The 70,646-nt window shown below is 50.1% G+C and overlaps 7 protein-coding genes across 7 annotated transcripts; 5 read left to right on the top strand and 2 right to left on the bottom strand.

Annotated features, from left to right (window-relative positions):
• Positions 1-47,002: 47,002 nt before the first annotated feature.
• On the bottom strand, positions 47,003-47,406 carry MIND_01138200 (uncharacterized protein; the record flags this gene model as incomplete). The annotated part of the gene is made up of 2 exons (XM_037367923.1): positions 47,352-47,406; positions 47,003-47,301 (listed from the first exon to the last, which is right to left on the bottom strand). Exons 1-2 carry the CDS (start codon positions 47,380-47,382, stop codon positions 47,003-47,005), a joined length of 330 nt encoding a protein of 109 aa, XP_037215755.1. The 5' UTR covers positions 47,383-47,406.
• An 861-nt stretch (positions 47,407-48,267) lies between these two features.
• Positions 48,268-49,032, top strand: MIND_01138100 (uncharacterized protein; the record flags this gene model as incomplete). The annotated part of the gene is made up of 3 exons (XM_037367922.1): positions 48,268-48,441; positions 48,494-48,735; positions 48,783-49,032. 3 exons carry the CDS (start codon positions 48,268-48,270, stop codon positions 49,030-49,032), a joined length of 666 nt encoding a protein of 221 aa, XP_037215754.1.
• Positions 49,033-49,147: 115 nt separating this feature from the next.
• On the top strand, positions 49,148-50,257 carry MIND_01138000 (uncharacterized protein; the record flags this gene model as incomplete). The annotated part of the gene is made up of 1 exon (XM_037367921.1): positions 49,148-50,257. The coding sequence occupies one exon, from the start codon at positions 49,148-49,150 to the stop codon at positions 50,255-50,257; it is 1,110 nt and encodes a 369-aa protein (XP_037215753.1).
• Positions 50,258-56,612: 6,355 nt separating this feature from the next.
• MIND_01137900 (Cytochrome P450) lies at positions 56,613-58,945 on the top strand (the record flags this gene model as incomplete). The annotated part of the gene is made up of 13 exons (XM_037367920.1): positions 56,613-56,678; positions 56,736-56,915; positions 56,985-57,105; positions 57,161-57,314; positions 57,362-57,448; positions 57,501-57,603; positions 57,651-57,820; positions 57,865-58,048; positions 58,105-58,141; positions 58,186-58,298; positions 58,348-58,414; positions 58,465-58,587; positions 58,641-58,945. The coding sequence occupies 13 exons, from the start codon at positions 56,613-56,615 to the stop codon at positions 58,943-58,945; spliced, it is 1,710 nt and encodes a 569-aa protein (XP_037215752.1).
• A 2,072-nt stretch (positions 58,946-61,017) lies between these two features.
• MIND_01137800 (S-adenosyl-L-methionine-dependent methyltransferase) lies at positions 61,018-62,077 on the bottom strand (the record flags this gene model as incomplete). Its single annotated transcript, XM_037367919.1, has 6 exons — positions 61,018-61,059; positions 61,110-61,454; positions 61,503-61,565; positions 61,627-61,700; positions 61,750-61,813; positions 61,865-62,077. 6 exons carry the CDS (start codon positions 62,075-62,077, stop codon positions 61,018-61,020), a joined length of 801 nt encoding a protein of 266 aa, XP_037215751.1.
• Positions 62,078-62,688: 611 nt separating this feature from the next.
• MIND_01137700 (ABC transporter) lies at positions 62,689-64,792 on the top strand (the record flags this gene model as incomplete). The annotated part of the gene is made up of 15 exons (XM_037367918.1): positions 62,689-62,922; positions 62,975-63,074; positions 63,127-63,142; positions 63,191-63,201; positions 63,254-63,267; positions 63,317-63,529; positions 63,575-63,688; positions 63,736-63,768; positions 63,823-63,831; positions 63,877-63,944; positions 63,999-64,012; positions 64,057-64,085; positions 64,141-64,299; positions 64,352-64,455; positions 64,504-64,792. 15 exons carry the CDS (start codon positions 62,689-62,691, stop codon positions 64,790-64,792), a joined length of 1,407 nt encoding a protein of 468 aa, XP_037215750.1.
• Positions 64,793-67,170: 2,378 nt separating this feature from the next.
• Positions 67,171-68,539, top strand: MIND_01137600 (Ras-related GTP-binding protein D; the record flags this gene model as incomplete). The annotated part of the gene is made up of 7 exons (XM_037367917.1): positions 67,171-67,197; positions 67,248-67,480; positions 67,532-67,642; positions 67,683-67,827; positions 67,869-68,003; positions 68,050-68,192; positions 68,242-68,539. 7 exons carry the CDS (start codon positions 67,171-67,173, stop codon positions 68,537-68,539), a joined length of 1,092 nt encoding a protein of 363 aa, XP_037215749.1.
• Positions 68,540-70,646: the final 2,107 nt, after the last annotated feature.

Here is a 70,646-nt window from a genome sequence, read left to right as displayed (position 1 = left end):
TAATTACTACAGTAACCTGCTTGCCCCAGCCTCGCCGGCCATATCTTGCCTGAGTTGGGCCATTTGCGCGGCCGCCGCCCAGCAAGCCTCAAAATCTATTTCATGTGGATGGATACGCTAACTACAGTCTTCTGTCCTCAAAAGGCTCATTCTACATTGTCCAGAATTGCCTCCAAAGTTGTTGCTGGCCGTGAAAGCTGCTAACCAACCTTCTATGACATGTCTAGCAAACTCATCAGCAGTCTCGTCATACCCTGACAAGCCAGCGAGAAGACCTACTTTGTCTCCCAGTTCGCTTTCTTGAGCAACACATTGAATGCGTTGACTCCCATATTATAATGCACACTGACTTGGACTTGACTTGGAAGTCAACGTCGTCAAAGCTGGCAAAGCGGCGCAAAATACTATAGTACGGACATGGGCAACAATGAGTCCATCCACTGAATTGGAAGATGGTGAGCAAGCATGGACTGGGCAACAACGAAAACAAACCTTTCCCCAGCATAGGCCGACAAAAATTTAAACGAGGCTGCATGGAATGTCAACAGTGGTGAGGAAGACAAGAGATAGAGATGGCAGCACTTACCCTTGTACATGAGCCAGGAGTATCCGAGTATCAAATCCTGTTTCCCAAGATGGGTTACAGCCAGCTGAACACGTTCCGAATGCTCGTTGTACTGTAGGACGAGGTCCGCAATTTGACGAATAGACCCAGCGTCATTGGGGGTACCATCAACATTGTAGACCGGGATGGGTACTGAGAGATTTCGGACTGGCACATTGTTTCGGTTGACGTATTCTGTGTCAATGAAGTCCGAAGTCGCTCCGCAGTCGACCAGGCCTGAGAGGGAGAGCTTGAGCGCATTCGCAGTGGACTCAAGTTCGAGGGGGAGGTGGAGCGAGTTACCCCAGGGGCGGCAGAGATGGTATAACTGCCAAGTAGCTTTTTCTCCCAGGCAAGTCGGCAAACCCGAACAGGGGCTTCGGAGGGGGCAGGGGGTGCGTCTTTCGTTTCGGGCTTGTTGTAGGGCAAGGGAGTTAATTCATCATACAAACAAGTGAAACGATTTACAGACGCGAACGAGGGCACACCAGTCACTCGTCGCGGGGGACAAAATCCTCTGCCGGAACCTCCGAATGCGCCTCCGCTAGGGCCGCAGTGTCAGACAACCGAGCAAGTAGCTCCCCCAGCATCTCGTCGCCAAGTTGCTGGATTACCTCGTCGAGGATGTCCATATGGCGGACGTCGGCGGGGAGCGGGCAGTCACAAGCCAAGTGGTTGGGGTCGCCACATCTGAAGCAGGCTCGACGAGGGGCGCCCCGAGCCCTAGTACAATCCAGCTCCATAGGGACAGGAGCCGGAGGTACCGAGACGGGGGCGCGGGCTGCGGGTGGCGCAGGTGCAGCCACCGGGCGGATGGGGAACAGAGTTGCCAAACGGGCGATAGGGAATGCACCGCGCGGAGCCCCCGAAGGCGTCCGCAGGGTGGTCCCTTTGATGAGCTTTGCTCGCACCAAGGCTTCGTACTGGCGGAAAGCCCGAGTGCGCCAGCCCAGATAGTCACGGAGGTCTGGGGGGTTGTTCGAGGACGTGATGCCATTGTTGATCAGTGGGTCAAGTCCATGGCGGTACTTGGTCACCTTAACCAACGCATCTTCGAATCCGGCGAGGTCCATTAGGTCCTCGAAGTTGTCGGTGTATCCGTAGACGTCCCGCGTTCCCATATGATAACCCGCACTCTCCAACTTGGCGAGCACGAGGTCTTGCTCGTTCTCCTCAACGAACCAAAGGCAAAACTCGGAGAGGAATAGGTTCCACCGAGGGAAGGGGAAAGGGGTTTTGCTCCTATGACGCTCTGCCCACTGCTGAGCAGGTCCCTCCGCCATATAGGACATGGCATAGCGGACGGCCTTTTCTTCGCTCGGCTCTCCGTTGACCACGAAGGCCTCCGGGGCAAGCCGGGCGTAAGTCTTGACCGCGTATAGGAAGGCACGGCCACGTTTGCGATCTCCGTTAAACGCAAACGGGGGGTTTGGCCGTAAGACCAGTTTTGAGGTGACAGTAATGTCACCAAATAACGCATCCGCGTCGGGGGCATTCGGAGATGCCGAAGGCGGTTCAGGAGCTGCCGAAGGTGGTGCGGCAGCGGAAGCCTGGGAAGCAAGGTGGGTGAGGATATTGGTGAGGTTGTGTAGTTTCGCCTCAAGTGCGTCTATGCGCGCGTCAGCGTCCGGAGCAGCTCCGGTAGACATAGCGGGCGTAAAGACGACAAGAGCAGAGGAGGAGGGGTCAAGTGGCAGGGGCGGTGACGAGGGGGGTACGGACTTGTACTCCGAGCCTGAATCAGCGCCAAACCTGGCAATCTTGACCGGTTAATCCTGTAGAGAGTTTCTTCTGCTATAAGGGCAACCCTGGAGACTCCGACGAAAGCCTAGCAGGGGAGGATCCAAAGCGTGAATAAAAGCTATGGAAATACACGGAGGGACCGACCTAGCAGGGGAGGATCCAAAGAGAAAAAACTCTAAGGGTCTGCCTGCTAGGGCGCCAACTATATACTGGTCGTCCGTAACTGCCGATGTAGAGCGCAGAAGGCCTGAGCGGCGTCGCAGGCTCTGTCCCAAGGTGATCATTGGGAGGGTCTTGACGGATCGGTGATTGTGTGGGCGAAGGAGGCCATGGACGATAGTCGGGGTGGGTCGGAGCGTCCGAGGGGGTGCCGGTCGGATGCGCTGATGAGTGCGGAGTGGGGACTGCAAATGAGCTCTCTAACTAACCAAACCAACAAAAACAACCAAAACTCCACTTGTCGTAGAGAGAAAGATGTATAATGTCGAGTAGGAAAAGTCACAAAACCCAAAAAATCGTCAACTCCTTGTGCGAGTACAGGCCCCTGTGAACAGAGCCTTGGCACAGATGTGTAAGGTTGTAGGGTAGATACGAGTTTCTTGCGAAAAACGTTGATTTGTCGTGCCCCAAAGCGTACTATCGACGAAACTCAGCAATAGAGAAGCGCCAATACGATGCCCGGAGAGTTTATACTCGTTGGATCAGGACTAACTGCCTTAAACCCTCTGAGTTGTCTCGAGTCAGGAACTAACTGCCTTAAACTCTCGACCAGCAACCGAAACCCAATAAACAGCAACCGGAACTCTTGTATTCAGCAACCGAAACCCTCAACCAATAATCCTTCCGACGCGATGATACTATTTCGAAAGAGCTAGCAAGATAGATTGACGAGCTAGATCCCCAGATGCACCTAGTAGAGCGGGGCAATCCGTGAACCTGCCAAATACAAAACAGAGATATAAATACTAAACAGAAATTGATAGAATCAGGGAAAATCTCGAGTAAGAAAAGTAGTCCATGTGCATAATTGTATAGGTATCGTTTCGCCATATCGGCCCAGAGTCGAAAATCCAGGTCCAGATGACTGGTATCGCGTGTATTGGAGTCAATGACCTGTGTAAATCTTCCGTGTTCGCGACCATCTAGTTTTGCTTATGAAGAATCCCTCGATCTTGAGTAGGATAAGTGGATAGCTCTGCTTCCCAGCTTTCGATTGACACCCATAACTCGTATCTTGTGCATATGGCCTCATCGGTGGTTGTCCCAACTCTCCTGGCGCATTTCCAATGTTCAGATGATCTGTTCCTCGACAGTGTTTTAGAGTCGCCGTTGATCACAGGTCCAGGCCCCAGTCAATTGAGTAGGTTTTCGCCGTTTAACCGTCCCTTGGCACTCTCGACCCTCCAGCATGATCCGAAACCACGTTCCAATGATGTCAGTCGTCGATACCAACAGAGATAGGGGTGTCCCTTATCTAGGAGAAGTCGATCTCGAGTCTCCACCGAGCGCCAAACCGAATATGCCTTTTAGAATACACTCCCTTTGGGTATTTTGCGTAGAATTGGATAGATTCTAGCGTAGAACGGGCTCTGCGAACTTTTCCTAGTCAAGATTTTGGAATCACTGAGAGCGATTTGATAGATTTTGACTGGAGTTTGACTGGTTCTTGTGCAGGTAATTCCCTAGTTGACCATTCGGGACTCATGTCAACTCTGAGACGTGTGCTGAGCAACAAAATCGACAAAAATAGTCGTTTCCTGGTCTGTCCCAGACTGCGGCTTATCATCTCCCCCATTTTTAAATCTCGACTGTCCCCAGTCGTCTTTGGCAATACTCGAATTCAACAACATCAATGAATTCTCTCCATCTTTCACTTCTCGCCGTCAGCGAAGATCATGGATCGACACTTCGGACTCAAATTTTTGACATTCTCTGTCGGATCTTCGGTTCTGCCAAGCAAAGGCGTTGCCGTGATCACCGATTTGCCCTCGGACAAAGAAATGCTTCCGTTCAGGCGCCCGGTCGGCCCTTTCCGTCTCGCAAGCTTCCTTAATTCCACCAGGGTTTCCAAATCACCCAGACCCTTGGGCCGCTAACCATTTCAAGCGGTTCCGCGACTGCGCACAAAAGACGTTTAATTTCCCTGAGCCGGTGTATACAGTTTAAGCTTCAGAAGCGTCTTCACTGTCACGTTTTGTTCTTCACGCTTCTTCACGGCTTCTTCCTCTCGATATTTAAGCCTGGCGCCCCTCCTTTTCGCTCATTCTTTCTTTCCTTTCGCCCACCATGTCCAGCAAAAAGGCCTCCTCGTCGAAACGCGCTTCTGCCCGCGACTCCTCTCCTGCCCCTATCAATCCTCTCGTCCCCAACAATTGTTTTTCGGTCTTCAACACCCCTGAACGGCATCAAATTCATCCAGGCCCTTTCGGAAAACCGTGAAGAAGAACCCTGCCGTCGTCGAAGCTCCGAGTAACATCCCCAAGGCGGTCTCCACCATTAACCTGATCATCCCCTACTTGGTTCGTCATCCCCTTTTTGCCCAATTTCTCTAACTCCTCCTCTATAGCGCTATATTTTCCACAAAACCAAGTGCCTGTCGGAAGACAACGGTGGAGCGAAGGTGTCCCTCGACCTCGTCTTGTTCCTCGAGCTCGTTATCCAATTCCGCGACCATCTCCCTTCCAACCAAGTCAACCGCGAGCTCTCTCTCCTGACTCTCGCCCATGTCAAGGCGGAATTGTGACGTATCCCTTTCACTTTCCTTTTTCTTTCATCGGCTAACTTTGTTTGTAGAACTTCGACCGTTCCGCTACGTCTTGGACCTTTCCAACCCTGATTTCGTCCTGGGTTTCCGCCCCCTCGTTCCTTCCAACACGCCCACTTTGGAGGAGTCCCTGCCTGCCGCAGCTCCTAGACCGAAGCCTAAGAAGACCACCGCTACTCCCAAGTCGAAACAGCAACCTCCACCCAAGTCTCCCAGTCCCATCCACATTGCTTCCAGCGACGACTCCGGCTCTGGTGACGATGACGACGACAATCAAGAGGAAGAGGAGGAAGAAGAAGATGACCAGAACGAGTCTGGTTCGTCTTTTTCTTTCTCCCAATCTCCTGCATCACTAACCCAAATCCAGTTTCCGTCAAGAAAGAAGGGAAGCGCAAGGCTTCGACTCGTAAACGGGGACGAGCAGAGTCTTCTGAGGACGAGACCGTCACTCAGGAGCCTGTCTCCAAATCGCCGAGTACGTATCTTCACTTTACACTCTTAAGTTTCTTTCCACTAACCGCTGTTTCCCAGAAAAACCCGCCGCCAAAAAAGACCAAACTCGCTGCGGAGAAGAACACGGTGCTCGAGTTCGTCAGCAAAATCGAGGAAGAGAAGAACGAGGCGTTGACTCCAGACGCGGGAGGGGTTTTCGCTACCGCCCGGCTGATGAAAACGCTCCTTTCGACGCTTCCGACCCGCCACACCCACAAGCTCAACCAAACGCTTGTTCGGATCTTCCACCCTCGTCTCGCCTTCATGCGCGACATTATTTCCTTCACTCCCAACAATCGCGTTCGCATTGTGGTGTCCCGCGTGACGGAAAAGCTTGTCCATTCGTGGTCGGCCATGGTGGCACACTACTCTTCCCCCGTCACGACCAACCCTGGCAAGTCGACAATTCAGTCGAAGGCCTTCGAGCCGTACTATGTGTCGTCTCCTCCGGTCCCTGTTGCTTTCCTCAAGCAGGTCCTTCCCCAGGACTCGCCTCTCCCAGCGTGGCCATGCTTCATCTGCATGATGTTCCGCCGCGACTGCACTCCTCTGGGTTACGGTGTTCCTTGCGATCACTGCACGCAGGACAACAAGAAAGGCCACCTCTGCGACCACGTCCGCTCCTCGGGCGAGATGCTCAAGATCATCGAGCATTTGACTCCGCTCATCGAAGCTTCGACTCGCGAAACTCACACGACGATGGTCCAGTTGAAGCAGGCTTTCGATCTTGCTGCGCAGACTCGCGAGGCCCATCGTCTGGCGATGAACTCCGTCAAGTACTCGATGGAGACTTTCCAGCGTCATCTCGATGCGGTTGTTCAGCACTTCGCAACCGAGGGACTCGAGCAACGCTTCCTCCTCGAGCCTGGTGATGAATCTGCGACCGCGCTTCTCAACCAGCTTCTCTTGGCCAACTCCACCAAGCGTCGTCCACCTTTTCTCCTCTAAATCTCACTTTCTAACCTTTTCTTCCTCTAGGCGCTGACTATTCGTCAAGTCCATCGATCGTAGAGACAGATTGGACCCAGATACCAACGACAAGAAGGACAAAGTCGACGAGAGCGAAGGCGACGAGACGATGGTCGACGCTCCACCCGATGCCAACGCTGCGGGTCCATCCAGTTCTGGGTGAGACCCCTTCGGTCTGGTCTCCGGTGTCGTTTTCTCGACGGTTGGGAGCTCGTTGGCGGGTCGAAAGTCTACGGACTATAAAAATTTTGTATTTTCACAGTGCGGGCCGGCGTAGAGTAATTTGCTTGTACTCTACGACCGGCAAAATAATCAATACATCACATTGCTTTCCCTTTTCGTCCGAATCTTAAGTAAAATTCATCTGAGAAGAGTCCGCAGTGAGAGATTTTGAGTATTTCGACTCGATCCTGACCTTGAGCTTCCTTCCAACTCATCAAATCAACAATCTTTGTCCAAGATCTGCAGATTTTCCATCGCATCCAACTCCCCACATGTCTTCTTTTCAGCAATCCAGCAGTTACAGTGCCGATCGGTCGCCTAGATAACGTTCTTGATGTTGTGTGGTCGAATTTGTAATGGTTTTGTCGAATAAAAGCTTTTCCTTCTCTAAGAAAAGTCTGCCTTGACCCTCTACCATGTCCGACAACGGTATTCCGGCACGTCAACGAGCCCATGATCCCTATCCTCTATAGCGGCATCTTCGTGGACGAAGTCTATCGTTCCATCTTCAAAATGTGTGCGAGTCTTGAAGTATGTCACTTCCCCTACTCGAAATCTTGCAGTTTTCTGACTAGGAAAAGCTCATCGGCCCATGCAACAGTTGTAAGGTCCTCAATCGCGACTGTGTCCATCTCATGGCTGGTCTCCCTTGCATCCCCTGTGGTCTAAATCACGACGACACCTGCGATTTCTCCACCCTCGAAGGTTTCCATGTCATTTATAGTCTCAATCGTGACTCTCATTTGGCATTTCTTGGTGTGTTTGACTTTTCCTTGACAGAGACAAGTCATTTCTGACTTTCCCTTGTCAACAAAGATCATAAGAAGATGACCAACGAGCAGGAAGAGATGGCCAAGACCCTCGTCCTACTTCGCAAGTGGGAGGAACTCCGCACCAACGGTCATCTCAAAACGTTCCTCGACGCTATGCGCGTGAAAACCCAAAAACTCCTCGAATGTGGCATCCAAAGCTTGTTTTCCACACTCAACCATGACGAACTCCATCAGGCTGAAGCCATTTTCGACGAGAACCCCAGTACCATGCGTCTCTCGAAGCTTGCTCATTACTCCCGCATCCAACTCGAAGACAAGGCCGAGATTCGTCGTGAGCAGGTTCGTAAAAAGGTCGAATCCCTCAAGAACGAGTACAATTCCGCGTCTGAGCTGCTCGCTCGACTCGAATCTGCTCACTCCCAGGTCATTTTCCTCTGCGAATCGTCCATTCTCATCCATCTGACCGATTCCCTCAGGCATCGCTCTTTGGTTTTACCCAAGATAACGATTTCATGAACGAATATGGCCATACTACGATCATGAACGTCCCGATCGACTCTCCCGTGTCCTCTGCATCCTCTCTCACTGATATGCCCGCACTGGAAACGATCCCTGAGCATGGAGATCATTCCCCGGTGATCCATTCCATCCCAATGGGTATTCCTGACGCTCCTGCTTGCTCCACCTGCCCTTCCACGCAGGCTCACACTTTCCGCCCTTGCCCTACTGATCATGTCGCCTGACAATCTCAGCATAGCAAACCCCTAATCCAACTTCTCGTCTGTCGTTACCGTCGTTTACAATCATTCCTGTCGTTACAGTAGCGTTTTGAATCACAAAGGGCGTGTTGTTCCTTGATTTCCTCTGTTTCGGCACTTTTCCTACTCGAAGATTTGGTTGATACCGAAAATCTCGTTTCCAGAAACTGCGATCAGGCTGCCTTGGCAGTCCTGCCTAAGATCCAGGTCCGGGTATATCCTTCTCCATGCTTGCATTTCATAAGAAAGTGGCAATCTCGACGGTAATAGCATATCTTTGAGGGTGGAAACATGATCCAGATCGCCAAAGTGTTTCGCTCTTTCGAGAGAACCATGCTTTTGCGGTCCACAACCATGCTGCGCTCCATGTTCTCCATGTTGTGCCAAAACGTGCACCACGTTGAGCCCATCTCCCCCATTTTTAAGATCTTGCTGTCCCAGCAATAAGCCATCGCCTATAAAAGATGTCCTGGTTCGATAACCCATTCCAGTTTCTCTCGCATCTCTATCCAAAGACATTCGCTCCTTTCCAATCTCGACCAGTACGAGCATTTCCTCCACAGTCTCCTTCAAGTACTGACGATATGAACCCTCAGACGTCTCCAGTTGATCCCCAAATGGCAGACTCGATGTATGCCCCTCGCGAACCCGAGGAAGGAGTTCCAGAAGAACTCGAAGCCGACGTTCACGAGTTCATAACCACCGTTTCCGACTTGCGCATTCGTACCAACGACGAGAATGTCCGTAAAATTCACTTGTTGTATCGGTATTTGGTGCGTCGTCACTTTTCCTAGTCGGAATAATGGTACTCATCATCGTTCGTAGCTTCCTCAGCTCAAGGAGGAAGAGGTCCGCGACCGTTTGGCTGCAAGCCAGTTGATCTATCAAGACCTTCCCCATGCGCTTCAAAAAACTCCATGCGATTCAGAACAATATTCGCAACGATGGCAAGTGGACCGCCAAAATCGATCAACATCTCCGCGACACCAACACTTGTATCGCCCATATGCAGCATATCTACGTGTCTGCACGCACATTCGCGGCTCATCGCAACAAAGCGGACGAATCCAAGAAAAAGACCCCTGAGACCAAAAAGGTAATATCATTTCCCAAAGCGGAAGCGACACTATCTTATCAGTGACAGACATCTTCGTCCAAGAACACTCCGGTTTCACTTTTCTCCGTCGAGGATTTCCTCCGCAACTCATCATCACTCCAGAACACTCGTTCTTCGACCGGTAACCAGTCTCACAAGGTATTATCCTTGCCGAATATTCCTTCGAACGTTGATTTACTCCAGCGACAGCGTTCCCCTGAACCCGAAGATGAAGAAGAAGAGGTTCGTTCTCTCTTCTTCGACTCTGAGTCGAACGTTATCATCGTCAATCTCCCTGACTCGGTGCGTTCTTATCTAGGAAGGCTCTGGCGATACCGACAAGAGTCCCTCTAAGAAGAAGCGCAACAAGGCCAGTTCTCCCGAGCTCATAGACGAGTCCACCAAAACCCCTGCGCCGATCTCTTCTTTATCTTTCAAGAAGAAAGACCCCAAGGACCTCCCAACCGTCTGTAAACTCTGTCCGATGTCCCTTCTATCGCTGATTCGCATCTTCGCAGATCCCCGGGCTGCCGTAGCCGGAATTGTAACTTTTCCTTGACAAGATTTCGAAGTTTCTGACTTGAATTTCCCAGATTTTGACCAATCCTTATCCGGTTGACGATTCCGCTCCTGCTGATCTCGAGTACAAGACCATTCAAGAACTTCTCGATCAATTCGCACAAGGAACCGAAGTCCGGATCACCAATAAGCAGCTGACCGCCTGCCTCGAACTCGCTCAGCAGCAAGTGCTCATCGCTGTCCAGCGTATGGCATATGCCCGTGACTCGTACAAAGTAGTCGCTCGTCGCTACCAAACACTCTTCGACCTCGCGAAGGACCGCAACATGAAGGTTGATAGCAAACTTCCGTCCGTCCCTCTCAGTCTCGTCATAGTGCTCGATTTCTGACTTCTCCTCGTCAGCGATCCGTCTCAGTATTTGGCCATCATCCGCGGAAATGCTCGTCTCGCAACTCCCAACGGTCCTTCCCACGGCCGCAAGTAAATTCATTACTGCCCATCGAAATCCCTTCTCCCATAGTACTATATACCCCCACACTCGTTTCCAAGGCTTTCCAGATCAGCCGTTCCGGTCGTTACTTGAACTGTACTATGTCTTCACACCTCGAACGAATGTATTCTTGCGTTGTGACACTTTTCCTTCTCCGATTCGGCAGCATCCTCATCCTTAAGCGTCGTCATCTGACTTTTCGCTCTCAGATTCGGACTCTTCGTCGTCAAGATCCATGTCTCCAAACTGCAAATCCGTTCCTTCCACATCCTCTCGGCCTTCTGCGAGCTCATCCAGTTCCTCCTTTGACATGTCGATCATCTTTTCGATGTCTTTTGAGAAAGAAATCTTCTCCCTGGCTTCATAGGGTATTACTCGAATGCGCCAATCTTTCCTGGTACCATAGCTCCATTTAGCTCGCATACTAGATAAGATCCACCCATTGTCCGTCTAACAACCACCATTGGTCCAAGATAACGAAGTTTTGCCTTCTTGTCCAGACTTTTCTCGATGCGAGTGTTGCGAATCAAGACAATATCCCCAGGTTTGAAGTCATAATCTTTGATAGTAGCAGCATGGATGCGCTCATATCGTCGAACAGCTCCTAACTTCTCCTTTGAGACTCGATCTCTCATCTCCTGAACATGACTTCGATGTTTCACCAACGCTCTCGCTCGATATCCAACCAACTCAGCGGTACTGATGATTTTCCCTGGGTATTCGACCAGCCATGTCGATTCCACGATGTCGAATGGCAAAATCGGATGACAACCAGTCGCAGCGTAATAGGGTGAGCAGCCTAATCCTCTCCGAATGGTGATTCTGTCCGCCCAAGTAACTTGAGGCAAGAAATAAAACCATTTGTTAGGGTTACCAGCGCACGCTTTCACAATCGACTGTCGAACATCTCGATGTCCACTCTCCACAGGTCCATTTGCCTTCGAATTATAGGGTGAAATCTTGATTCCAGTAATGCCATACTTGTTTCCGAGCCACTCAAGAGCCGCGAGAAACTGGGGCGCATTATCCGTCACCAATTCAGCAGGACAACCCCAACGACAGATGATATTCTCGAGTAAGAACATCCCAATCGCCGACGCCGTGTCTGATCTCAAGCCCTTAGCTTCCAGCCATCTACTCAATGAATCCCTCGCCGCAATGACCAACTTGTGTCCGTTTGAAGTCGCTCCCATGACCATCACATCGGTATGGATTTTCTGGAACAAGCTCGAGTCTTCGTAGGTATAGGCGGTATTCGAATCATCGTACTCTGACGAACTTGACACATATGGCACGTTTTCACATACCAAGATACGTCTCGATCCATCTGAGGCCACCATAATCTGACTTCAATCAAGGATTTCGTTGCATACGCTCCTCGATGACCCAAACTATCGTGTGCAGAACGCATCGCGTACATCCTATGCTCCTTCTTAACAACGATTTTGTGCATCCCATCCTTATCTCGACGGAAAAGCCTTCCTTTCTCACTCAGAAAGAACTTCCGAGCGTATTTTATCAACGCCTGAACGCCCGATCCGTGAATCCAGTCGGTCTCTTCTTGGTATTTCAAGCCACTTCTCAACCAACTCGAGTTTTTCATCCGCCATTCTCCTTCTGTCGTCCGATGCTCTTCAGGATATGGTTCCCTCTTCTTAGCATCCCATTTGAACACTGAATTCGGTAGGAGTTTCTCAGGCTCTCGCACGAACGATGAAATGTACTGTGGCATCTCAATTCCTTCTCTGCGATAAGTGTCCCTGATAATTTCTGCCTCATCCATTGATTCCACATAGGTATCCAAGCAAAGTTGACCATGCTCCCTCCAGGCTTCGTTCTCCATTGTGTCGTGTGCTCATCGAGATCCAACGCTCCGAAGTAGAATCCACCTCTCGTGTCAATTTCCGACTTGAAATCATCATACTCCTTCGGTTGAGGAATCGAATAATCCCAATCTTTATGCACACCTGGCTTCACCAACTCGGGTCCATCATCGGTATTCTCATACTCTTCATCTCCCGGTACTTTGTCTCGTCTAGAGAGTCCATCTGGCGTAAAGGTCTTGCCGATTACATGTTTCAACTCGAAATGGAACATGAGAATCTGTTCAATCCACCGATTTATCGTTGCATTCGGGCCCATGCCAGGATTATCCAGCATTCCCTTAATATACGACGCATCCGTTTCAAGCACCAGATTTCTACAGCCCAAAATCCAATATTGCATGTGCTCCAAGCCTCGCTTTATACCAAACAGCTCTCGTTTCACCTGAGAAAAGTTCGCCTGTCTCTCGTCGAGCGGTATTGATGAAAATCTTGAGTAATATCGTTTCTTGGGACTGTTCTCATGATACTGGTAGATCACGATTCCGATTCCCTTGTACGAACTATCGATCTGAATCACTGTCGTCCATCCTTCTGAGTAATTCAACGGTCGAATCGCTGGACACTCCGCCACTGCCTTCTTGATCAATGCCATAGAAGCCTCTTGAAGCTCTCCCCACTCGAATTCCACCCCTTTCTTCAGCATATCCGTCATCGGTTTGCTCATAATATGGAAATCTTGAATGAAGTGCTTGATATACGTCAAGACTCCTAAGAATTGTCTTATCTCAGAGACATTCTTCAAAGGAGGCCATCGTGTAATGACTCCTACTCGATCCGTCGACGGCCTTCTTCCTTCAGACGACAGCACGTATGGCCTACGACCACAAATTCATCCGCACACAACACCGCCTTCATGCCAGAAACCGTCAAACCTGAGTATTTCAGTCTCTGAACTACTCGATTCACGTTCTGCATATGCTCCCAGAGGAATCTACGAATCCCCTTATTCTCAGGTATCGTTTCGTCTTCTCCGTTCTCATCCTCGTACGCGTTGTTGCTGGTCCTCGAATAGGTACATCATCGATATATGGCATCGAGACATGGGGAACATCTTCTCTCAAGACGAAATTGACATCGTCATGGAAAATCGGTACGGAATTCGTCCATCCTTGAGGAAGTTTCACTAATCTCAACGCTCCGAAGGGCGACTGAAACGTTGTGTAGTCCCGCGATGTCTCCGCAAGGTCTCTATGATCATATCCCGAGTACAGATCCAAAACTCCTCCACACGCTCGACCCGAAAAGTGGTCTGCCAACTCTTCCGTCGCAGGTGGAATTCCTGAATGCGCAATCGTAACCGCGTTTAACGGCTCCAAGGCATGAACGAGTCGAATACTCTTTCCATCCTTCTTGAGAACGCCAAAGAACTTTGAGCGATATGAAGCGTTCGACGGTTCGTACACGCCCGCGTCGATTTTCTTCTTAATCACTTTACAAAACTCCTCTAGTTGTCCTCTCGGGATCGGAATACTCTTCTCTATCCATACTTTGTGCTCGACTGTCGGTATTTCAACAGGTGGAAAGAAATCATGTCGCAAAGTTCCTCGCTCCTCGTCATTCCAAGCGAACGCAGGCCAATGAAGCATCATGAAATTATGAATAACCTTCATTTCCTCGCTCCTCAAGAACCCAGTGTTGTGAACTTTATCGATAATTTCCATCCTCTCTTGTGTATACCTCTCGGTAGGTACGAATTCACTCGGATTTGGTGATAACTTAGGCATTTCAGCCAAAGGATCCCCGATGATTTCCCTCTTTATGAGATATTTCTCTGGAAGCTCACCATAAACTGGCCTCGTTTTCAACGCAACCGGTTTATACTTCTTTCCAGCGAACGTATCCATAATCTCAACTCCAACTTCCACAGACGAACCATTTCTCTCTCGATCGAACCCAAGGTCGGCGCATTTCAGACACGGAATCAACGATTCATGCTGATGTACGTTCCCCAGATAAGATGCTTCTACAGCCGCTCTAACTTCCTCATCCGGCCCTTGACGGACACCCAATTCAGACTCGAATTTTACCACTCGCCCACTTTTCCTACTCTGCGCAGAGTTGTCGACTCGCTGTTGGACAAACTCCTCGAGCAGCTCCCTTGCCTTTCGGTCCTTGGACATGGATTTCGACTCTTTACTGGCTGTTAGGTACGCCAATTGCAGTTCTTCATCCTCAAATCGACACCCATCCTCAGGTTCGATGTATCCCTCCACTCGCAACTCGCCCTTTTCATCAATTCCCATCCACACACACAGCTCTTCGCCTCCCCAGTCTCCCACTAGTTCCTCGACGAGTTCTGAAAATCCGATTCCACCTCGACTTTGGCCCTATGCTCTCGGTTTTCCTTCTGAGCAGGCGGATCCTTCCCAGGTTCTTCGACTCGTTTCGAGTTCGACACCACAGAATAGGTTCCCCTTGCCTGAGTCGGTATCACACACCTTCGCTCTCGGTTAGGATCGCGAATAGTGAGCATTTGGTTCCCATTTCCGAAGTTTTCTAACTTGGATTCCGTTACGAGATCGAATGGTCGTCCGAGCAGAACTTCATAAGCCACTTGGTCAGCTCATTCACTCAGAATTGCTAGCAAAATCTGGGCTACTGGTCAAGGGTGTTACTCACAAAACCTGGGGGACTGCCCAAGGGTCACAAATGTCACACTTTTTGAAAACTTATTTTATGTATATTTAGGTGTTAGATTATGATATTGATGATGGAATTGATGGCATCTAGATAAAGTAATTGATGTGGAACGATTTTTGATTGACATCAGTGCTTTTGATGGCTCTGTCAAGATACATCAATTTCGACCCAATTAGGATGTATACCTTTGCCCTGCATCACAAGCCTACCTAGATGTTTATCCGGGTCTTCGGCCTGAAGAAATGGTGATTTGCCTTTCCATATCTGGTAATAGCTTAGTCATAGCTATCAAACTCATTGAGATATTCACAATTGATTGAATGTCACATTTTCCTGTCACAGCATCCAGTTTGGGCTTGCCCAGTTTTGCGAGTAACACCCTTGACCAGTAGCCCAGGTTTTGCTAGCAAAACTGACTGCCTATCCTGACTTGGTCGATGATATGCACTTGCAGATAGACGGGTATGTCTCCAAACAAGAAGCATACGTTTCGCGCTAACCCAGCAGACTTCTTCAGTTGCCCATTCGCACTTTGCATGTAGATTTGCAAGTCAGGATCCCAAGGAATCCCCAATCTTTCCGCTACCGACAATGCCATCGACACAATTTGCGATCCACTGTCAATAACACACTCTACACGCTCTCGTGCAGCGACTAACGGCCACACAACCCTCAACGACGCCGAATCTTTCCCTGAGAAGACTTGCTTGGGCGGTTCTCCCAGGGTGGGAGGGATGCCACATACTGGAGATATGGGTCGGTACTCACGTATGAGCCTTCCTGTATTCCGTATTGCTTATCCTCTTCGGTAGAGATGTAGAACGAGTCCACCATTGGCAGTTCGTCGATGTCTACCGTCATTTTGGAGTCGAACTTCAACGTTCTCATCTTCCATGAACGGGTATTCCGATCCTTCATCCAATTTCCCATGTAACAAGACTGGCTTTATAGGTTGCCGAGTCCGATTCGTCGATTTCCACATCGCTTTCGCATATTCTGGAGAAAGAGAGATCAAATCGCCCACAGTAACATCGTGCACGACTGTATTTTCTGTTTTTTCCACAATTCGCTTAATTATATGCGGGTCGTCGAACTTCGTCGCCAACTTATACGCCCTCTCTTCTACATCTCGCTTCTTGTTCGTCTCGCGCTTGGGCGATTCCGAGTTGGGTACCATCCTGGCAGCATATTCCAACTTTTCGTCCTCAGAATCTTCCCCTCTGAATCGAGCTTTGCGTTTCTTCTTTGGCACATCCTCTTTCTCCAGCACCTCCGGCTCAGATTCTTCCTCCTCACTCGAAGACTCGACAGGATCATCCTTTTTCCTTCGATCTTCCTTCTTCTTCGACGATTCCTTTTCCTTATTCGCAACTTTCGATCGGTTCTCAGGAGATTTCGTTGCCTCAGGAGCTTTCTTTCGCCAGCTCCCTGTCTCCTTCCTCGAACTATCTAAAAATTTCGTCCCTCCCCAGCGTTAGAGTCTTTTCCCGAACGCGTATTCGCAAATTGGGACTCCATCGATTGATTCGCGGACTGCGAACTGGATCCAGATTGGTTCTGCATGGCCTGAACCATATTGTACATCGTCATGAACTGTTGAAAGTTCGGATCGACCGGGGGCAGGCCTGGTTGAGCAGGCCCTTGAAGGTACGCAGGGTACGCTTCACTCTTTTGCCCCGTTTCCCCCATTCTCTGCTGTTGTCTACCTCCTATCCCTTGCTGCGACGCTGAATCTCGTTGTAGGATTTGTGGAAACGATTGGATCGCCCCGGCTGGTTCGAGAATCTTGCTGGTTCATGAGCTGAGACATTATTCGATTGATATTGTCTAGTCATAGCAGCCATTTGCGCCCTCAATGAACGGATTTCATCCTCATTCGTGTCATACAGCAAATTATACTGCTCGCTGGGAGTATATTCATTGTAGAACGACGACTGAAGGTTCGTCTGCGCATTTCCTGACACAATATTCCCTCCGCCTTTGCCATACCAGTCGAGAATTCGTTGATATCTCGAGACATTCTCAGGATACTTGAATATATTGACCTCCTGGTAGACGCAAGCCTCCATTCTCCATAACGATCTTCCCTTGGTCCAACAACATCCTCTTCTTTGGGCAATCCTGCACCATGTGTCCAGTCTCTTCACAGAAATGACACTGGTCCCCTCCACTCTGTTGTCCTCCATATCCACGACTTCCTCCTTGTTGATACTCGCGTTGTGGCGGTCCCGATTGAGGGTGCGCATGCTCCTTGGACTTACTTTCGGTAGCCTGATGGAACTGCTTCATCGTCTCGATGAGTTGCTTATCCCTAACGGCCATAACGTCTTTTAACGCGTTTATCTCTAAGGCGAAACTCTCCATTTGATCGCGAAACTCGTTTTTCACTCTAATATCGTTTGTAGAGTTTCCGCTTTTCGAGCTCGAGAGCAAATTCGAGGGTTTCGAGTCGTTTCTCATCATCGCATCTGCCTCCCGTCCAGACCAATTGTTCGCCAACCATTCCACCACCTTCAAGACGTCCTTGTAGTTCCACTTATCGCCTCTTCGAGTATTTCCCGCATTTTGGTTTCCCGCATTCGCGTTCGGACCCAAGATATTTGCCACATTCGGTTGGTTCAACACAACTTCGACTGCCGAAGCAAAATCATCGCTGAGCGTACCAAGAATCGACGATACCAACTCTTTGTTGGTGATTTGCGATGGTGGTCTGAGCAGTTTTTCGGATTCTGCCAAAAAGAATGCACAAAATCGAATCACTAGACCCAGATCTTCACGACTAGCACCCCGTGCCTCGGCGCAAATTTCCTTCAAGCGTCTCCTCGATCCTTCGTTGACCTCCTCCAACTCCGGATACATCTTCAGTATCTCCGCCTTCCATCCATCGAAGTCTCCTCCAGCAAACGCTGTCAGATTCCGCCACGCTTCCTTCACATGCTTAGTATCGAGATACCTCAGCACCGTCTCCTTCTTTTCTGCGTCGTTGTCGATGCCTCCCTGCACGATGATTCGCTCGCACTCCTCTAGGAACTTCTCCAACTTGGCAGGAGTCTTTCCATCGAAGCTAGGACGACCGGAATCCCATGTTTCAGGCACCTTGAACCGCACCGCTGCTCCTCCTTGAACATTTCTTCCTCCACCACCTCCATTTCCACCTGCGCCACCCGCGCCGCCTCCGTTCCCGCCATTTCCACCATTTCCATCGTCCATGTTTTCGTTGTTTTGTTGAATCGGAGGTTCGTTAAGCCGATTCGTGTTGATTTCGCTCTCTGATAAGTCGGTTAGAGGCGAAGATGGTGTCGGAGATTGTTGTTCTTCTTCGACAGTCGCTGAATTTGTGTTGGTTTTGCGCTTTGTTGTAGATTTCGATTGAACGCGCTTTTGTGTTGATGCTTGAGTCGGTCTTTTCGACGAAGATGCTTGAGTTTTTGTCGATTTTGTCGGGATTGTCCGATTTCGATCGCCTTGCGAGTTACGGGTAGTCCTCGGTTTCGCGTTCGCAGATAGTTTCGGTACGAATAACGGTGTCGGTCTCAGTTCTCCAACTCCGCGTAGTAAATTCGGAAAATCGTTCGGTTGGGAATCAGTTAGATCTCGCTGTTTCCCTTTTGGTGGTATTTTGACGTTCGATCCAAGCGTGTGGGCGCTTGCTTTTCTTCTTGCTTGTCACAAATTGCACGAAACCAAGTTTCAGCAATACTCGATCACCCCTCGGGTGGGCTCCAGATGATGAGTGCGGAGTGGGGACTGCAAATGAGCTCTCTAACTAACCAAACCAACAAAAACAACCAAAACTCCACTTGTCGTAGAGAGAAAGATGTATAATGTCGAGTAGGAAAAGTCACAAAACCCAAAAAATCGTCAACTCCTTGTGCGAGTACAGGCCCCTGTGAACAGAGCCTTGGCACAGATGTGTAAGGTTGTAGGGTAGATACGAGTTTCTTGCGAAAAACGTTGATTTGTCGTGCCCCAAAGCGTACTATCGACGAAACTCAGCAATAGAGAAGCGCCAATACGATGCCCGGAGAGTTTATACTCGTTGGATCAGGACTAACTGCCTTAAACCCTCTGAGTTGTCTCGAGTCAGGAACTAACTGCCTTAAACTCTCGACCAGCAACCGAAACCCAATAAACAGCAACCGGAACTCTTGTATTCAGCAACCGAAACCCTCAACCAATAATCCTTCCGACGCGATGATACTATTTCGAAAGAGCTAGCAAGATAGATTGACGAGCTAGATCCCCAGATGCACCTAGTAGAGCGGGGCAATCCGTGAACCTGCCAAATACAAAACAGAGATATAAATACTAAACAGAAATTGATAGAATCAGGGAAAATCTCGAGTAAGAAAAGTAGTCCATGTGCATAATTGTATAGGTATCGTTTCGCCATACGGCCCAGAGTCGAAAATCCAGGTCCAGATGACTGGTATCGCGTGTATTGGAGTCAATGACCTGTGTAAATCTTCCGTGTTCGCGACCATCTAGTTTTGCTTATGAAGAATCCCTCGATCTTGAGTAGGATAAGTGGATAGCTCTGCTTCCCAGCTTTCGATTGACACCCATAACTCGTATCTTGTGCATATGGCCTCATCGGTGGTTGTCCCAACTCTCCTGGCGCATTTCCAATGTTCAGATGATCTGTTCCTCGACAGTGTTTTAGAGTCGCCGTTGATCACAGGTCCAGGCCCCAGTCAATTGAGTAGGTTTTCGCCGTTTAACCGTCCCTTGGCACTCTCGACCCTCCAGCATGATCCGAAACCACGTTCCAATGATGTCAGTCGTCGATACCAACAGAGATAGGGGTCCCCTTATCTAGGAGAAGTCGATCTCGAGTCTCCACCGAGCGCCAAACCGAATATGCCTTTTAGAATACACTCCCTTTGGGTATTTTGCGTAGAATTGGATAGATTCTAGCGTAGAACGGGCTCTGCGAACTTTTCCTAGTCAAGATTTTGGAATCACTGAGAGCGATTTGATAGATTTTGACTGGAGTTTGACTGGTTCTTGTGCAGGTAATTCCCTAGTTGACCATTCGGGACTCATGTCAACTCTGAGACGTGCGCTGAGCAACAAAATCGACAAAAATAGTCGTTTCCTGGTCTGTCCCAGACTGCGGCTTATCAGCGCCTCGGATGCGTTCGGAGGGTCCGAAGGAGGCCGAAGCGGGGGTTCCCCTGACAGTGGGAGCGGGCGGAATGGAAGTGCGAGAAGAGGCGCAGGGCCAGCGCCAAGAAGAACGAGCGCCAGTGAGAAAACCCGGAAGAAGGGGAAAGGGAAGGAGAAGAAACAAGGACCTAGCAAGAAGAAGTAGGTAGTCAAACAGCCAATTGTAGATAGAAATGGCCTTTGTAAATAGAATAGAAAATCCGCAATGAGTCCGAAAACGAGTTTGAGTGAGCAAGGAAGCAAAAAACCGGAGGGAGTCCGAAAGGATTAGTAGTCCGGCTCAGGCTTGTCCGGGTGTTGATGGTGAAAACTGTCGATAAGCTCTTGAGCTTCTAAGTCATCAGCACCAACCCACGTATACTGCTCGTCAGTATCTTTGTAGCCCAACCACTCCACGTAGTACCGGAGCTGAACCCGGTAGCAACGGTCAATTTGAGAGTCAACCACAGCCTTTACCAAGAAATGTTGTTTACCATCGACTTCAACCGCAGCCGGAGGCTCATCCCTACAAGTCGGGAACGGATTAGGATAGTGCTTTTCGAGTTGAGAGATGTGAAAGACTGGATGAACTCTGCGAAGCTTTTGAGGCAAGCGGAGTGTATAGGAGGCGGAGGAGGGTTTGGCGATGATCTCGTAGGGACCAAGGTACTGCTCAGAGAATTTGACGGTAGGGCGAGTGGTAGAAATATGTTCAGCACTAACATAGGCACTTTCACCAACCTTGAAGATCGGATCCGAAGTGCGCTTGCCATCTGCCATTTCTTTGTACCGCTCCTGAGCGGAGGAGATCTGTTTTCAAAGAGACTCGTGAAGGGATTCCAAGTCAACAATGTAGTCCTTGGCGTAAACATTAGCCACATCTCGTTCAGGATGAATGGTAAGAGATGGATTGTAGCCTTTGTTAGTGAAGAACGGAGAGACTCCGGTTGACCGCGTTAGGTGTGTTGTTGTAGGCGAATTCAGCAAGCGGAAGCAGGCGGTCCCAGTCGTCTTGTTGGTACGAGACGTACATGCGGATGAATTGTTCGAGCGTTTGATTTGCGCGCTCGACCTGCCCATTAGCTGACGGATGCCAACCCGAAGTGTAGTGAAGCTCCATGTTAAGTGACTCGCCTAATGACCGGAAGAAGGCGGACACGAACTCTGATCCACAGTCCGAAGACACATGGGAAGGGACTCCGTGTTTAGAGAAGACGTGGATAAGGAAGAAGTGGGCTAGATCTTTTGAGTTGACGTGTTTGTTGCAAGGAATAAAAATAGCCTGTTTGGAGGCACGATCAACGATGACTAGGATAGAGTCAAACTCGCCAGATTTTGGTAAGCCCTCAATGAAATCCATCGAAATAGAATGCCAAGGTCGTTCCGGCACCGGAAGGGGTTTAAGTAACCCAAACGGTTTATGTCGAGGCTTCTTGTTGCATTTACAGAGAACGCAAGATTGCACATAGTCACAGACGAAGGTCCGCAACTCCGGCCAGGTGTAGTCGCGTCGTACGAGTTCGAGAGTGCGATTTTGCCCGAAATGGCCAGAAAGAATATGGTCGTGTTTATATTGAAGGACACATACCCGCAATGCATCGGAGCCGGAGCCAGTTTTGATTATCAGGTGAAAGGATATAGCCCAAGTACTCACAAGACTCCACACTGACCTTGCATTTCAATAGTTTGCAATAAAGTCCAGCGTCGTGTAAGCGTCGAAGTACCTCCCGTACATGTTTGCGGTGCTCGGAGGGGTTGTCCGAAGAGATTAGTATGTCGTCAAGGTAAACAATGACACACACATCCAACATATCCGCAAAGAGGCTATTGACGAAGCATTGAAAAGCCGAAGGTGCGTTCATGAGGAGTGGACGTGGTTGTGGTAGGCAAACTCCGCGGCCAGAATCAGCTCGTCCCAGTCGTCCTGCTGATAGTTGGTGAAGATCCGCAGGTATTGCTCCAACTCCTGGTTGACACGTTCTGTCTGCCTATCTGTCTGCGGGTGATACGTGGTGGACGTGGCAGGCTTGATGCCGATTAGACGCCAAAGTTCTCGGGTGAAGTCCACGATGAACTGCGAGCCGCGGTCGGAGATGCACTTCTCCGGAGTCCCATGGTGCCGCCAGACGTTCCGGTAGTAGAGGCGGGCTGCCCCTACTGCATTGACCGTCGTATGACACTCCGAGAAGTGGGCACGCTTTCCGAGGGTGTCAACGACGACCATGATCGCGTCGTACCCGTGGGCTTCGGGGAGCTCTACAATGAAGTTAACGGAGATGGTATGCCAGCATTCTGGGGGCGTTTCCGTGGGGGTGCAGCTCTCCGTGGGGCAGTCTCCGGAGTGCCTTGGTGCAACAGCACAAGTCATAGGTTGCAACATACCGGCCGATATGGCGAGACATTTGGGGCCACCAGTAATTCCGGGAGACCAACTCCAAGGTCTTGAAGCGACCTGCGTGTCCGGCGACTCGAGTGTCATGGCAGAGCTCGATGATGCGTCTCCGGAGGTCCTTGTCCTTTAGTACGACAATCTTCCCTCAGAAATGAAGACCACCGGAGACGGCCCACTCGTCAGAACGTGAGGAGCGGGGGCCTCAAGCTTGACCTTGGACCCTAAGGAGTTGCTGGGCCGCAAGCGTGACGGGCTCCTCCAGGTCAGGCTCACCAGAGAGGGCATTGCGGATATCGCGGAGGAGTTCAGAGCCGGGACCGGAAACGGAAACGCCCTTGAGTGCGCGGACATGGAGAAGTTCAGGCCGCAGAAGGACGACATCGGAGTTGTCGGAATCGACTTCGTGGTCGGGTCTCCGGGAGAGGGCGTCAGGTCGACCCATGTCGCGGCCAGCCTTGTGGTGCAGCGTGAAGTCAAACCGGGAGAGGTACAGGGACCACCGGGCCTGTCTCCGGTTGAGGTGCTGCGTCTTCCTGAAGTACTCCAAATTCTTATGGTCAGTCCAAATCTCGACAGGGTGCGCGGCGCCCTCGAGGAAGTGTCTATACTCCTCGAGTGCGTGGATGATCGCGAGCATCTCCTTGTCATGGATTTCGTAGTTGCGCTGGACATCATTTAAGCTTTTGGAATAGAATGCTACAGGGTGCCACTTCCCGTCCGGGGCGGATTGTGAAAGAACCGCCCCCGTCGCATAATCAGAGCTGTCTGCCTCGAGTCGGAAAGGCCGTGCGTTGTCCGGAATCGCCAGGACCGGTTCCGAGGTGACTGCATCCTTGATCGCTTGGAACGCGGAGGCCTCCGCGTCGCCCCAATTCCATTGCTGGTCCTTCTTGGTGAGCACGAAAAGTGGGTGTGCAAGAGTCGAGAAGTCCCGAATGAACCTGCAGTAGAAGTTAGCGAACCCAAGGAACTGCTGAATGTCCTTGTTTTCCGGAGTCAGGCGCCCACGAACATCCAGATTCGGATTGGTTATCCGAACAAATGGGCGATTTCGCCCGTGCTCGGCAATTACTATCCGGCAATTTCCCCCAGGTGATCCAGACAATAATCGCCGGGAAGGACGAAATTGCCGGCGATTTCACGTCCGATCGGCGCATAGGCGTGAACACTGGGCTACGCATGTTCGTCCGGATCACTCGGCGATTTCACCCGAAGTGGTCCGGGATGACAAACCACCGGATCTATCGATCGGAGGCATCACATCACGTTGATTACATCACGATACCGGCTTGTAGCGAACCACAACGACCGCAATGCGGCCCTGCACATAGGGCCTCTGCTGTGTCTCGGGCACCCCGCGCCTGACGATCCGACCGACCACGCTCCGTGCCCGCCCGCACTGTCTCACGAGACTGCCCGCTTTCTGCAGACATCCCCCCCGAAAACTCACAATCTCGTTACTACACGGCCTCTCAGCCCTGTGCACCATCGACAGCGACATCATCAACCAGCAGCACATGTCAGGCCGCCCTTCCATTTGCTCAAGCTGGCACCAACAGCAACGCGCTCAAACCAGCACAGCCCGACCAGCTGTTAGTGGGGCCGCGAATCCTTCACGCGCTCTCGTCATTGCCATCACGCTGGACTCTTGCCCGCGTTTTTTACGACAGTGATAGCGAGCTTGTTGCTGGAGGCGACATTGGAATCATAATGCCATCTAGTTGCCTCCCGCTCCCTTCACAAAAACATCCGGCCGCTCAACTTCCCTTATTCTCAGTTTGCGGGATCCAACTCAAGCACCCACTGCTTATATGGAGCGTGACTGCTTGCCCAGAAATACTGCGGGAAGGCTCTCAATAGCGAGCGCAAGATTACTGGGTCTTTGGGATTATCAAAAGGTCTTGAGAGCGAAATCGCCGGGGTAGCCGGCGATTTCGCCCGGTCGGCGATTTATCGTCCGATGGATCCGACGATAAATCGCCCAGTCGGGCGACATCGCACCGGCAAAAGGGCCGATTGGGGCAGATCAGCTGTTCCGCCCAATTGCTCGCTATTCGACCAACAGCAACATTTACCTACTTACTCCCCTCAACACTCACCACTGAGGTGTTTGCGGCCCCTGGCGTCGACACACGCTTCACGGCACTATTGGACCCCGGGTAGAAGCCCGTGCATGGGCGGGTCTCAGTCTCCCTTTCCTTACTCAGTGCACACACGCCCCCGACAACACGACCGTGGCCAGCGTCGGAAGCACCTTCGACGGCAGCCGCAATTGGCTGCCGTCCAGATTGCGCTCAGGTACGGGAGTGTGGGGGTCCGATTTCACGATTCCCAAAGCAGTCCCTTGTCATACATTGGCTTTCGGGGGGCCTCAGAGGCACCGAAAGCCATGCCAAAGCAAGTCTGTCCGAGGGAGCTAGTTCCAGTCTTACCCGGCGATTTTCGCCCGACCACCCGGCGATTTCGCCCGACCGCCCAGCGCGATTTCGCCCGACCCGACGATTTATCGTGCAGTCGCAGGATAGGCAGTCAGTTTTGCTAGCAAAACCTGGGCTACTGGTCAAGGGTGTTACTCACAAAACTGGGCAAGCCCAAACGGGATGCTGTGACAGGAAAATGTGACATTCAATCAATTGTGAATATCTCAATGAGTTTGATAGCTATGACTAAGCTATTACCAGATATGGAAAGGCAAATCACCATTTCTTCAGGCCGAAGACCCGGATAAACATCTAGGTAGGCTTGTGATGCAGAGCAAAGGTATACATCCTAATTGGGTTGAAATTGATGTATCTTGACAGAGCCATCAAAAGCACTGATGTCAATCAAAAATCGTTCCACATCAATTACTTTATCTAGATGCCATCAATTCCATCATCAATATCATGATCTAACACCTAAATATGAATAAAATAAGTTTTCAAAAAGTGTGACATTTGTGACCCTTGGGCAGTCCCCCAGGTTTTGTGAGTAACACCCTTGACCAGTAGCCCAGATTTTGCTAGCAATTCTGAGTGAATGAGCTGGCAGTCGTTCATGGTTGGCGATCATTTCCCCGCCAGCACAACGGGGGAAATGACAACCGTGTCAGCGTCGGGCTCGGGCCGTATCGGGGCGTCGGGGGGTCCGACTTCGAGAGGGTCTGGGGAGCACGAAAGGTGGGTATTCGCCCGGAGAATAGACGATATTAGCCTAGCGACTACATCTTGTAAGTACGGTTTTATACGCCTATGATATTAGGGATAGATCGGATGGGCGCCAGATCCCAGGGCGGATCGGATGGGCGCTACGTAGGGCCTCAGGGATAAAGGGAAGGGGCTGGAAGAATGTGGAAGCGTCGAGGAGTATGGCGGTATGCGGGCCTGTGCACCCTCGTGGCCCGGCGGCCCGACCCGAACCGTGACATCACCCCCTCTGTTGTGGGCGGCGCCTCGACGCCCTATGGGTTCGCGTTCCCTGATCTTCCTTTCGGATCTTCCATCGTCCGTTAACGAGTTCTTCGTGGGGTGCGAATGGATTGAGAATATAGAAATCCTCCAGTGCCTCCTCCGCTCCTTCGAGTTTGTCCCGTAATTCCCACGTCCACTCTTCCCGAGGATAGCCTTTCCATTGAATTAAGTACCTCAGGCGGTGTCGACCTTGTTTGCGTACGGAGGGAGATGGCCTCTACTTCGTAGTGGGGCTCGCCGTCCCGCATCTCGGCTGGGGGCAGCGGCGCGGCCCGCTGATGATCCGCTACCGGGGCGTTCCAGGGTCGTAATAGCGCCGTGTGTAAAGGTGCTGGCTTTGGTGAATTGATTCGCCAAACCACCCATCGCCAGGGTGGCACAACCTGGCGAAATGGCCCATGGAAAATTCCAAGGTGGCAATTTGGTTTTGACATCGGGCCAAAAATAGTATATAATTGTATATAATCCAAGCAACATCACACCGGATTTGGTAAAATATCCCTTGAAGTAGAAACTGTTCTAGATTCTACCAGAATCTAGAACCAAATCAACCTGTGTAGATTTGCCCAGAATATACTTTTTGGAAACTGAGATTGATTTTGGTCAAATATATACTAGTTTTAGCAAGTCTGAAGTGAAAACTATCTATGGCACTGAAACTATGCCTGAAATGGTTCATATCTGCGCGCATATATTTGGTCATGATATCACGCACATCAAATGTGGCAAAACTGACAGTGAAACAAAGGATTTCACTGACAGTTTCAGCACAGATGATACAAAGGAAATCAGCAGTGGAGAAATGCACATAGATTCTCTTTGTTTCTATTTACATTTCTCCACTGCTGAAACTGTAGATTTACAGTACAATGAAATCATTGTTGAAATCTCAAATTTATTCATGCCAGAAATTGTGATTAAAACTGTCAGTATATACATTGGAGAAATTGTAAGAGATATTGTATGTATATCAGTGACTTGAGGGTCAACCCTCAGGTTAACCCTCAAGTCAACCCCAAGGGTCTGATCTCCGGGTAAACCCTACAAGTTCAGTCTCCAGCTACATATTTAAATACATAATTAGCATGAATGGGATAACAACTTTGTAATGACTTTACACAAACTTTCTAATAAATGTTACCAGATTGTAGGGACCCTTAATACATGTTACTATTCAGTTTAGACCTATGCTTCAAGGTCAATGGTTGAGTCAGAAAATGCAAATTACTGACCCAACCCTGAGTTTTCAAAACAGTGGTAGGGTCATATCTTAATGAGTTCTTATCCGTTCCTAACATGTTATATATGAGCAGGAAGGTGTTCAATTGGCCTATAAACTGGTATTCAACATAAAGTTCATTGTATACAAAACCACAGACTTTATTACAAAATACATTTTGACTATTAGATTGTTAACCCAATTACTTGATGGTTTCTAGGCTGTTCATCAAAAGTTGGATATGGTCAGAAAGGTATTTCCAAATTCTACAAACTTGATTTCAACCCTGATATGGTTGATTACAAAACCACAGACTTTCACTACAAGTCAAGGTTTATTGAATTGACTTCAAAATCCAAAGTCAACCAAATGACTCCATATTGCACATAGTAGTAGAGCTTCATTGATTGAGTAAGTGTTCAGTTCAAACCTATTCAAAATTTATGATAGTTGACTCACAAAAGGTGAAATACTCCCAAAATATTGGCTTTGTTAGTTTAGGGCTAGCCTGGCTCAAATAGTATTAACACTATATTGTTGTGAATTTCCCCTTCCTGTTCACTGCTTACCACTTGTATGATAGAGCACAGGTACAGGTCTGGGTCTGTTTAACTTGACTCAGACCCTGACCCTGACTCTGACCCTGACCCTGACCTTGACCCTGACTGTCAGGGTTCAGGTTGGGCTGTGCCAGGCTTCTCTTGAGAAACATGTACCCAGAACAGAACAGATGAATTGTCGGGCCATAAGTATGGCAGGCGGGTTCAAGTCGAACCAAAAGGGCCCATTAAAGTCAGTGTTGGGTCTGACACATCTTTCTTGGTCACGTGCTTTCTATGTGTGCATTCCCCCCTATTAGGGTGTCTGTTCCTGTCATTACATACTGTGTGTTGCGGGCCTTTGGTGGCCTGATACCAGTGCTGGAGAGGACAGGCCTTACACTTTGAACTTAAATGCGCATTCGTAGGGTTGAGCACAGGTCCGGGTCTCAGAAGGCTGACCCTGACCCTGACCCTGACTAACCCTGACTCTTCTGGATACGAGTCCAACCGGGTCTGGGTTGACCCACGGGTTGCAGACAGGGAAGCAGAAGATGTATTTGGAACAATAATTTCAACATAATATACATTTTACTATATGATATTGGCTCAGATATAGTATATGTAGCCTATTCCTCAAGAATTTAAGGATATTGAATACAATCTACTCATATGTCACATGTCACTTGAGTGACTTGAGTGACATCTGATTTTTTTTGTCTCTTAAAAAGTCGTAAAACATATTTAGATAGGAAATTATTAAATCACAAAAACTTATTGGACCCTCCAGGTTGATTCAGAAAGGGTCCGGGTTTGGCTGGATTCAAGAATTGGTGTATCTTGATCCTGACAGACCCTATCTTGAAACCCTGCGAGTTGACCCTGACCTCTGCTCTACCCTACACGGTATTTGGTTCGGTCCAGTTCAGCTTCAAACTGGAAGGCCAAACCGGATACCGCCATCGCTACATCCTGATCCTCTTCATTGTCCACATTTTACTCTCCTGGAAAGCACGAGTGGAGGGTTGAAGTGATAGAGGGTTTCATGTTAGAATGTACAAACGAACTGAGAGAGAGGTATATACCTCATTCATTATATGCATATCTATATGTGCAAGATGAGGGTAGAGTACAAGTCAGGTAGGGTTTGTCAGGTTCAGGGTCAGGGTACACCAACCCTGACCCTGACCCTGACCCAGAGACCCAGACCTGGTTGGACCTATACACAGAAGGGGCAGGGTTTGTTAAGGTCAGGGTCTGCCTTTCTCTCAAGACCCAGACTCGGCAGCCCTAGTGCCAACAGTAATGTTATTAAAGCTATCATAATCAATATGAAACAGAGGGTAGATGGTGGGAAAGCAAAGGATACATCAGGCTTTAGATCAATCAGGCCATGCAAGTTTTTTCTATGAAACATGGACCTGGAACAGAACAGATGCTGAGTCAAGTTGAGTTGTTAGAGCCTAGTGAGTCATTGATGCCTTCTTGTATAGAGAGAAATCAAGTCAACCTTCCCTAATGGAGTCAGGTTTAAGTAGGATCAGGGTCAGGGTCAGGGCAGTCTTGACTTTCCTTATTTCTGCTGTTACCCAAAAAAGGTAATGTGGAGCTGAGTGGAGCACCACTGGCAAATGACTCAATGAGCATATGCCTGTAACCCTTGTGTAACACCTCTCTACCAAACATCAATGATAGCCACTCTTGCCACCAGCTCAGCCCTAGGGTCCGTCTGGACCTGCGGGTCAAATCTGGGGTTGAACAGCCAGGTTCAGAAGTTGGTGGGGTAGAGCATGGGTCAGGGTCTCAGGGTCAGAGTCAGGGTTAGTATACCCTGACCCTGACTCTGATTATAACAAACCCTACCTGACTTGTACTCTACCCTCATCTTGTACATATAGATATGCATATGATGAATGAGGTTAGTATATACCTCTCTCAGTTCCTTTGTGCATTCTAACATGAAACCCTGCCACTTCAACCCCCCACTCATGCTTTCTAGAAAAAAGTAAAATGTGGACAATGAAGAGGACCAGGATGGAACACAAGAAGGCTCATAAATACTAATTGTAGTATATAATAATGATTGTTTGAGCTTTTTGAATTGTATCAAATATGACATGAGGGTTAACCTAGATCAAGTCAACCTTACCCAGTAGGGTCAGGGTTAGGTAGGATCAGTGTCACAGATAAGACCTGGCCTATCCTCTCTGGCACTGGTATCAGGCCACCAAGGGCCCATAACACACAGGATGTGATGACAGGAACAGACACCACAGTAGAGGGAAATGTATATATGGGAAGCACATGACCAGGAAAGATGTGTTGGGCCTGCGCTGAGCCCAACTTGCAGCATGAAGGAACAGGAAGGAGTGCTAGGATGTTAGGAGTAGTGCCTGGCCTGCAAGGGATGTGCAATCATCTTCTCTGCAGCCAGAGACAGGGATATAGGAAGGAGCAGGAGAGGCCAAGGGTGTCTGATCACCCCTCAGCAGGGCATATATAAGGTATAATAGTATACACTGTACTTTATCGCTTAGATCACCTATTATACTACCTCACCCTATGCAAGGAGACATCACTGAGTCAACACCGACTCATTGGGCCTTGTCAACCTGACCTGACCCTTGACACTAACACCCACTTTAACGGGCCCTTTTGGTTCGACTTGAACCCGCCTGCCATACTTATGGCCCGACAATTCATCTGTTCTGTTCTGGGTACATGTTTCTCAAGAGAAGCCTGGCACAGCCCAACCTGAACCCTGACAGTCAGGGTCAAGGTCAGGGTCAGGGTCAGGGTCAGGGTCAGGGTCTGAGTCAAGTTAAACAGACCCAGACCTGTACCTGTGCTCTATCATACAAGTGGTAAGCAGTGAACAGGAAGGGGAAATTCACAACAATATAGTGTTAATACTATTTGAGCCAGGCTAGCCCTAAACTAACAAAGCCAATATTTTGGGAGTATTTCACCTTTTGTGAGTCAACTATCATAAATTTTGAATAGGTTTGAACTGAACACTTACTCAATCAATGAAGCTCTACTACTATGTGCAATATGGAGTCATTTGGTTGACTTTGGATTTTGAAGTCAATTCAATAAACCTTGACTTGTAGTGAAAGTCTGTGGTTTTGTAATCAACCATATCAGGGTTGAAATCAAGTTTGTAGAATTTGGAAATACCTTTCTGACCATATCCAACTTTTGATGAACAGCCTAGAAACCATCAAGTAATTGGGTTAACAATCTAATAGTCAAAATGTATTTTGTAATAAAGTCTGTGGTTTTGTATACAATGAACTTTATGTTGAATACCAGTTTATAGGCCAATTGAACACCTTCCTGCTCATATATAACATGTTAGGAACGGATAAGAACTCATTAAGATATGACCCTACCACTGTTTTGAAAACTCAGGGTTGGGTCAGTAATTTGCATTTTCTGACTCAACCATTGACCTTGAAGCATAGGTCTAAACTGAATAGTAACATGTATTAAGGGTCCCTACAATCTGGTAACATTTATTAGAAAGTTTGTGTAAAGTCATTACAAAGTTGTTATCCCATTCATGCTAATTATGTATTTAAATATGTAGCTGGAGACTGAACTTGTAGGGTTTACCCGGAGATCAGACCCTTGGGGTTGACTTGAGGGTTAACCTGAGGGTTGACCCTCAAGTCACTGATATACATACAATATCTCTTACAATTTCTCCAATGTATATACTGACAGTTTTAATCACAATTTCTGGCATGAATAAATTTGAGATTTCAACAATGATTTCATTGTACTGTAAATCTACAGTTTCAGCAGTGGAGAAATGTAAATAGAAACAAAGAGAATCTATGTGCATTTCTCCACTGCTGATTTCCTTTGTATCATCTGTGCTGAAACTGTCAGTGAAATCCTTTGTTTCACTGTCAGTTTCGCCACATTTGATGTGCGTGATATCATGACCAAATATATGTGCACAGATATCAACCATTTCAGGCATAGTTTCAGTCCCATAGATAGTTTTCATCTCAGACTGCCTAAAACTAGTATATATTTGACTAAAATCATTCTCAGTTTCAAAAATGTATATTTTGGGCAAATCTCCATAGGTTGATTTGGTTCTAGATTCTACCAGAATCTAGCACAGTTTCTACTTCAAGGGATATTTTACCAAATCCGGTGTGCATGCTCAACAAAGCGCCACCACGCCGGCCATATATAAGCAGTTATTGTGGGCCTCAATCTACCATCTCTATTCCACACACATACTCTCGCCACTATGGTTGGTCGGGAGCTCAACCCGTTCTATGTTGCACATTTCACATACCTACATCTGGTCAACAACAGCTCTAAACGAAAAATCTTCTTGTGCAACTACTGTTCCACCGAGCTAGAACATCGTGAAAACCGAGTGGCGAACCATATTATATCTGTGAAGAAGTGCCCAAGTGCCCCGGCCCATGCACGAACAGCAGCACATCTTGTTATGAAGAGCAAGAAGGTCCTAGAGACTCCTGACGAAGACTCACCTACTGATGCAACAGTTACCAGTGGTGGCAAATCAAGTGTCGTTCGTGATCCTGTCACTGGTGAGCCACCCAAGAAAAAACCGAAGATACAAGGCAACCTACTTGGTGTTGTCGACTATCCCATGACGCAAGGGCAAGAAGACGGGGCCAATCGAAAACTATGGCGTTACTTCGTCCATTCCAACACCCCGTTCCTCAACGCGGACAACCTCTTCCTTGCTGATTTCACAAATGCTATCCGGCCATCCTTCCACATCGCGTTGCAGAATGTGATGTCGACACTGTTTCTTGACGCCGAACACAGCGAAGTCCACTTGGCAACTGTCAATCGTCTTCAAGGGATGCAGCGGAGTGGGACTCTCATCATCGACGGCTGGGAAGACGAGCTTTGCCGCTCGCTTTACAGAACTGCTGTTGGAGTTATCGCACACCCCTCAGCATTCTCGTTGCACACCCAGATGCAAGATGGCCTCCGGACGGATACTCACCGGTGAACGCAGATGTCATTCGCATCATCCAAGACCATGATGAGGATTTCTGGGCTTGGGCAACTTGTATCGTTCGTTTTGCGTGGCCATTTGTGGACGCAATCGCCGCTTCAGAAGAAAGGGCAGTCAACCTCGCAGACTGCATGCTGAATCTCCTAGACGCTGCTCGTCAGCTGTCACTTCTTGATGAAAAGGACGACCCCACTGCCGAATTCAAGGCCTTTAAAGCATACGCATGTGGTGTTGTCGACAAACGCTTTCGAAAGATGGCGACACCTGTTCACCGTCTTGCCTTATTCCTCCATCCACTCTGTCGCAAGCTTGCAGTTGTGGAGGCTGCCCCCGGTTATACGCTTCGAGATTTGAAGCAAACGGCACTGGAGATAGCTGAGCAGTGGGGCTGGGAAGAAGACGAAGCGAGAGGACTCACTGAGGACATTGGCAACTACGCTGCTTGTCGGGAGCTGTTTGCTGGTGGCCAAAAAAACGCTGGGGATTGGTGGAAGGGGTTGGCCATCTCGATTAAGGCACATCCGCTCAAAGGACTTGCAAACGCACTCTTGTCACTTGTCCCACATTCGGCAGAGATTGAACGCCTATTTTCCGCCTGCAACGGAATTCAATCAGCAAAACGAAATAGCCTTGGTGTCGACACCTTTTCTAAGCTGGCCAAGATCCGCAGTGCCCTTGTCGAAGAGGCCAAGCAGCGTGCACCAGTGAAAACCTCGAAACCAGCAGCAACTCGACCATCCGACACCTCCACCCAAGCCATAACACAGCCGGCTGCTCGCTTAACTGCGGAAAACTCCCCGCCATTGGAGCGTGATAAGATTCTGGAGCGATGGCAGGCACCATTGCATTCCTTGAGTGATGCCGAGGCAGATGAAGGGGCTAATGGGGTTGATGCTGTTTTCAAGGATCTCGAGGGGACACTCGCAGAGGAGGAGGAGATGGGTGAGGATGGAGCTGCTGCTGCCGTCAATGAGGAGGAAGACTCTGATCAAGAGCTGCCTGAGCAATTGCCCATGGCCGCAGCAATGAAGAGTAAGAAAAAGAAGCATGCCACGCTGTCACTGATGGCTGGCGATATCTATCGTTTTGACTTGGTCAAAGACGCACTAGATAGTGTTATTCCTCGGGAAGAAGTGCAGAAGGTCAATGTGGTTCGGAATAGGGCTCAAGGAGGCTGGAAAGTCACAGATTTATTATAATTTTTAGCTCAAAATAAATTTCTATTTTCGGAAATCACGTGTTTAGTGCCAGGTGGCAATCAACTATGGCGATTTGGCAAAACCATGGCGAAATGGCACTTAAATTGAAAAATCAATTAGCCATACGCATTAGCCGTGTGGAAAGACGGGGCTCACGTGCCAAGTTGGGGGGCAATATCAGTTCGTAGGACGTTTTACCGACTTTGCGCTTGACTTCGAACGGCCCGAATCTTTTGTCGTCTAGTTTTTTCGAGGGCCGATCGCTGGTGAGATTCGTACCCTGGAGGTATACTTTGTCCCCTTCGGCGTAGTTCGGGTCCGGGGAGTGCTTCCGGTCATAATACTTCTTCATAGTTCCTTGGGCCTCCTTCATGGCTTCGGCCGTGTCAGCCCGAGCTTCTTTCATTCGCTCGGCAAACACGGTGGCCGCTTCAGTTGGGACCTCTTGCGGGGCTTCGGACCCCTTTCTCGGGTGAAATCCCAGCGTGAGGAAGAAGGGCGAGAACCCTGTCGAGGAGTTTACTTTGTCGTTGAAAGCGAATTCCGCTAGGGAAAGCCAGTCCGACCAGTCACTCTGCTGGAAGTTGCAGAATGTTCGAAGGTACTGCTCGACCTCCATATTCGCGCGCTCTGTTTGCCCGTCCGTCTGCGGGTGGTAAGCTGATGAAGATCGGACCTCGATACCCAGCAATTTGCTCAAGTCGCTCATGAAATGCCCGATGAATTGCTGGCCCCGGTTGCTAGTCACTTCCTCTGGGAATCCGTAATCCTTCCAGACGTGATCACGATATAGCCGGGCGACTCCTTCCCCGGAGATGTTCCCCGTGCACAGGAGTACATGGATCCCTTTACCCAGTCTGTCGACGATGACGAGAATTGCGTTATATCCGGAGGACTCGGGTAATTGAACGATCAGATCGATTGATATGCGCTGCCATACCCGGGTCGGCACGCTGTTCGGGACCAGGGTCCCTACGGGGCGTCTCGGGAATATCTTTGTTCGTTGGCACAACGGGCAGGCCCGTACGTAGGCCTGGCAATCGGTCTGAATCGACGGCCACCAATAGTTGCGGGTCGTAAGCTCGAGGGTTCGATGCCATCCCGGGTGCCCGACAAGAGGGATATTGTGGTGTTGTCGTAGCACCCGGTGTCTCAGTCCCATAGCTGGGGGCACGTACACTAGTCTGTTCCAAGTCTTGAAGCCGACGTGCTGTTCCCAGCCTTCCGGTTCTCCCTTTTCCCAGAGTTTGAGGACCTTCTCCTCCGTGGCCGGTTCGGCCCGTCGGATCGAATTCATCAACCCGTCGCCTTCTGTATGCTCCAATGTCAGCTGGAACACCTGGTGCAATGCGCAACATCTTGGTTATAACCCAAAAGTGCAATGCACAACATATGGGATCTAACCCAGTCTCCTTCAACGCAAGAATTACTTTATTTCACTTTTATCTTCTTTAACTGTTTTGGTGTCTTATATCATATATATAGTGATGGGATCAATGTTCCTTGTATAATCTATTGTGTGTGGAACCATTTTTGCAAGAGATCACTGATTTTGATGACTGTGTGATCTTGCATCACTCCCACTTAATTTAATATTGATAGTCTCTTTCCGCTCTATTAAGTCCATAATATTACATATTGAATCATCGGCCTGAAGAAAAGGTGATTTACCTTCTCATATATGATCTTATATTAGTCATATCATCTTCCCTTAATATAATATATCAAGATATAAGAATAGCCCACATGTTGTGCATTGCACTTTGGGGCTATAACCCAGATGCTGCACATTGCACTAGCTGCGAGAGGTGCCAATGTGAGCATTGCGCGGATCGCGTGTTCCTTGAATAGCCCCGCCGGTAGGAGTACAATGTCCTGGTTATCCTCCTTCCCGTTGTCGTACCCGTTTCTTCGGGATAACGCGTCGGCCTGCGCGTTCGTTTTCCCCCGGCTTATGTAACAAGGAAAAGTGATACTCGCTAAGTTCGAGTGACCATCGTGTCACGGATAAGACCCGGCCCGTCCGCTCCGGCGCTGGTGTCGGGCCATCGCGGGCCCGTAGCACGCAGCACGTGACGACGGGGAACATGCGCCCCAGTAGGAGGAACGCACACGTGGGAAGCACGTGACCGAGAACGACGCGTCGAGCCGTCGCCAAGCCCAACTCGACACAAGGGGACTGGGGAGGAGTGCTAGGAGGTTAGGAGTAGCGCCTGGCCCGCAAGGGATGTACAATCGTCCCCTCTGCGGCCAGGAACGGGAGCGAGGAGGAGGAGGAGAGGCCAGGGTGTCCGATCACCCCCTTTGCGGGCCCGCGTATATAAGGCGCGATAGCGTACCCTGTACTCTATCGCTTAGATCGTCTGAAGAACTACCTTACTCCGTGCGAGGAGACGTTATCGACTCATCGGGCCCGACACGACCCGATTCGAATCTCCGACCACCGACAGCGACAAGGGACCGAGTTCACGGGCCCTTTCGGTTTCGATCTACCCTGCCTGCCGTACTTGCGGGCCCGACTATTCGTCTGTTCTGTTCCGGGCGCGCGTTCTTAGGAGAGGTCCTTGCACGGCCCGACCCGCAGTCTGACACATCGTGCCTGTCGCCGGTTCAGCTTCTTAGCAGTCATGAAGTACTCCAGGTTCTTGTGGTCGGTCCAGATCTCAAACGGCTTTTCTCCCCCATTCTGGAGATAATGTCGCCATTCAGTAAGGGCCCGCATAATGGCGAGCATTTCTTTATCGTGGATGTCGTCGTTGCGCTCAGTGTCGTTCATGGCCCCGAGAGAGAAACGCGATCGGTACCCATTTCCCCTCTTGCTCTTGCGAAAGGACGGCCCCGGTGGCGAAGTCGGAGGAGTCCGCTTCGACCCGCCATGCTCCGTGATCCGTAGGAAAGTGTAGAACTGGTTCGTCAGTGACCCGGTCTATCAACGTCTGGAAGGCCTCCTCCTCTTCTGGTCCCCATTTCCATGGGCTGTCTTTCCGGGTCAGTCGAGTGAGTGGCTTGGCGTAGGCGCCGAAGTCCTTGATGAATCGTCGGTAGAAGTTGAGGAACTCCAGGAAGCTTTGCACCTCCCGCAAATTACGAGGTCGGGGCCATTCGCGCATGCCCGCGACCTTGATCGGGTCCATGCGGAGTTGCCCGTTCCCGATGATCACGCCGAGGTATTCGACTTTGTTCCGCTCGAAGTCGCACTTGTCCGGTTTCAGATACAGTTGGTTGTCCTTCAGGATCCGTAGGACCTCTTTCACCGTCGCGCAATGTTCGGAGAGGTCGCTGGAATATATGAGGATATCGTCCAGATACACGATCACGCGACCCTGGGAGATCAGGTTGGAAAACAGTTCATTCATCATGGATTGGAACGTAGCCGGAGAGTTGGTGAGGCCGAAAAACATCACGAGTGGTTCAAATAGGCCCCGGTTGGTAACGAACGTGGCCTTCTCTTCGTCGCCTTCTTTTATGCGTATGTTGTTGTACCCCCAACGCACGTCGAGCTTGGTGAACCACCGGGCGGCCACGGTCGGTCCGGTGGCGCCAATCGCCGCGTTTCGGGCCCAACCGTTGCATGGGTTGCGGTTGCTAAACCCGCTCTTGGCAGGGGCAGGCGTCGTCGGGGGTGTTTTGGCCCGCGGGTGGTTGACTTTGTGGCTTTCGTCGAAAATACGGTAGCGGCGGAGTGCGCCGTCTTGCTCAATGGCCTCTGCCTTCCAGGCCTCGTAGGTATCGGGGAGCGTGTCCTTTCGGTAGACCGCGTTCGTAACGCCCCGAAGCATACAGTTCTTGGTGACGCGAATGAGGTTGACATCGTTGTAGTGCGCGACTTTGTTGAGGGAGTCGAGTACTGTGAAATAGCTGGTCGCATCCATGTCCTTGGTCTGGACGAAGGTCTCCATCTTCTGCTGTGCGATCTCAGCGTGGGCCTCCCCTCGGAAGGCCGCGATGAAGGCTTTCTCGAAGCCTTCGTACGTAGTATAGGCATCGGCGGTGCGGAGCTTCATGGCTTGGGAGACGTTCTCCTTCCACGTGACCGCGTTTCCTCCTTTGATGTAGGAGAGGGCGTACGAGATCTTTCGTACTTCGTCATTGTAAACATTCACGTTGGCTTCGAAAGCCAACCAGCAATCGGCCAGGAAGGCGTCTACTTCGCTGGCGTTGCCCGTGAACTCCTTAGGGGGAGAGACGGTTACTCGTGTATTCCCTCCGTGGGGCCGATGGGCCAAGTCTTCTCTGGCTTGGCGGAGCAGATCGTAGCTCTGCATCAGCTCCTATAGTCAGATCTATGCATAAGATATGGGTGGTGTCCAGGGAATATTATGCATAAGATATGGGTCCAGCTATTTGTAATATATAACAGCCCTTGAATTTATTATTATTAGACTACCTGAGAGGGTTATCAGTGATGAAGTGATGGCATCTAGATATATACCTTGATGTGGAACCATTTTTTGATTGGCATCAGTGATTCTGATGGCTATATAGAGATCCATCAATTTCATCCCAATTAGGATGATAATCTCTTTTCCCTATCACACAGTCCCCCTAACTACATACCGGGTCATCGGCCTGAAGAAATAGGACTTAAGGATATTATATATGATATTACATAAGTGATATCTGTCAATCCTGTTGTGTAATATCAGTTTTGATCTCCTGTCACAATTCCTGTCACAGTCTCACTTAGAGGTCTCTGGTGGAACACCCATATCTTATGGATAGCTTTCTGTGGACCTCACCAGCATTTTATGCATAGATCTAGCCATAGAGGGTGTCTGCATAACTCCCTGCTGTACAGCTGTGTACTCCCCGTTTACTCGGGACAGCTCGGCCTCGATGACCACTTGTCGATTCGCCAGGGCAGTGTTTTCCGCCTTGAGTTGCTCCATCTCCTGATTCGTTCGGAACAGATGGGCGAACAGGAACTCCTGTTGTTTGTTATGGCCCAGGCCCATGAATCGGGCACGCTCGTCCCCCTGGTTCGCGGGGGTTCCCATTGTACTGTCGTGCTCGGTAGACATTGTCGCACTTTCTTGCGTTCGTGGGGGGAGGCTAATATTCTGTCAGCGTCGGGCTCGGGCCGTATCGGGGCGTCGGGGGGTCCAACTTCGAGAGGGTCTGGGGAGCACGAAAGGTGGGTATTCGCCCGGAGAATAGACGATATTAGCCTAGCGACTACATCTTGTAAGTACGGTTTTATATGCCTATGATATTAGGGATAGATCGGATGGGCGCCAGGTCCCAGGGCGGATCGGATGGGCGCTACGTAGGGCCTCAGGGATGAAGGGAAGGGGCTGGAAGAATGTGGAAGCGTCGAGGAGTATGGCGGTATGCGGGCCCGTGCACCTTCGTGGCCTGGCGGCCCGACCCGAACCGTGACAAACGGCCTGCAGCTGGCGGGTTGCATGTGTCATCCTACTGCCTGTCCCGTCCGGGTGCGGCCCGTCGGCTGGACACACTGGCCATTTGGGGCCGTCCGGTGACCCGGAATCCCGCTAGCATTTGTCACATGTAGGCGGGCATCGGCGTTGACCAGGAGACTGTAGTTGGGGGTTTCTCATTAGCCAGCAGAGCAATGTATCATCTTGTGAAGGTCGACAAAAAATCACCTGATCCAGTCGAATTCGGGCGAAAAAATGACGCAACAATTGAATTTATTTAATATTTCTGGAGGTCAAAAAATGTATTGGAATATTTGAAATTTTCTAGGCCAAAAAACTCATTGAAAAGTCTAATATTTTCCACATCAGAAAACTCATTCTACCATGCAAAGTGTTTTATTATGTTTTTCAGGCCTAAAAAACTGTTAATAAACTAAAGTTTTTCCACTTGAAAACACTTGTTCTAATAGTTTACATTTTACAATACATTTTCCCTTGGTCTCAAAACTAGTAGAAAAGCCCAATGTTTTTAGATGACTTTGTAACTAAAGAACATTTATAGTAATACTTGCCATTTGTAGCACTAAAATACCCATTTGTAAATTTTGGATTGTCTAATAAATTTTTCTCTTATGAAAACTTGACCTTTTTGGTCCAGTTTGTATGATGGAAACATTTGTTAAAAAACTTTGCCTCTTCCCACTAACGTTCCCACCCTCAACATTTTTGAAACACGGCTGTGAATTGAAGACTCTTGAGTTTCCTCATTTCCGCTGTCACCCACAAAAGGAAAGTTATGGAGCGGCGGCAATCAGTGCAATCGATAGAACATCATAGAATATGTGACGTATGTGACGGCACGCCTGCGTCTTCCCTCTCTCTCTCTCATATTGCGTCGTTCAGCAGCCCCATGCTCAACTATTACTCGCGTCATCAACTTCCCCAACCAAGCATTGACGACCCGCTGTTTCGCTGCCCCCGTTTCCTTGTGGATGGAACTCGCCACAATGCCTCGCTTGATCTTTTCCGTCGTAAAAAGGATGGAGCTTACATGTTTGGGGTGCGTCGTAGCCATTTCACGATCTTCAGTGCTTACAAGCTCTGTAGTGCTGGCAAGATCACCTCCACGCCGATGGACAGAAGCACATTCACTTATTCAAACTTGGCAACCATCCCTCAGACCTCCTCCGCCGTCTTCCTCGTCCTCCAACCACAGAACGTGTCTTGCTTCGTACACCTCCCCCTGCTCGCCAAGCAAACAGCAAATGGTCGGCTCAAAGCTCTGTCAAGCGTTGCTCTCGTGAGACCTGTACGCGTCGTGCACCGAAGGCCTGCAAAATGTGCAAAACTCACTGTTTGGACTGCGGAGGTTGTAGTGGGCATCGCTTAGAGGCCAAGAATTCGCCAACACCACGTCGTCGTCGCCAGCCAGAACCCTTCCCTCTCCAAGACGACAATGACGAGACTATCCTTGCCATTCAGCACAGTCTTGCGGCTGCCAAGGCACACGAAACTGCCCTTCAGCGGCGACTCGACCAGCTTCTCGGGCCAGATCTCCAGACACCCTCGCCAACGCCGCCACCAACCAACGATTGGCAGGTTGATGAAGAAGATGCTGCTCGGTATCTGAAAATTCAGGCGAAATTCAGTGACTGCAAATGTGTTCTTGTCGTCAAAACCTATCCTGGGACTGAGATTGTTCTGGCGAAGTACCGAGATGCACACAACCACAATCTTGGCAATGAGAATCTCCGTTTTCTTGTCATACCACGGGAAGTCCGAGAGCATATGGCTGCATTACTGCGCGCAAAGGTTGCACCCGAGGAAGTTGTTCGTAACTTGCCTGTCTGTTCACTCCTGCTGGGACTAATAGATATTACAGCTCCGCCGCGTTCATAATGGGATCTATGATGAAGATAATGATTACGACATGGAGGACGAAGGCCTACTCGTCTCCCGTCGTTCAGACGTGGTCACTATTGCTGATGTGCGACGAATCAAGAATCAAATCGATGCAGAGAGTGTGCGGAAGCACTCAAATGATTCTCGCTCACTGCTACTATGGAAGGATGAACTCGACGCCAAGGGTCATGTGCTTTTCTTCAAGGCCAAATGTGATATGCCACCTTCTGGTTCTAACCTTGCTGCTGATGTCTTCGTGCTCATCCTCCAAACCAAATGGCAACGTCAGTACCTTGCGCAACATGGCAACTCAATGCTGTTCATCGACGCTACCCACAACATCACAATGTACCAAAATCTCAATCTGTGGACATTGATGGTACAAGATCGGTGGGGGCATGGCATTCCAACAGCCTGGATGCTTGCGTCAGATGGTACGACAGAGACAATCACTTTCTTCTTGTCAAAAGTCGCTGCAAAAACACTACTTGCGCCGGCATACATAATGACCGACTTTGACTGGGCACAAATCAATGCATGTCGTCGAGTATACCCCAACACTATCATGCTTCTGTGCTGGTGGCACGTCCTCCATGCCTGGCAACAGCATCTTCATATTCCAACAAATCGGCAGCTCTGGGAAGCCCTGAAAGCTTGGATTCGTCTTCGTACACCTGCTCAGTTTCGAAGCATGTGGAGTCACATTCAAGAGATAGCTCCGCCATCATTCCTCGAATACCTTCAACAATACTGGCTTTCTGACTCGGTTATCAGCATGTGGTCAGCTGTTTATCGCAGTCAGTTCACGGTCTTTCAGAACAACAACACCAATATGCTACTTGAGGCTTGGCACCATGTCCTCAAATCGAAGTTTCTTGAAGGTCATCGCAATCGTCGAATGGACCATCTGCTTTGGACGCTCATGACAAAAGTATTACCTTACTATCGACTGAATCAACGGCACCGTCTGCTTGGTTTCGAAGGACCAGATCTCGAGGCACGCAAGCGGGTGGATATCATTCAGAAGAGCCAAACAATCAGTTGCGATGATATCATCTATATGGAGGACAGCCGATTTGTCGTCATATCACAGTCTAACCGCACAAATTGCTATGCGGTTGATATGGATGCATACTTCTGTGACTGCCCTGATTTTCCGCTTCTGCAATTCTGCAAACACATTGCAGCCATTAGCGCCCTCTTTGACCGTCCTCTCCGCAATGTCCAGGCACATCAAGATTACTCCGCATATCAAGCGCAAGCAGCAACATTGACAATCCCCTCTGAGCTCGAACCGACTACTGCTCGACCAACACAGCTCCCATTCATCACAGTACTTGCGCAGAAGATGGAACGTGCAACTGGCTTGCTACGTCTGCTTACCATCAGTCACGACAAGCCAACTCCGGAGCTCGAGGCCCTTGACAAAGCACTTGACGCTGTTCTTGAACTTGACCACAATGAGGTCTTGCCTACTGCCCAACGACTTGCACCCAACTTAACCTCAGCAACGGAATTTCGCGCAAACGCTATCATGCCAGGAGTCAAAGCAAAAAAACGGAAGAGAGCCGGAGATGATGCAGCATATAGTGCCGGCGCGAGTAGCGGACTCAAAGCAAAGTCCAAGGCAAGACATGGTAACACCCACGCCACTCTAGCAGCATCAAGCCTTGCAGGCCTCGAGGACATGCAGTTGAATAGCACATTTGTAACGAGTACATGATCGATGTAGCATAGGTATCAGTTTGTCAGCATTGATGACTCATTCTCCAATGCTGTGTGTGGAGCAAGTGTGGAGCCGCTGAAAACTTCCTTTTGAGGATGACAGCGGAAATGAGGAAACTGCGAAACTGGTCAGTAGTATGTCACAGTGTTACACTGTTTGGAAACACTGATTACTTAATCGGTCGTAGTGGTGAGGCGCCAGTCCCCGACTCTTTCTCGACAGTGTCCCATTGTAGAGTCCGTTCGGTAACAACCGCTGCCCGCGGATGCAAGATAAAAAACGTAGGTTGCGAGATAGGTGATGGGCTTGGCAAACCAGCTCAGCGCTCAGCGCTCAGCGCTAAGGGCAGGAGATACCAATAATACAGTGTCGTTGGACGGCATGTGGGAGCAAAAACCAGTACAAGCATGGTCAATATCTTTCTCGAGATTTCAGCTCCCTTCCGCCAGCACTCAGGCAACAGTACCAACTGAGCCCGCTGCCCCACTTTCGACACCGCCTCTCGCGATGCTCACTCTGCGAAGCACTCGTCAACAAGCAAGCCCCGGGCCACCTCGTTCTCCATGCCAACGCACATTCTTCCAGCAGTATTCAATCAACGAGTAGATGAACGACAGAGACCACCCACCATCGCAACTCTATGCCTCAGTCAGGACGATGGGCAACTAGCCAACGCCGCTCGCGAACCGCTCCCGTCCACGATTACCGCGAAATCGAAGGCGCTGATGAGAAGTCAGCGGGGGAGTGAGCAGGAACGACATGGACACGCGCTACGAGGGAGGCGGGGATGTACGATTCGCGCCATTCGATTTGGATGTGTCTGACAAACAGTCAGAACGCTTGTTAATACTTAAATGTGACGACAGCAATAACTACTCACGATTCAGTCAAGACGAGCCAAACGAGGCGACAAGGCCGACTCCGACGATGCGAACAGACTGGGAAAAACGGTGAGCGGGGAGATGACGAAGGAGAGGCCAAACACGAAGAGTTACCAACTGAAGTCTTGTTACGACTTCGAACGGCAAGCAGAGGTCGATGACCAACCCAAGATAACTGAAGATGACGGTCAGTAAGAAGGTCAAGCAGCATGAATGGTACGGTACGTGCTGCATAACGAAGGTTGGTCTAAAATTAATGGTCAGCAGGAAGGAGACGGTAACGACACGCGCCTGCGTTGGAAACGACGCCCGGAAATGAAGTTCGTGAACAAAGATCAAGAAGTAACAGAACTTCAAGACCCTCTGACGAGAGAGTGCAGGTCAAGGCCTGCAAACAATGGTCAGCAGGGAGGTGGAGCAAATGGATTGAGAATGGTACGATAATCATGTCCAGCGGAGTAGGGCACAGGAACTGAATTCGCAATTAGCAACATAACCAACAGCAAAAGGTCAACGCGCACCTTTGCCCAAGGGTGAAACCACGACAACAGCGACTTCAGGTCGTGGCCGCGGCTCCACCTATTAACAACTATGACGAGTGCGTCAGCGACCAAGCCCACAGCAACAACCAGCATACGCACCTGCATCGCAACCCCGACAACTTGAGGACACCGCCGCACAACTCTGCACTGATGGTGAGCACAAGTCAAACGGGGACAAGACGAGCGCGGACATACCCTTTTCCCCCCCAGCAGCGGCGGCAGCGTGGGACCGTGGCCGGCAAGTCGGGTCCGTCACCCGGTCACGTGTCGCTGACCAACCACTCCGCATCCCTTCCTCCTCCCCGCCGCTGCCCCCAACCAGCCCGCCTCAAAGCCGCCCCTAACAGCACGGGCCGCGTTCTCACGCAACAACGGCCACCTACACGGCTTTATCTGGCAAGCTGGACCGGCGCTCGCTCGGCAGCGCTACCTCAAAATCTAGGTACTGCGGGCCGGAACCTCTCACTACGCCATCGTTAACCCACACAACAAGATGCCGGGGTGCCACTAGCGTTCGTGCCGCTCTCGCAACTTGCGGAATCAATGCTAACGAACGCGTTTGTCAGCGGCAATGTCAAGAATAAGCAAAACACACACCAGCCGAAGGTTGGCAATCGCGAACGGAACGTCTGCGGCGAGCTGCAAGAGATAGTCAGCATGAGAAGGCGAAAAGAGGGTGCATGAGAAAGGTACAAATCGTTGCTAAGTATTGTGCTTGCTGACTCTTTCCCTAGACGCTGTCCAAGCGGCCTGCGAACGAAGATTAGTCCATGAATGGAGAGCGCAACGGTAATACTTGCGCCTGGTGAGTCCCGTTTACTAACAGTCGCTCCAGCTCGACCTCCGAAGCCCGGCCAAACGGCACATCCAAGCGCCATCGAAAACGCGTTGCCTGGCCGAATGCCTGCCGCATATCTGTAGAACTCGGTCAGCAGCAGTCAAACCAGGACGAATCTAGCGCAAACTCGAACTCGGGATGCTTCGGGCAGTGTTGCTCGCAACGGTGGGCCTAAACAACTGGCTTTCAGCGCGAGCGACAGCGTGATAAACCCGCCAAAGTCTTACCTGTTCCAGCCGCGATTATGAACGACAGCCTTGGGCGAAACAAGGTGTTCTGATGAGTGGTAAGTGGCAATGTTAGAAGCGAGGGACGCTGGAACTGACCTTGGCAGTCTGTCGAATGATCCGCAGCAAATGTGCTGTCTAGCGCGGTCTCAATCGAGCCATATCGCGAGACGAAGCGCGCTGTCTTCGACATCGATTAGAAGTGCATCCCCTAGCCGAAATCCAGCCACAGACCTGCAAACCCGGGTCAATGGCAACAAAAACAAGAAGATCTTTTGCAAACTGGGGATGAATGGCAGTCTAGGTCGAAACAGGTCGTTCTGGGTGGTGGTAAGCAACGAGATCGAGGACAGCAAGACAGGGACTGACCCCAGCAGGGTTACTGCCCTCCTTTCTGTTTATAGCAATCTTTCACCCACCCCGAGAAATCATCCTCGTATCGTGCTCACAAAAATTCGAAGACAAGGCTTCCTTGTTATCGCCATGAACACTGAAGCAGTGTGTCCTTTGCTCTTAATCACTCTGTTGTCGTGATGCAGCAAACTCCCCAGATTTCATGCTTTTCTCTCGTCTCTGGGCGTTTTCATTCGCCGCAGCCGTAGTGTACGGCCGAAAATTGGTCATTCTTGATCGTCGAAACTCTATTCCGATCGATTTCGTCCACTCGGATGTCGCTCCGGCAGAGCAAAGGCTCAATCTTGGTATCAACCTTGCCCAGCGCGCGACTTACCTGGCCTCGAAACCGCTCTAAATGCAGCCAGCTTCCCCGATATCCCGCTCTACGGACAATGGCTGAGCAAGGAACAGGTGCGACTTCTCGTACGGTATTAGAATGTTACTGATGCTATCTACAGGTGGAGTCATTTGTGCGTCCTACTGAAGAGACGACATTTGCTGTTGCACAATCATGATGGCTCGCAGCGCACGGGATTGCTTCAACACCATTGACACATGCTGGAGACTGGGTTCCGTTCACCGTTCCTGTCAGCAAGGCAAACGAGACTGGGTTCCGTTCACCGTTCCTGTCAGCAAGGCAAACGAGATGCTCAACGCGGACTTCAATATCTTCACCCATGTCCCAAGCGGCAAGCAATCGATCCGCACTCTCGCGTATGCGGTCCCCGCTGAATTGGCCCACATATCAACCTGATTGCGCCGACAACATCGTTCTCGTGACCCATGCGCGCGGGGCCCATGTTCACCGCCAGCAACGGGGTGGTCCCTACGCCGGAAGCCACGCCCCGGCCAGTTGCAACACTATGATCACTCCAGCATGTCTCCAAGCCTTATACAACATTCGAACAACGCCAGCCGTCAACCAGAACAACTCCATCGGCGTTGCGGGCTTTAGCAACCAATTTGTTTGTCTTCCTTGCATTGCAGGCTCTGTGTTGACCTCAATTAGGCAAATCAATTTTCCGCTTCTGTCTACTTGCACTGTTGTGGTGGTTTAATACTTCAGTCAGGCTGATCTCACACAATTCCTTCGCGCTCAACGTCCTGACATGTCATCTCCCTCAACAGAATCAACTGCCGCTGGCTCAAGTCGCTCCTGCCGACCGATTTCGTGTTATGCTCCTCCTCAGTCATCAGCACCACTTCTGCCCAGCTCCACGAGCAGCGCCGCACACTCCCACACAACGCGGTACTGCTCGCAAATGCCCTCTAACGCTCGTCGTTGCTGGACTACTGCAGGAATCGGGGGCTGGGTGCTGGCGGAGGACCTCGATCGAGATCGTCGCCGGGGTAGAAGGGGGAAGTTGGAGAGCCGACTATACCGATGAGATCGGTCGTCAGCTTCTGGTTCGTCTGGCACGGTCGTAAGACTGTCCGTGAGGCTGTCAATAAGTGTGGTATATGTCATCTGCAAGACTTGTAATTCTATCACAATGAATCAGCCTCTCAAAGCAAGAAACGACGATCATACACACCTTCGACAACATTCGCAAACTCCCGGACCATCCCCAAATCGCGCTTCAGCCCCTCCTGCGCTTGAGTGATCCGCACCGGTATCTTCAGCCCAATTGGGAGAGAGCTTCGTCTGGATCCGGTCGGGCTTGGGCCACCGCCAATGAGCGCAGAAGACCGCCTGAGGCGACTTGGTTTGCGTCGCCATGACCAGTATCAGTGTCGAAGTAAGGTGGCCGCCCCGGGACACATCAAATCGACACGACTTGAAATGGCGGTTAGTAACGCAGTTAATGATGAGCAGAAGGACCAACCTGACGACCGCGGAACGGGCCAACAACTCTGTAAACGGCGGCCAGCACGGACATGCGATTCTAGATGCGCAGTGCAAGCATTGAGGGCGGCATTGATTGCTGAGCCAGGCAGTGAGAGGCCCACTATCACTCACTAGACTTACACTAGCCACTCGTTGGCCTTGCTAACACAGGACGAGGGCTCGACATGGTGACGGGCTGTCTGGGACAAAACAGAGAGGGGTCCGACTGATCGCCTTGATGGCCAAATTATATGCTGGAGAAAATGTCATTGGTCGGATCACAGATCTGAGGGCTACATTTTCTGAAATTTTTCTGTGGAAGAAGATTAGGAATTTTCTGATGCGGAAAATTTCCAGAAGATTCTCAGAAGATTGATGGAAAATTCCAAATTTTCCGTGACAGAAAAATTCTCGGAAAATCTTCAGAAGATCTTCAGAAAATTTCAAATTTTCTGTGCATTTTCTGGGGCGGAAAATACATTAATGTCCGTAGTGATATCCCCCGTCCGCTCCCCCCTACCGACTTCCAAGCAAAAATGAATGAGGCAGACCGCCGACGTCTGAAGTTCACTGTACCCAATGCTACCCGCGCATCAACTGCACTGCACCAGCTAAACCGGCTGATGCGTGGCGAGAAGAGGGGGCCCAAGAGCAAGGGTTATAAGGCCCCCGACTTCGACGAATGGACACGGACACGAATGAACGGCATTCGCACCATGCTGTCGCTGTTTACAAATCCCAGCTCGACATCCACTTTCCAGAATTGGCGTAATTCGGCACTTGTGGCAGCACGAACAGTTGGTCGAGGAGTATATTGTGCTCGGAGATTTGCACAGCTCGCCCGCGAAGTTCATTGAGTCGGGCAAGGTATTGCCTATCAACCCGTATGGCGGGTGGACAGCTTCCAAGGTGACCGATGAGGATCTAGCCACCGACCTCCGATCGTACCTCCGGGAGCTGGGTGATGTGCATATCACAGCGGCAAAAGTTGTCCAATATATGTCACGGTCGGATGTGATGGAGAGACACGGTCTTGAGGAGCCAATCAGTGAAAGGACAGCGCGTCGGTACTTGGATGAGTTGGGGTACTCGTATGTGCACAGATTGAGCAGAGACCGTGTGGGCTGACATGTGACAGCTTTTCGCAAGCCAAGAAAGGGCAATACGCTGACGGCCACGAGCGGGAAGATGTTGTCCAGTATCGAAATGAAGAGTATCTTCCGAAGCTCCGCGCGTTCACTGATCGCACGGCATATTATGAGGACGATGGGACACTGGTGCTGCCTCAGCTGCCCACAGACAAGCCTGTCCGCGTCGTGATTTGGTATCATGACGAAAGTATCTTCTATGCGCACGACCGGGCGCAAGAAGGCTTGGCGACTTCGTGAATCCAGCGCGAAACCATATCAGAAAGGTGATGGTCATGCGTGGATGGTGGCAGACTATGTGTCGGCTGATTTTGGGTGGTTGCGAGGAACTAACGGAGAGTCGGCGCGGCGCACGATGCGGCCAGGGAAGAATAAAGATGGTTACTTCACCGGCGTTGAAGTGGAAGACCAGGCAACGGCAGCCTGCTCTATTGTCGTCAACAACTGGCCAGACTTTGAGCATATCTTCGTCTACGACAACGCTTCAACGCACCATAAACGAAGCGAGGCTGCTTTGACTGCTCGCGGGATGCCCCAGAAGATCTCAGGCTTTGTTTCCGAGGCTACCAAAAAACGCAAGGCTGATATGGCTGCAAAGCAGGCCACAGCAGCAGAGGACCTGAATGAAATGGAGGTGGATGAGCCTGGGCTGCCTGCACCAGCACCAGAAGTGGGAGAGAAGAAGAAACGGAAGCCGCGGAAGCCGCCAGAGGAAAGCAACTTCCTGGTGAAGGTCAATGCTCGCAACCTGGATGGTTCTGTTCGTTTTGACGAACATGGGAACCCAGTCAAAGTCGAGGAGCGCATGACAGGAGCGCGGTTCAAGGATGGCACCGTCCAGGACTTATACCTGCCTGACTCACACCCCGAGTATGCAGGCAAGTTTAAGGGGATGGCGATGATTCTGGAGGAAAGACGGGAGCGTGGAGACCTCCGCGACATCGCTCCATCAATCACAAAAGAGTCACTTTCCAAACTCCGTGCCGAATGCAAGAGTGCTGATGGCAAGGCTTTCAAATGCTCTGACCCCAAATCCCACACCTGCTGCATGCGGCGGATGCTCTTTAACCAGCCTGACTTCGCAGAAGTCAAGTCATGCCTTGAATCAACCTGCTTGTCCTTTGGAGTCACCGTCCTCTTCCTCCCCCGTTTCCATCCTGAACTAAATCCCATCGAGATGTGCTGGGGCTATGCCAAGCGCGTGTATCGTCTCAAGCCGGAGTCAGGTCGGGAAGATGACCTGGAGAAGAATGCGCTTGAGGCGCTGGATTCCGTGCCGTTGCATTCAATTCGGAAATTCGTGCAGAGATGCGGGCGCTTTGCAGATGCTTATTGCAAGGGTCTTGATGGTGCACAGGCCGCGTGGGCGTGCCGCAAGTACAAGGGGCACCGGGGTTTGCCTCCAGAATACTTGGCGGACCTGAAGGCCGCCGGCATCCGGGCAGGTGGAAATCCCGAGGCTTAGATCATACAAAAATATTATTTTGTCCTATCTTAAATATTTGTCTACAACTCTAAACCATAATGGGATCAGTTTCTGTCCTTGCGACGTCTTAACCACGCCAAAGGACGCAATCCGTCCTAATTTGGAAGGTCATCGCCACGCTTACATGAGCTTACCGCACGTGGCATGGCCGATATCTTAAGGAATGTGGCCGACATCGTATTGGTGCTGCTTGCTGGGAATAGCGTCATACTGGAAATGGGGTCAATATCGGACACAAGGAGAGCTCTAGGATTCCTGGAGCGAGAAATGCAATGGGTCTCCATCAACTATTTGGATCGAGCAGGCTTCGACAGCATGACAGGCTCCATCACTGATACGTTCAACCGGTTGGAATCCCGCCAGGTTAGGGAACGAAGGCTCCGCCGCAAAGCGGATAGGAAAGCATCTCTCGTGCAAACCAACTCTGCCACGATCCCCAGTGCGCCAACTACCTCAAGCTCTGTGCTGCACTTGTTGCCCCCGGCTTCCTCGGTATTCCCCGTGGCCGCAATTCCCAATATGAGTCCACAGCAAGTACCCCCATCAACTCCTCAGACGGAGTCCCCAATGAACGTTCCGATACCGTCGCCAGCACTGATTAGTAACCCCCTTCCGTCCACAGAAGACGCGACCAGCTCAGCTATGGACGTCGAGGAGGTTCCCGGCACCGACATTACGCTAGCCGCTAGACTGGGAGTACGCCTGGAGGAGAGAATCCGAAAGAGGTCCAAACATAACCCGAGTAAGCTGCGAAGAGATGAGCGTCGTCGAGTTGAAAGAGAGATACGTCTGGGTCGCGGAGCCAACTTGGGTCCTTTCGCACTAGGGGCCTACGAGATCACCCTCAACGTAGTGCCTCCTTCGGCGACAGTTAACGAAGCGCCTGCTGGAGAGGATGACGTAGCATTGGCGGATGGCCAAACTTCCTTCATGCTAGGCGCGCATACCTTGACGACGGCGGGTCATGAGGATGTAGAGGTTTTGCGGATTCCGTCAGACTTCGCTCCTCCCTTGCCTCCGCCGTCGTCTGAGCCCAGCACCGAGGAAGTGACGGCCTTCCTGGACAGCTTGAGGGAATCAAGCCAGGACCCGGCGACCATACCCCCAATCGAGCCCGAAGCTACACTTTCTCCACCTACGCTTTCGTCTGACGCACCCATGTTGCCAGTCCCGGTTGTGGTGAGCCAAATAATCGTTAATGGGGTGGTAACTCAGCTGGGCACTCATCCCTGGTTCAACTCAGCCTTCGAAACTCCTACGCAAGAGGCGCAGCCTATCGAAGATCCATCAGACGAGGGCGTGGCAATGGAGGTACACCCGTGGCGGAGGTAGATGAATCCAAATCACAGCTTACGTTGGAGGGTATTGCGGCTTCGGCGCCTTGGGCAGCCGCGGTACTTGGCCGGATCCGAGATGGAAACGCATGAACGACTCTTCGTTGTGGGGGGCTCTGTGATGGGTATACTACCGGCTGGACGACTCAGAACCGTCGCAAAGCATTATCAGGCGTTATCAGATAGAATCACTCACATGATCTCAAGTAGTCACAAGTCTTGTAACATCAGTCGTGACCAAAGTCACGCAGCAGCAATCTTAACCAAGTCCTCTTTTCTCTTGTGTCTCGTCTTTCCTACTTCTCATGGACCTGTCCCGACTGCCTGAGTACGCTTCCCTGCTCCCTCCCGCCGTAGGCTATGGGTCATCCATCGGGCAGCCATTGGATTCCAATGGCTGTCCAATCCCCTTATCGATACTCCGAACTCTTCGCTTCCACCCCGCGTAAGCTCTTCGAACGACAGCGTCACAGACGGGCTCTGATACGACCACGTCCTTGATGGCTTGAAAGGCGGCGGCTTCGGTGTCTCCCCAGGTCCATTTCTGGTCTTTCTTGGTAAGCACGAAGAGAGGTTGCGCTAGGGCCAAGAAATCTCGAATGAACCTGCGGTAGAAATTAGCAAACCCCAGGAACTGCTGAATGTCCTTCTTGTTCTCGGGCGGAGGCCATGCGGAAACTCTGGCGACCTTAACAGGATCCATTTCGACATGGTTGTGTGAGATAATGACCCCCAAGTACTCGATTGACGATTTCTCGAAGTCGCACTTTTCCTTGCGAAGGTACAACTTGTGCATTCGGAGCTGCCGAAGGACCTCCCGGACAATCTCGCGGTGCTTGCGGAGGTCCGAATGTGCAATAAGGATGTCGTCAAGGTAGATCATAACGTCGCCTGAAAGAATGAGATCCTGGAAAATGTCATTCATCATTGTCTGGAACGTCGTGGGGAAGTTTGTCAGGCCGAAATACATCACCAAAGGTTCGAACAACCCTCGGTTAGTCCGAAAGGCCGCCTTCCACTCGTCTCCTTCTTTAATCCGGACGTTATTAAAGCCCCAGCGAACATCGAGTTTGGTGAAGTGAAGTAACGGGCATCCTTGAGCCTGTTGATAAGGTCGTTAATCAACGGAAGGGGGTACCGGTTCTTAATTGACATTGCGTTGAGGGCACGGTAGTCCTGGACAAACCGAAGCCCTCCGTCCTTTTTCTTAACGAAGAAGACGGGGGAGGCCATCGGAGATTTCGAAGGGCGAATACGGCCTGTGGCAAGTCCTTCCTCGATGAACTCGTCAAGTTTGCGCTGTTCGAGGGGAGAGATCGGATACACCTTGCAGTTAGCGGGCTTCGCGTCGGGAACGAGTTCGATGGCGTGGTCCCAAGCCCTTTGTTCTGGTAACGTGTCGAAGGACTCCTTGTCGAAGACGTCTTGGAACTCCTTGGCCCAATCCGGAATCTCCGAAGGCAGAGGGGCCGAGTTACAGGCGAAGGCCTCTGCAAGGCGTTGGGACACTGTACTGCCAGCGCGGATCTCCTCGACTGGGCGGAAAGAGGTGTAGAAGATGCGGTCGCCGTCTTCAAGATGCTCGTCGTCGTCGAGGTCTGGTGAGGGCTCCGGAGGGTCCGAAGCAGCTCCGAGTTCGTCGTCAGCATCATCCGGGCCAGCGATATTGATAGCGCAAACAGTGGGGAAGGCGCCCACAAGTAGTTATGATTTAAGGAGTCGGAGCCGCCGAACCTCAACGCGTTCGGTCCGCTCTTCATCACAGCAGGTAGAGCAGCTGCGGGGGCAACGACTCATTTTCACCTCCTTCGTTTCCCAGTTGATTTCGGGGTTATGCTTTTTGAGCCAGGAGTATCCGAGTATCAGGTCCTGTTTCCCAAGGTGGGTTACAGCCAGCTGAACGCGTTCGGAGTGTCCGTTGTACCGTAGAACAAGGTCCGCGATTTGGCGAATAGACCCAGCATCATTGGGGGTGCCGTCGACGTTGTAGACCGGGATGTGTACAAACAGATTTCGGACTGGCACATTATTCCGGTTGACGTATTCTGTGTCGATAAAGTCCGAAGTAGCTCCGCAGTCGACCAGACCTGAGAGGGAGAGCTTGAGCGCGTTCGCAGTGGACTCAAGTTCGAGGGGAAGGTGTAGCGAGTTAACGCCAGGAGCGGCAGAGATGGTATAACTGTCAGGTAGCTTTTTCTCCTAGGCAAGTCGGCGAATCCGAACGGGGGCTTCGGAGGGGGCAGAGGGTGCGTCTTTCGTTTCAGGCTCGTTGTAGGGCAAGGGAGTTGATTCATCATACAAACAGGTGAAACGATTTATGGATGCGAATGAGGGCACACCAGTCACTTGTCGCGGGGGACAAAATCCACTGCCGGAGCCTCCGAATGCGCCTCCGCTAAGGCCGCAGTGTCAGACAGCCAGGCGAGCAGCTCTCCCAGCATCTCATTGCCAAGTTGCTGGATTACCTCGTCGAGGATGTCCACATGGCAGACGTCGGCGGGGAGCGGACAATCCCGAGCCAAATGATTGGGGTCGCCGCATCTGAAGCAGGCTCGACGAGGGGCACCCCGAGCCCTAGTACGATCCAGCTCCATAGGGACGGGAGCCGGAGGTACCCAGAGAGAAGAAACTCTAAGGGTCCGCCTGCTAGGGCGCCAACTATATACTAGTCGTCCGTAACTGCCGACGTAGAGTGCAGAAGGCCTGTGTGGCGTCGCAGGCCGTGTCCCAAGGTGATCGTTGGGAGGGTCTTGACGGATTGGTGATTGTGCGGGCGAAGGAGGCCGTGGACGATGGTCGGGGCAGGTCAGAGCGTCTGAAGGGACGCCGGTCGGATGCGCCTCGGATGCGTTCAGAGGGTCCGAAGGAGGCCGAAGCGGGGGTTCCCCTGACAAAGTCGCGGTCGATTGGGTCATACTCGTCAGGAAGCTGGACTCTGTTTGCTACCACGTAGCCCCACCAAACATCAAAGCCTTGTGGAGGGGGCCTGTTGTACCGTCGTGTGTATTCTGCAACAGCTTGCCAGAGAGTTTTACTCACAGAAGCAAGTTTAGTGTCCCATTCGAGTTGCACTCGCGCGACAAGAGAGACAATAGGATGTGGGGTGGCGGGATTGACTTCGAGCAGTCCATCAGATCGAAAATTATGCTCGCCGAGCACGGTTGGGCGAGCTGGAGGTGAGCAAGTTGAGGCGGGGATCTCGGCTGGTCCCAGAAAGACAGTCGAATACTCGCGGTGAGTGAAGGTACGCGTTGTCCAGTGGGTGTGGGTATATATTTGCATGTGAGTTACTGTGGCCCGTCCTGCAGCGAGTTTAAACGCGATCTTTGGTCAAATGCTGGGCATCGAAGACGACATTACGCATGTGGGGGGCAAACCAGAAGAGGGCGAGGAATATGAGAAAGAAAATAATGGGATGCTGCAAAGAACGACGCTGTAGAACGGTGTACAGTGGGGGACTCATGCGAGTTTGTGGGTCGGATGAGGAAAAAGTAGGGAGAGGGGGTCTCAGTCTCGATCGGTTCACAGCTCGCTCCAAATGGCAGCATCCGCGTGGGTTTACTGTTGTCTGGGCTGAACATCAGGTCCAGATAAACTTCATTTAAAGCTCTTAGCTCTGGATGGCAGCCGAAGAGGTTTGGAGAACTGACGTAGGTGGGTCATAGTATCTTGAGCAGGTTTTAGCAGATAAAAGCAGCTCTTGCAGCCTTAAAGCCGAATGACTGGCACGAAGACCATTGGACATCATCATTGTCTTTTGTCGAAGTCGTTGGCAACGGCGGAGGACCTGTGCGAATCCCTATTGAGGTAGGATTCTGAAAATCATCCTGGCCAAAATTTGTCCGGATTTTTTGGACATCGGGCTGGGCCTTTCTTGTCCGGATTTGGATCAGACATACCGAAAATCCAAAGAATTTGTCCAGATTCCGCTTCAACCTCAATTTTTTTCCCTATCACCCTAAAAGTAGCCTTTAAGTAGGTAGAAATGCGGAAAATCAAGTAAAACAGTCTCTGCCGGATATTTTCAGCCTGATCGTTGGTTGTCATGGGTATATTAGAAACTAAAGTACTTAAAGTAGTGAATGACCTCAAGTCTCATAGTCAAGACTCAAGAGTCCAAATCCTGTTTCATATGTGCTTTTGTCCGGATTTGCGCTTCAAACCTCAGACATTGTCTATGGTCTTGTCCGGATTTTAGATCAAAGATGTCCGGTTTTGGCTGAAATTCTGTCCGGATTTTTGTCAGGGGAACCTCCCTTTCGGCCCCTCGGAGACGATTCCGATTCCGGTCCGACTCCGGTTCCGACTCCGGTGATCGCATCACCGCCTCCGTCAGGCGCATCGCCGCCCCCGCCTGGCGATCCCCCTGGGACCTGGCCTGCAACATGGCGCAGGCATACTGCACGGAGCAACGATCAACCTTGGCACGTCAAGAGCGCAGTATATAGTTCCGCTACCTAGCAGGCGGACCCTTAGAGTTTCTTCTCTTTGGATCCTCCCCTGCTAGGTCAGCCTCACTTGTATTTGCTTACTTCTATTCACTCTTTGGATCCTCCCCTGCTAGGACCTTGATCTCAGGCCTCCGGGGTTGCCCTTACAATTTTGGTCAGACCTCCATCAAAGATTTCAAAAATTTGTCCGGATTTCGGTATCCTACCTTAATAGGGACTCGCACGGGTCCTTAACGACGGTCACAGAAATTTCTGAAACTAGTCACGCCCCCGACGTGTTGGCCCCTTGCGTAGCCTATAGCCAATGTCTGTCTGTCGAGACTGCATCCAAGCTGCATGCATCGTGTGTAGCTGTTTCCATCCTCGTGTTTTCTTCTCTGACCGTCCACCGAAGCTGTGGCCGTCCTAGCGGCTGTCGACAGTTCAAACTTCAAATGAATCGGAGATGCTGGCTTACGCAGAAAATAGCATTAATCTTCAAATTTGACATCTTCAAGAACTAGACGTCTATTTGCGCAATAAAAGAATTAAGCGACTTTCCTTTGAACAATGGCCCGTCGCGGTATCCGGCGATATTGTTTGAATGATTCGGAGTTTGACGAGGTTTGTACAATGGTAACCTTGCAATCATCATGATGATATACTTGAACTTTGTTCACTGGCATTGTGTAGCATTGTGTGTTCGCTTTCCTAGTGATCTGCGACCAAAATAACCTTCGACCTGCGTATCACCGCTTCCATTCCATTCACACGAACAAACGCGGAACTGCTGTTAACATCGAACCACCACCTCTACACACCATGTTGCCTTTGCCTCTTTGCATTGGCACGTTGTTTTTTGCCTACCGTCTCGTACGTTTCCTGAAGCAGCTCAGCATAAGTTCGTCATCTTACCACCTCTGTTTGCTAATACCATCTCAGTTCCATGGTTATGTGAAAGGATACCGTCCACTACTCGACCCTCATTCGCTTCCCGGAAATGCGATTCCAGCAAATTGGTGGCACATGGGTTTCATGTGGCCATGGATTCAACGAAAACATGGTCAGTCCGTCCGGCCTAAAAAAGACCTCGTGATGCTGATAATTTCAACTTGAAGCTCATTTCAACCATACCTATGATCTCACTACCATCATACCCATCTTGGCGGGTAATAGCATGTATATTGCGGCATCAGTGGGTATGGCTAGGCAGATATGGGGCAATGAGGGCAAGACCCATCTCGTCAAACCCAGCGATTTTACCACGGAGGCGTCAGTATTTATATTAAGATTTTCTTCAACTCACGCTCCATTTACAGAGTCTGGGGCAGTAGCATTGCTTTGGCCAACGGTGAGGACTGGAAACGACATCGTCGTGTGGTTGCTCCCGCCATCTCATCCAATATGTGCGCCTCGGTTTATTCTTGACTTTCAACGCGGTGATGTTCATCTCGGCAGGCTCTCGCGTGTTGTGGATGAGTCTGCTTTAGTCTATCAGAAAATGTGTAAAGACCTGACACCGAACGGAGTTGTCACAGATTTACATTCCTTATTGTTGAGGGTAGGTTTTTCCTATCGACATTTACGGGTTATCTTATCGATGTGTAGTTCACCCTCGTTATGATCTGTCGCTGTGGGTTTGGAATGTCTGTTGATTGGAAGCCGAGCACAGCGAACGATGAAGTAGCAATTTTCGACCGTGCTCTCTCAATTGCTTCCACGACCCTTATTCATCGTCTTATCTTTCCGAACTGGGTCTGGCGGCTGCCTGTACAACGGTTGGATGTTTCCCTGGCTATTCAATATGGCTGACTTTGATCAGGCTCAGAGAAATTGACGAGTCTTGGACGACAGTGCTCACGCTGATAGCATCCCTCGCCGCAGGAAGGCAGGTTCAGTATTCGACGCTCAAGGAGCTCGGAGACAGCGAAATCACAGATCTCTTCACGAAGCTAGTGTCGTCCACCGAGGAAGCTTCGCGGTACACACTGACGCCGGCCGAAGTGGTGAGCACATGATACTAACTACGTCGTGGTCTTTCCTACCACTAAACTGTCTGCAGACGGGGGACATGATGTCGCTTCTCTTTGCGGGCAATGGTGCAGTGCATTATCGTCTACATTTCCTCGATTGACAGACACAGAAACCACAAGCAGCGTGTTGATGTCGACCTTGGTGTTTCTGGGTCTTCACCCAGACCAGCAACAGACTGCATACGAAGAAATCTTGAGAGAAGTTCCCTCGAGAGAAGAAATAGTGCTTACAGATATTCCACATATGACTTACCAAGCCTTATCTTTTGTAGACCTTGCGGAATGTTTCTGGCCTCAAATATCTGCTTGCTTGTATGCACGAAGCCCATCGCCTTGTTCGTAAGTGACCACGTTTGTTCCAGCTGGTGGTGGTCTGACATGGAACGTAGCCGCGACAATCAATCTGCCTCGCGATGTACCCGAAGATATCGTTTTGCGCACCATGCTTCCAACCGAACAAGATATCATCATTCGCAAAGGCTCCCGCGTCATGATTGATATCATGGCAGTCTGTCCGTCTCGTTACCTTCTTATTGCGACATCCTGGCTGACTCACTTTGTTCAGGTCATAACCCACACGACTTCCCCGCACCAGAATCATTCAACCCTGCGCGCTGGCTCTCCCCCGACTTGAAGGAAGATGTCATTATGTTTGGAGCGGGCCCGCGCTCATGCGTGGGACGTCGTTTTGCTCAGACCGAGGCAGTGACATTTCTCGCCCACTTTCTTCGAGACTGGCAAGTTGAAACAGTCTTGCACGCGGGGGAGACGCAGCAAACTGCTCTGGATCGTATTCTAAGCGGCGCGAGCATGTTTGGTACCGCGTTCGGGGTGGGAGAAGTCCCAGTCAAAATCACGAAACGGGACTGAACTACTAAAACATAGAAATAAGTACATTGCTCGTACTTGTAGCTGTATACGTGTCGCTTCAAAATTTGTTCGTATATATATTAGAACTCTGCAAAGACAATGGAGCCCACACTCGCAGGGATATGATGTTCACGTTCACGATCATTGCTGTGGCTGAGAGTGTGCAATATAACAGACTCTTCGAGTGGAAGCTGCGAGGTCTTGCGCAAGTTGAGAATGAGGCGCGTGGCCTATAATCACTCGTTGAGAAGGATTTTGCAATTTGAGTGAGAGAAGAGACCCACCGCAATTGAGTAAATAGCAATAAGCCATCTAACATTTGGGTCAGTATTCTCAAGTTATCCCTGGATCTGTGGCATTTGTCTTACCCTCCAAGGAAGTTAGCAAAAGAATTTTTGTAGAGCAGGTTCATGAACATGTCAGTGAGCAGAATTGCTAAAGTTGCCATCATTTTGTTTTCCTATTGACAGAAAAAAAAATTACCAAAAATGCTATGATAATTAAATCATGATGAGTCATCAAACAACCTTGATATGGCAACTTACAAAAAGTAGAAGATCAGTCCATCTCTGATGAATGAAATAAAAAGAGGAGAAATTCGTTTAAGTGACTTGAAGTCAGCAAGTTGGAAGCTAGCATTGCGAAAGAGTGTTGCAATAGTCATCAAAAAGAAGATTGCTGTTATCAATATATCAGCCATTTCCATATTATATGATAAGGAATAACTTGCTGGCAATGATAGCATCAGGTATCCTGAGATAAACATCAATTCTAAGGATTTTTCTTTGGTTTAAGAGACTTACCAACTAAAAAGGCTGACTTTGATATCTGGAAATGCAAAGCATCCTGGCCAAGGCAAACCCAAAGGAGCAGGGAATACACTTGTAGCAGTCTTTGTGGCAATATCCACACTTGAATATAGCTCTAACTATTTAATTGTTATAGACAATTGATAAATCATTTACTTGGACTTACTCCAAATTGCACTATAAGATGCAACTTATGTAAGAAGATATTTGTCTCTAGTTTATATTCTTACCTATAAGCAGTAAAACCAAAAACCACAGAACTGTTGAAATTGTGATTAGAATTGTATTTCTTGCAAAAGCAAAATTCTTACTTTTTTGACTTCGCAGATACATGGCATTGATCCGGAGCACCAGAATAATGTTAACCATGCTAGTAAAAAGAATATCTCCACCCCTATTATTATTGTTGTCAGTCTTCAATCTGACTAATCAATTTACACTTACAGGATCACAAACCAAAACCAGTTTGAGCAGCTGGAAAGATATTATAGCTTTACATAACCAAGCATGCAGAATGACCCACAACTTTGTAAACTTATTAGATATCTATTTGTCCATAAAGAATTACATACCTGGAGAGATAGGCCAACAATATTAGTGACTATATTTGTATTAACATTAAACCTGAGCCAAGAGGAAATCATTGTACCAATAAAAACACTGCTGCAAGAAGATCAATATATAATTGCTGGGATAAATGGATATATTGTGCATACAGATTGTAGAGCACCCCATAGTAACGTGCAAAGAAGTAGAGTAATTTGATTGAAGACATTTTACTTCTGTCCATAAGTTAGCAATCGTCAGCTATCAACCATGATAATAATAATAATAATGATATTGTGCATACTTCCAAACATAGTCAAACTGTATTTGTGTCAGTAACCTAGCAAGTTTGGGGAATATACTTCAACTTTCCTCATCATCAAACTTGAGTAGAATATCATAGACCAGAAAAGTGATGGAGGCAACTATGTTTAACATAAGATATAGCAAAACTGACGTCGCGACAGTACATACTTTGTGCACAATTTTCCATCCGGGTAATGGCCATTCCATTATAAATTGATTCAAGGGCATCTGCAATGGCAGCAGGGTTACTTGGAGCAGGTGCCGACATTCTGGTTACTGAGAATCAGAGAGGGTCTCCAGTTTTATCCATTCTCCAGTGCAGTGTGACTCGGAGATATCATCGGTGTTCCAAATTTGGACTGCTATCTACATCATGATTCATTCATGGGGGCAGGTACACGGGATTCTCTATCAAAGATGACAGGCCACCACAAGAATCATGGGACTAAACAGCTATTTGTGAATGTGAATGATGTTAATTTAGATCGCCACCGCACACTCACTTTCAGACGCCCTGCTTGGGCTATGAAGACAGCAGCACTTCTTGTTAGATCCCCGAAGGCACCTTCGCCGTCAGCATCGGAGCTCCACACAGTCGCCGATTGGCCCAAGGCTCGCTCCAATGGCGCATACCAAGCCGATGTCGAGCGACGATTGGCGAGATCTTCGATATATGCCAACTTTAGGACTCCAGTGTCCTGAACAGTTTGTGTGGCACAGTCAATACGACGGTCAAAGATACTTCGGTGACCGATCTGGGTCTGCTCTTCGAAAAGTTCTGCCAATTGGATATGAGTGATATCGAGTGGGTTCATGCTTGCTGTCCAGCACCACTCGTAAATTCCGAGCTGCCAAAAGCGTAAGTCGTGAATCAACAAACATCGGGTCGAAGTTACCATGCCTCCTGGACGCAATAAACGTCCCAAGGTGGAATACGAAATTCGAAAGCTCGCACAATGCTGGGCCAGGCAAAGAATTCGATTGTTAGATAATCGCGGCGACAGGCCCACTAGTGCATACCTTGAGAGATTCGATACTGTAAATCGCGTCAAAAGATCCCGCGCCGAATTCGGACTCCAGTTGGTATAAGTCCGCTATCTAAATTAAGCGCAATGCTAGCTCAAGCGGTGAGAATGCACGGACCGCAACGAAACTCGGCTCGACCTCCAACACGACCGTTGAGAGCTCTCATAGAGGCCGCATTAATCTGAAGGGCTCGTGGTAAATCTCTATACCTCCAAGTAGGAGCCCGGCCTACCTTGTCCGAGTCCAGATCAATCCCAACAACAGAAACATTCATAAAATGCAAAAGCTCAAAGCATGCGTCCCCTACACCGCAGCCAACTTCCAACACACGCATGCCCGGTTTGAGCGCAAGTTTCGAAAAAAGATAGCGCTGGTGCCGAGCGGTAGCGGTGAGACGGTCATCGCCGCCATAGAGCATGGAGAAGTGGAAATTGCTTGAAGCCATAGTCGCGATGAAAGAGTCATCTTTGGCCGTTATATGATCTCAACGTCAATCGCCCCCCTTGAGCAGAACACGAGGGTCGGCACAGCAGGAAACAGCCTTCTGATAGATGCAGGAGGAAGAAGAAGTCGAGACAGGGTTCAAAGCGGCAAAGCCATTTTCAGTGATGGTTTGCCGAAAAGAAACGAACATTGATGGAGAGATGTCACGGCGTCTACAGAAGCCTTTACTCTGCATTTATTCATGATGGCGAGAGCATTATTTTCTATTATTGGGCTCATCTCCGACCCTCCATGTCCTCCTTGAACGAACCAAAGCTTGAGGCCCAAACCTCCAACTCTCCAAAAGACCGTGACCAACATGGAGAAGCAAGCGTCAAGTTAACGTCGCCGAAGCTCATCTCGACTTTTGTGTATGTATTTTCTAAGCTATTAGCCATGGCATTTCTACAAGCTCATACCTGAAAGGGCGTTCATGCTTGCTTTCTCATTGACCGCGTTGGACCAAACTATCCTTTCAACAGCTCTCCCCAAGATTGCTTCGCATTTCGAGGCGATTTCAGATTTATCCTGGATACCAAGTGCATATTTTCTGCCTCAGGCAAGCCTTTTTCCATGGAGCTACTCGCATGGCTCAGTCATTTTCAGGCAGGGTTAATGCTATTTTTCGGTCGCATCTTGGGCATGGCGCCGGCGAAAGCGGTTCTGCTTTTGGTTATCGGCATCTTTGAAGCTGGAAGTCTATTGTGTGCTGTAGCCCCTTCTGTCAATGTCCTCATTGCAGGGAGGGTAGTGGCAGGCGTCGGCGCCTCAGGACTCATGGTCTCAGTCATGTTCATTATCGCCAAGGTAACTCTTCATCTCAACAAAACACTGAACATTTTACCCCAATCAATTCCAGGTGACGACTCTTCGACAGCGGCCCGTATTCATGGGTGTTTTCGGAGCCGTATACGCGATCGCCTCAATTGTTGGTCCTCTCATCGGAGGTGCTTTCACTGGTGCATGAATATTTGTCTAACCACACCCTGCTGTTAACGATGATTTTTGTAGATCACGTTTCATGGCGGTAAGACAAATAACCCGTCTGTATATTTGATGCTAACTTTTCCCACAGCTGGTGTTTTTGTAAGTCAATGTCGCGTTGGCCTTTTATGTTGATGCTAATAATGTGGGCCAGACATCAACTTACCGGTTTGGCGCAAACTCTCGGAAGAGTTCAGACTTGATTACCTCATAATAGATCGGCGGCGTCGCATTTGCAACCATCCTTGCAGCGTTGCCTCCAATTCAACCATCAGGCATTGAGGGTTCTCAAGTCAAGACCTGGTTATCTCTAGACTGGATCGGCGGTCTTCTGAGCATCGGAATGGTCACACTTTTCCTCATACCTATTCAATGGGGCGGCAATACCAAACGATGGAGCGATCCGGAGGTAATCTCGCTGCTTGTCCTGGTCAGGATTTTTGCCATAAGCTTGCGCATCTCTGAGCGTTCTCAGTCTGCTGTTTTCTTCCTGGCATTTTTGCTCTGGGAACTACGAGAAGGTGAGGCGGGAATACTACCACTTCACATGTTTCGGCGACGGAATATGTTTGGATCGTGCCTCGAAGGGGTGCGTTTGTTATCCGTCTCTTGTAAACCTCGCTGAAGCCGGACTAGTTCTTCATCAACATTTGTTTCATTTTGGCCAGTGTCAGTACCAACTTGTGAATCTGATGACGTTGTTCTCACGTTGGCGACTCACAGTACTATCTTGTAAGTCGTCACCCAATCTCTGAATCATCTAGTTGATATCGGTAGCCCTTCCTTTACCAGCTGCGCGGCCATTCTGCGACTCGTTCAGGTATCGATCTCATTCCGTTTATGATGTGCGGGTTTCAATTTGCACTTGTTGCTGTTTCCATTCTGACCGAATTGGATAGCTCTGGGACTGTCGGTAAGGAATATCTCCGTGACACGGTTATCAATCACGTCTCTCAGCGGCGTTAATATCGGGAGTTTGCATCGCAGTTAGTCGAACTTCCCAACTTGAATCACATTCGGGTGTTTTTCTCATCGCTGTAGAAACTGGGACATCCCTGGCCGTTCTTGTTTGTTGGACCCCTTGTTGCGGCTTTAGGCTCCGGATTGCTGTACACGCTCAACGAGTTTTCTTCCACTGGTCGCATCATTGGTTTCCAGCTGATTCTTGGAATCGGATTGGGCGTGGCCCTCCAGAATACCGTTTGTGGATCCATGTCACTAGTTCCTTCAAAGTTTCTCTTAAGCGCGATAGATGGTGGTTGTTCAAGCTGAATTTGCAACAGAGGAAGCTCTACTTTCTCGTGCGACATCCGTCGTCACATTCACGCAAACTTTGGGTGCATCAGTAGGCCTTGCGTTCGTATCCTCGCGCTTGGCATTTATGCACACTGATGATATGAGCAGTGTCGCTGGTGCTATTTTTGCCGGTCAACTTCGACACCGGCTAAACCATATTCCTGGAGTTGAAGTCAGCGCTCTGAATGCAGCCCTTGCCAATGTAGAGGCTGTATTCAGTTTTCCCCCGAGTGTGCGGACTCAAGTGCTCGCCGCATATATTCACTCGGTCGACACTGTGTTTCTTTTCAGTGTCGCAGCGGCCCTTTTAGGCTCCGCAGCGTGTCTTGTTATTGGCCGCAGTAGCATCGAAAACTTGGCCCAAACCCACTCCTCCCCCGGCTCAGCTGACCTGTGATCTATGCTAATTTTAGTACGCCCCATGTTCGTCTTCGAATAGAAAGTCGTATGCACTGGCACTTTGGTCTTTGGTTCAATTTCAAGTTTACTTGGAGTTGTTACCTATGATTTGTTCAAGCTCAACCGGGACCGACAGGTCGTGCTTCTCCCGCTTCGAAGAGTCGGAAGGCGAGTACAACTGGCATGATATGATGGTGCGGTGCGGGGCCATTGGTCGTACCTCGGGCGGCTATCAACACGACCAGCCTATGGAGACCCGTGAGCTGGCATCGACTGAGAGTATCTAACAAGAAGCGAACCTGTCCTCCAACCATGCGGTGGCCTTCGGGTTCGTTGATGTCCGCCACAGAAGAGTTGACATCGCATTCGAGTTCACCGTAAGGCGCCAACACAGGTGCACCGTGCACAAGGGAAGGTCCCAAGGTGCTGTTGAGATGAACAGATTCAAGAGTATTGAACAGTGGAGCTGTCCAAGTTGAGAACCCGCCCTCAACGGGAACCTGGATCGCAAAGCCTGTGTGTGTGTGTCTGATACGTTGACTCGGAGCGTCTCTCTTCAAGTCACAACAAAAAAACAAGTCAATATAAATGCCTCTTCTGTGCCACAGTCACTGGTACCTCACCATGTTTGAACTTCAGCTCTTGATCCTCTCTCTGATCAGTCTCCTCGCATTCTGCTCTTTTGTTTGTCTGCCTCCGACAAAGGTCACGGCGTATAATGGAGTTCCGCAAGTTAACAGTCTCGCCAACACCCTCCTTTTCGGACTCAAAAACAGCTTGGACTTTTTTCGTGGTCGAACGCGGTTTTTAGAGAACTGCAGGTGGATCGTCAATATGTTGACCAGCCTAAAATATTAAGACGCTTTTAGGAACCTTTACGGTCCAGTTTTCCGGTTCTATTGTGGGACTAGCAAGATGTACATTGTGTCGTCCTTGGCCGCGTACAAGACCTTCTATGGAGCTCGCGAGCTTGACCACACAGAAGGGCACTTCCGTGTCTTGCGAGCATTTGGAAGCACCGGAGCACGAGAGCTTCTCACGCCATCCGTGCATGAACATTTCTTACCGTCTTTCGGTCGCAAACTCTCTAGATCAAACATAGAAAAAGAGATCATTCGCCCGCTTCACCAGAATCTTCGTCGTCGCTTCAGCGACCTAAACCAAGCCAAGGACCATCCATTAGTACTCTCGGAAATAATCGGCAAGACATTATACGAAACCTTGACGTCGATATTTTTCGGACCGTCATTTCCTATCAACACGCTCGAGGACTTTAGGGCCCTGGATCGCGATGTGTTTATCCTGTTTACTCCTTTGGCATTCACCGCAATCGCAGCAAAACGAGCTCGCAGCCGGTTACTGGCCGTTATGCTGGCCTATATTCGAAAGAACGTCGAACGACGGACTTCAACGGAGGATCATAATCATAATCAACCACAACTGTTGAAGAGTGCTCTTGAGTCGGTGGCGCAACTCCCCGAGATAGACCAGGCAGCATGCATGCTCAGCCTATTCTGGAGCATTCACTCGAATCTTCAAATGAGTATTTGGTGGATGATGACTTACCTCGCAAAAGACTCGAGGGGACTGAACAGTCTTGCCATGGAGATAACCAAGGAGCTTGAACCATTCGGCGGAGACCTTGCCCGGTATTTGGATTACAACCCACAGGGCTTGTCCAGAAATTTCCGACTAGCAGACTCAATCGTGTCAGAAACCTTGCGCCTCTGCTCTCTACCAGGGAGCTTACGCGTGGCACTAGACGAGGTTACAGTGCCGCGGGACAACGGCGACGTGTTCCACATGACCCGCGGCGAGATGATGATGTTCGACATTCGCCCGTTGCATGTTGACGGCCAGATTTATCCAGAGCCCGGAGTCTTCAAAGCTGATCGCTTCATGCCAGGGGGCAATGGCGAGAGTGATGCAGCAAAGGTACTTTGCTGGGGAAACGGAGTTCACATGGTTCGTCGCCTCCCGCAAGCGGTCTGCTTCTAATTCTGCTATAGTGTAAGGGGAAGACCTTCGCACATCTGACAATGAAACTGTGGATAATGACCTTTGCGGACATGTTCGACTTTTCGACGCACGATGCGTTGCCCAACTTTACATCGCGCAGTGCGAATGTGATCGCCGAACCTATGAACAACATTTCGATACACATAGCAGCTAGAGAGACCAAGATTTAGGCGCAAGGGTATGGGAAGGAAGCTTTGGAATCTCTACCTAAGTATATGGCCATCTAGGAGGACGCTTCTCGCGAGTATTACTATTTATAACGGAAATGTCGCTTACTTGTAGTAAAGTTTGAATCGAATTGCGAAGGAGCTTACGAAGTGAAACGTCCCACAACCATTCCAGCACGTTCATGGTCGAATGGTCATGGGAGAAAGCAAGGAGAAGGTTTCGTCATCTCCGATCTCGGACCGAACGCGATATGTGACCGTTCTCAGGCGTTAACGTTAAAGCCGAATCTGCTTTCACCCATGTCCACATACGGCGCGACCTCAGCCCTTGTACGAACGCCGAGTTCATCGTCGTCCCCTTCTACACGCACGAAAATACTTCTCCTTGGCCAGCGCCGTGCAGGAAAATCTTCAATCAAAGAGGTCCTTTTCAATGCGCTCCCGCCAAAGCAGACTTTTCATCTCGAAACGACAATGCGCGTTGACCGGCACCCTTACGAGTGAGCTGCGTCTCCTCCCCCACCAGTTCTCGCCGCTCAGAACGTCTCCAGCACGATTATTCCGCTCGAGATTTGGGACTGCCCGGGGAACATAACCGTCGACACACTTGGCGCGCCACTGTGTCGCAATTTGGGGCTCTTATATTCGTCATTGATATTCGTGTAGTCCCCTCCCGTTTTTCTGTGTGCTTTAGGGACTCAGGCTCTTTCAGGATGTGTTCAAGCAGCCCATAAACAAGCTGGTGGAGTTCATTGTGGCTGCACAACAGCAAAACCCGTCCATCTTTATGGAGGTTTTCGTGCACAAGTCAGAAAAGTTTCAGGAAGACGACAAGATTGGTGCGTCTGTATTTTCCTCTTGCTTTCAAGGTCTCTAACCCACCCCCAGAAAACTTCCGGCAGATACAAGAACGTGTTCATGAGTCGCTTATCGACCGGGCTACATGAAGCTTTCTCGAAAGTCCTCCACAAGCTGATCCATCCTTTGCCGTTTCTGGAAGATCTCGTGAACGTCTTTTGTGCCGTACGCGACCCGTTTCGAGCAGAATTTGGGCTAATGCGTGGTCTAGAACTCGCAGTCGCCGAAGGCGTTCCTTTTCGACATCGCGTCCCGATTATATGTGGCCACCGACAACTCTCCCGTCGACTCTGCCACTCATAATCTGTGTTGCGACTATCTTGCCATGCTAAACTCTTTCGGGCAACTGTATCGGTCAGTAAGCAATGATAACACACACGCTCAAAATCTCACGTGTCAACAGAACGCCAACCTCCCGCGACAATCGACTGCGACTGCCTGAAGAGCCTGCAAGTACAAATGGCCATTCCTCCCCACCGTCCACACCTTCGTCATCATCATCATCATCTACCTCCTCTCCCACCAAAAGCACCTCACCCTCTCCCCGAACAAGCCTGCTTCTACCCCTCTGCCGCCGCGTCGCTGCACCCATCGACACCGGGAACAACTCTCACATACCATCTCGTCACGCCCCACCTCGCGCTGGTCGCGCTGGTGCCAACAGCGGTTTACGAGGGCAGAAGAGGCCTGCTCGAATATAATGTCGTCTTTGTTCGTGAGGGCGTGCAAGAGATTTGGGAGGTTGAGCGGGAGGTAAGGAGGGCTGCGCCGCGGTAGTGAGGACTGGTTTGTGCTTAGAGTAGTTACCTAATTTAACTAGATAAAGCGTCAATATACCTGAATTCTCTTATCGCTGGGCGCTGAGCCTTGCAGTAATTTGTTATGGACTGTGCTCTAGAGACCTGTCGACAATTATTCGGCTTCTTACAGTTAAGCTGTGGCTGTGCCAATCTTCACCTCCATGTCTAGGCTCGGACCAGCTTTTACTTCAGGATTACCTTCAGTAAAGGCTGGTACAATTTAGCCGTGATGTCGCAGAGTGCGGGAGCAATAAAATATATACCTTTTTGGGTAGTCTGATCCGAGAGCACATGAGCTGTGACAAGCATGTAACACCGTGTCCCAGGACGCGTTCTGCCGTTATGAAGCGCGCATACACATTCACGCCAGACAATCCACCCACCAAACGTCACCGGGCACCTAATAAGACCCCCGAAGAACGCGCTATGCTCCAGGCTCTCAAGGAAAATGTCCCTCCAACCGTTTCAACGGCGGCCCCGCAAGCCAGTGAAGCACAGAAGCTGGACAACGCCATTCGCGGTGTAAAGGCGGCGGGTTTCGACACTGTCTATCAGTTCATTGACTCGCTCTTTGGGGCCACGGATCAGCAACACAAGGCATCCGCAACACGTCTTATGAATGACCATGGGCAGGAAATCTTAGACCATCTGCATGGACGACGACCACAGCTGGTTGAGGAATGGATGGCGTCAGTTAACGCTGAGAAGCTGCAGAAGGAAGTCGCAAAACTGGCAGAGACTCTGCGGCCCAATTTTGGGGAGCATGTTATGCACACGTTACAAACATTTACGGTCGACCAACTGCTTGCAGATGCGGAGCATCTTGCGCCGACACTGTGGCATGGTCTTCGGAGTGCAGGAGCAATGCCAGAGGACATTGAGAGTGAAGAATCACGGAAAGAATACCGTGTAGTGCGTCACTGCAAGTCTAGATTAGGCTCTAATCCAATGTAGATTCTTGCCACCATCTTCTCCATGCTCTGCTCCAGCCAGAACGAAAAGGCATCAAGCATGCGACTCACCATGTCTATCTTTCTGCTTGCGTCGTCTGCTAGTCGGGCGCTATTTGATGTTCTTCACCATGCTGGCATATGCCTTTCGTACTCGTCAACTATTGAAAAGGCAAAACACATGGGTGCTGAACGCCTGAAGCAAATGCTGAAGATAGTCCAGAGTAGTGTCATCCTTATCATCTGGGACAACATTAATATTGCATTCAAAGTTGGTCAGCAGCGCAGCGACTCGAAGGACCACTTTGACAATGGCACCACGGGCTCAATGATCCCTGCGTTCGGGGTCAAGCCTGGCGATCTTCCCCTCACACTGATCAAACCACTCACAACCTGCACTCCGGACCTGGATTTCAAGTTGAGCGAGGATTACCTGCCATCGGTCGAAACCAGTACTGCATTGCAGGAGGCGCATCTATGGCACTTGACTGACATTCTTATCTCACATTTTCCGGCACTGCAAGAGCGTTTCAAGAATGAGTTGACCCCTCCCCCCACCGACTTTGCCATTCCCATTCACCAAACGGAGCAATACCCACTCCCAGCTATGCACATTGACGAGTCTACCATTGATGGGACAATGCAGGTCTTGGACCAGATGCTCAAGACTCTGGGACTTGATAGTACGGAGGCCCTCCAGAAACACGGTGTCATTTTTGGTGCCGGGGACCAGCTCTCTATTGACCTTCTGCTAAAGGTATGTGGCTTTTCATCTCCGTTTATGCCCCTCATCCTGCCCTAGGCCTCTGGCAGCCGACGAGAAAGCAAAGACGTGACCGAGAACTTCGGCTCGTTCATGAAGGGCCAACTTGGTCTCTTTCATGCGAAGATGGCTGGGTTTCGGTGTGTTGCAAATGAACATTGGGGAATTCCCAACCATGCTTCTCCGTGGTCGCTCTGGCGCGTCAACACTCTCCTTGCACGCAAACCTATCACTGCAGGCTGGACGGCAAAGAAACTCCCTCCATTCCGCCCTATCACCGAGCTCATCCTTGACA

Source organism: Mycena indigotica (assembly GCF_014461135.1).
Source record: "Mycena indigotica strain 171206Taipei chromosome Unknown Mind.scaff0010, whole genome shotgun sequence".
Lineage (NCBI taxonomy): Eukaryota > Fungi > Basidiomycota > Agaricomycetes > Agaricales > Mycenaceae > Mycena > Mycena indigotica.
Note: the sequence above shows the minus strand (reverse complement) of the source record. Positions and strands in the feature narration are given on the sequence as shown.